A 72,089-nucleotide genomic window follows, 5' to 3' on the forward strand; every position below is an offset into this window, starting at 1 on the left:
TGATGGTCACCTGTGGTGATGCATGCAATGTGCTATGGGAGTGTTTACATAAAATGAAACAGCAGAACAGTATAATTCCATTTCCTTTCCTTCCATCTTCCTTCCTCTATAAAAAAAGAAAAAAGAAAAAAGACCACCAATGAATAAGAAAATTTCTTTTTAGATTAAAATTTAACAGTACCTGATGAAAAATGATATATCTCCTATGCTGATCTAAATTTCCCTAAACTTTCATGTCCAGCAATGTTTCTAGTATCTATCTATTGACAATCAGATATCTTACATGACACTCAGTTATGTTCAGTGTGCTTTCTGTTTTCTGTTGCCACTGAACACAATAAATCATTTTGTTTAGTCTCACACTGAAGGGAAACAGCAGTGTTCATTGTGCAATCAGTTTATGACTGGTATTTGAGGGTAGAGGCAGCAGCACAGAAGACTTGGATTAACAGGTTGCATAACTGTTGAAGTGTCATTAGATTGTTGTTTTCAGGCTCTAAATAGCCTCTATCCACAAAACAAAAGTAAGCCTTAAAGCACATAACAGAGGAAAGCACATGGGATGTGTTGTTTTATTTCCTATGATGAGAAACAGTTAATATTAGTTACCTTCCTCAGCAGTGTATTTTCTTTAGACAAAGGGAAGAATGCCATGACATTCAGTACTATTGTAGCCCAAATATATCAATCTTTTTTTAGGTGAAATGGTGTTACCACAAAATGTGAGTTTCTAAGGTGTTCTTAAGCAGACAATGTTCTCTCTAGATATTCACCTGTCACGGTTTAAATGAAAATCTACCTTACGTCCGTGACAGGGATGCCGCGGCCCCACAGGGGCCCTAGGCCAAAAGGAAAAGTTAATTAGGAAAAGAAAACAGCGGCAACGATCTAAGGAGGCACACTTATTTACTTATTACTATATCGAAATACAGGATAACACAATATAATATGATATAATTGAAATTAAGCTAACGAATCAAGCAAAATAGGAGAGAGAATGAGTCCCGAAACCGAGAGACCTACTGTAAACTCTAGGTGAAACAGTGAAGGCTCCCACACACTCCCCTGAACGCCAGAACTCGAAAGATGTCAGTTCAGCCTATGAGAGAGATAATATAGTGTCCAGGTCCCGTGACCCATCTCTGACTGTGATGTTCTCTGGGTTATGTAGTCTTCTTCTGTAAGTTGAGGATTCAGTAAAATTATTCATGCTTTACATGATGTTATGATGTGGAATACTGATAGCAAAACTACAAAATTATTAAACCATGACATCACCCTGCCCTCCACGCTTGTTTATCACCTAATAGAGAAAGGCCAAAGACATTTTGATTGATCCTGCATGAGTGTAGATGGCTGCAGCATTAACTCTCTGTTTCAGCAGCAGCCCCTATACCCCAGCCTTGCTTCCGATTTCACATGTCGAGGAAAGTCAGATGAATCAATGGCAGAATGTCGGGCTGCATTATTGTCACTGCCGCTTTTTGCTCCTGGTGATCCTTCTTCCTCATTTTCCAGGATCTGGCTTTGAAATAAGAAGTGCTAATAAAAGGAAGGATGACAGAGCTGTATCACATTTGGTTTGCTCATAACACTGCTTCTTTTTCATACTGATAAACTGTCAGTATATCTCAGAACGAACTTCAAGGGCTTCATAACTCTTTTAAAGCTCCTTATAGTAATTTTTCTTGACCAAATACTGGTCTTATACAAGGACTCAGATTTAGACAGCTTCATAGAATGAAATAATCATCATGTGTCCCAGACCACTGGCAGAGTTTTACTGAAGTTTGTTTCTCGCCCATAATATACAGACATAGAAGTTTATATATGTGTACATGTTTGCAAACCATATTACACATACTGATTACTTTAAGCTCTACTTGCAGCCAGTAGAGACACACAAGTTTGTGTAGGAAAAGTCCACAGTGGTTTGTTCACCCTCTGGTCTTTTCTTGACTGCTAGAAAATGATGAGCTGCCCTAAGGTCACTGACTCGTGGGGTAAGTCGCTCTTCCCTTCTGTCTCCTGATAAATCTGTAGACAGAGAGACACTTTTGAAGCTTTGATATGAACAACAAAAGCCCTGCTAGTCAGATATAAGATATGAAATTATGTAGGCACCCATATAAGGATAATATTAACAGCAACTAACTATTGGTGATGGGTGGATGGTTGAACTGAATGATCTTGAAAGTCTTTTCCAACTTTGGTAATTCTATAATTCAGTGATTTTGCACATTTTTGGCCTGTGCAATCACATTTTCTCATAGAAGCCATCAGCAGTGCTGTCTGCATGAAAAGATACTGTGAGGGCTTTAAAGAAATATCATGCAGCCATGGCCATCAAAAGGTTTTAATGTCTGTGTCATGGCCTGGAGAGTCCCAGTGGGAGCAGCATCTCCAGTGATTCTTCTGCCCAAGGGTCCAGAAGGCCAGGTCAAGTATCAGCCATACTGTAGGCAGTCCTGTGTTTTGCTGTCCTGGCTTGCCTAGTGGTTTCTTTCTCTGACTTCAGACTTGGTGCCTTGCCCTGTCTGTTGTCCACAGGCACTCAGAGGAGCCTGTCCCTCTCACCACCTGTCCCTGCCTGTGTGCTGCAGGACAGTGCCCTGACTGGTGAGAGTGCTGTCCTACCTGTGCTGCCTCCTTTTGGCTTGTGGAGCAGCCTTGATCTCTCTGTTCCCAAGCAATTGCTGGCAAACTTCTATCTAATCTCTACAGATTTGGATGGAAGTAGTAAGCTGAAGATGTGTTGAATCTGTATTGAGAAGAACATGAAGAAGTGACTGCTAAACACTTGCTTTTGATAACAAATTCGGAGACTACTTCCTCTTCAGCTGTTATGATTGGGTATTTGATATATCGACCACATGCAGGTGGTCAATAAGTGATAAGTTAAAAGAGGATTTAGCAGTTTTCTTTAGTGCCAGTGTAACAAGATCTTAAAAGAACTGAAAGGATCTTCTGTTCGATTTCTTCTTTTTCTACTCTTGCATATTCAAATGTCTTTAGTTTCACTTATAACTTTTAGTAACCAGCCCCAGAAACATAGAAGTTTCACTCTGGGTTCACCTAAAGTGCCCATTCTTATGCTTGAAGTGGTAGCTTTGATTCTGGTCCTTGTTTTGCAACAGATTCTCTCGTGACTTGGGGCAAAAATGCCCCTATCTGAGCATCAGTTCTTGCTGGTCTTATCATCCAGTGTAGCGCTGACAGATGTTAAGCAGAGATGTTATTTTTGCATTTTATTTTGAAGTGTGTAATCAAAATACATTTACTATGGTAGATGAAAAATAATGGATAACTTTTTTAATGACCCCTATGACAAGTAAATAAGGCCATTTTTGCAAGGTTCTTAAGATAGAGCACGTGAAGCCAACAAGTCCTGCAGCAGTAATAGATTGAAGCCTATCAATCATTAACAGCTAAATGTCATTCTCATTGCTGACAGACCTCTGAAGAAAGATACAAGTGCTGGAAAAAGTTACCTCAATAAGAAATGATGTTGTTAGAAAGTAACAGAATATCTAAAAGTGAGTAGAAATAAGACTTTGTTCTATTGACAACAGCTTCAGATAAAGCATAGTTCGTCTTTACCTGTACCACAGGAAAAGCTGACATATCATCCCCATGCAGGACTTTCATGTCCTGTCAGTATGTAGATAATTACATCAGTGTTTGGAGTTTTCACTATTCTGTCTGCAAGACTCACAACATGAGTGAGATGTTACGTTATTCCTATCTGGCATTTCTGAAGCACTTTATTCCATTCTGAATTGAATACTTCCCCCCCCCCGCCCCCCCCCTTTCATTGTTTTTTCTATTTAACCCATATTTTCCCATTCTGTTTGCAAGAATACTCTAGGTGAGATAGAAAGAGGGATAGGAGGGAAAGAAAGTTATAGGTTGCCTTCTATTTCACATCTGTGGGCAGAATTAATCTCTGATATCATGAAGACACCGTTAGAAATATAAAAAGACATTTCTTTCTGGAAGGGGGGAGGAGAATAAAATAATTCTTATCAAGTCATCTTACTTAAAAGCAAGAAATCTAACTTAACTGCATATTTTTTATCTACATAGGTTACAGCCTGATTAGTTTCTCTCTTCTCATTTGCTAGGAAGTAATCCATGAAGGAGCCTTTGAAGAAAAAGGTTATTTAAGTTAGTGCAAGGGGACCTGATTTTGAGTTGCAAGACGACCTAGTTAGTCATAGGACATGATTTAGAAAGGGAAATGTCACTATTGCAAGAATCTTTGACCTACAAAAGGGAAGTCACAATGGCAGACAGATTGTTTTGTTCAAAAGACTTGGCAGGAAAAAGCACTGTCTGGGCAAAACTGCAAAACCTACGAAATTTGTGTCTGTAGATTCAATTGGCCATTTTAGCCTTTACTGATAAATATGGGTGGTATTATAAATAAGCATCTCCACTATCTCCACTCCACTATTTCAGTGATATCTCTCTGGTTCCAAGCTTGCTTAGCATTCCAGAATGCTTGCTACCCTTTTATAAAGCCTTTGCATACTGAGCTAAGGGCTGGATTTTCTCACGTTTTCTTCTGGCTGTGTATTTAAAACCTTTTTATATATGTCACTTACTGTATATTACCAATTATGGCATTGTGTTAAATTGACTACTGATTAAGTACTAATCAGAGCTAGTAAGAATCCTACAATCTAATCTTGTGAATTATCATGTTAATAAACCACAAATTGCTATTAAACGTAGAGCCATGTAGAAATCAATTCACTATATAAAGCCATTCTGGCTAAAGGAAGTAAGCACAGTGATACTTAAATGTTGAGTGTGAAGCCATCTGGAACTGAACTTGATGTTAAAAACAAGAAGAAGGGATTCTATACATACATTGGCCAGAAGAGGAAGGCTAAGAAGAGCACACCTTCTTTGGGAAATGAGAAAGGAGAACTGACTATGATAGATACAGAGAAGGCTGAGGTACTAAATGAATTTTTTGCCTCATAGCTAGCATTACAATATCTTTGACCTCAGCATTGCTTGGGCTGTAGAATATCTTAGTTTTGTGCCTGGAAGTCAATAAATCTGGCCTAGATGCAGTACTCCAGGTGGGGCCTTATGTGGGCAGAATAAAGAGGGACAATCACCTCTCTGTCCCTGCTGGCCACCCCTCTTTTGGTGGATCCAGGCTACCATTGACCTTCCAAGCTGCAAGTGCACACTGTTGGCTCATGTTCAGTTTTATATCCACCAGGACTACCAGGTCCTTCTCCACAGGGCTGCTTTCAAGGAGTTCTTCTCCCAGTTTGTATACATATCTGAGATTCTTCCAACCCAAGTGCAAAACCTAACACTTTGCTATGCTGAACCTCATTAGGTTCGTGTGGGCCCACCTTTAGAGTTTGTTAAGGTCCTTCTGGATGGTATCCCTTCATCCTAACGTGTCAACCGCACCACTCAGCTTGGTGTCATCTGCAAACTTGCTGAAGATGCCCTTGAGCCCATCGTAAGTGTCACTGATGAAGATGTTGAAGAGCACTGGTTCCAAGTCAGACCCCTGGGAGACACCTCTCACGGTACCACTTTGCTCAAAGCCTCATCCAGCCTGGCCTTGACTGCCTCCAGGATGGACCATCCAGAGCTAAAGCAAAAAAAATTACAGGAACAGGTGGAGAGAACTTTTTCTTCTAATACAACAAGAAACTGAAGACTAATTGAATCCAGACAATACATAAATAATTCATAAATGTCAATATTATGAAATTTATAGATATTGATCAAGGAAGAAAACAGATGTTTGGAAAAAGGTATTCACAAAGAAGGTGTTTGGGCCCTGGCATTGGCTCCTCAGGGCAGTGGTCACAGCCCCAAAACTGCTGGAGCTCAGAAGAATTCAAACATCACACTCAGACATAGGGTCTGAATTTTGAGTTGTCCTGTGTGCAGACAGAAGCTGGACTTGATGATCCTTATGAGTCCCTTCTAACTCACAGAATCACAGAATCACAGAATTACCCGGGTTGGAAGGGACCTCAAGGATCATGTAGTTCCAACCCCCCCTGCCTAGCAGGGCCACCAAACATACACATTTACTAGATCAGGTGCCCAGGGCCCGTCCAACCTGGTCTTGAACACTCTCAAGGACGGGGCATCCACAACCTCACTGGGCAGCCTGTTCAGGACCTAACCACCCCTTCTAGTAAAGAACTTTCCCCTAACATCCAACCTAAATCTTCCCTCCTTCAACTTAAAACCGCATTTCGCCCTAGTCCTTGCTATTATCAGCCCTTTCGAAGAGTTTACTCCCCTGCCTGGGAGTCAAGTTCCTTACAGAGGTATTGAAAGGCTAGCAATGGGTCACCGCGCCACCTTCTCTTCTCAGGCTGAACAAACCCAACTCCCTCACCTGTCGCGTCATAGGGGGGTGCTCCAGCGCCTGATCCATCTTTTGTGGCCCCCTCTGGACCCTTTCCAAAAATCCATTCATTCTTTGTAACGAGGCTCCCACACCTGGACACCAGTACTCCAGATGGGCCTCACCAAGAGCAGGTATAGAGAGGCGTCACCGACTCACCTCCCTATCCCTGCTGACGCATCCCTTCTCCTGATTGGGGCGCCAGGATCGCCATTTGCTTTCGGGCTGCCAGAGCGCACTGCTGGCTCATGTTAGTTTCTCATCTATCAGGACACCCTAGGTGCTTTTTTCAAGCCGAGCGTGCTCTCAAGGACAACTCCTCCCAGCGCTGTACGGTGCCTGGGGTTTCTCCGCGCCCAAGTTGCAAAAACCTTGCACTTTGCCGTGTTGAACCTCATTAGGTTTCACCCGAGCCAGGGCTTTCCAGCCTGTCAAGGTCCCTCTGAATGGCATCTGTTCCCTCCACCGATCGACTTGCACACCAGTTGGTGTCGTCAGCAACTTGCTTGAGGTGCACTCCATTCCCTCATCGATGTCATTAATAAAGACGTTAAGGCACCGCTCCCAAAGACAGACCCTTGAGGACGCCGCTCTGTTACCGGCCTCCACCTGGACATTAGAGCATTCGACCACCACCTCTGTTCTGCGGCCTTTCAACAATTGCTTATCCACTCTAGTTGTCCACCCATCAATCCACCCCTGCCCTCCAATTTGCGAGATGAGGCTGTTGATGGGGGACCATGTCAAAGGCCTTGCTCAGGCTCCTAGGTAGAATGACATCGCGTCGCCTTTCCCTTCATCCACCAACCGGCCGTCACTCCATCATAGAAGCCACAAGCTATTAGTTTAAGCATGGACCCTTCCCCTGGTGAACGCATGCTGGCTGTCTCGGATCACATGCTCGTTCTTTATGTGATCAAGGGCATGTTGTTCCAGGAGGAACTCTGGTCATAATCTTCCCAGGCACAGAGGTGCAGACTCACCGGCCGTAGTTACCCGGGTCGTCCCTGCTCCCTTCTTTGTAAATGGAGTGACGTGACCTCTTCCTCCAATCATAGGGACCTCACCCTGACAGCCACGACTTCTCAAATATGATGGAGAGCGGCTCAGCAACCACCTCAGCCAGCTCCTTCAGGACCCTGGGATGCCACGCCATCTGGCCCCATAGACTTATACTCATTCAGTCTAAGGAGGCACTCTCGGACTTGCATCTACCTTACAGTGGGGAGGATTTACCTCCTTGGTCCCCACATGGAGGGATGGGGGTGCAAGACTTAGGACGTGAAAAAGACTAGAATTCCTGCCCCAGTGAAGACGAGGTGAAGAACTCTCATTCAGCACCTCAGCTTTCTCTTCATCTGTGAAGCCATTTCTCCTTTTAAATTTACCAGAGTAGGCACGCCCATTTTGCCTGTCTCTTCTGGCCAATGTACCTGTAGAAGGTTTTCTTGTTGTTTTTCACATCCCTCGCCAAGTTCAGTTCTGCCTGCGCCTTGGCTTCCTGATCCCACATCTGCAAGTTCGGACGGCATCCCTGTATTCTTCCGGGTGACACAGCCTTGTTTCCAGAGCTTGTACACCCCTTTCTTCACCCTCAGTCTCTTAGCAGGTCCTTAGCTGAAGCATGCTGGTATTCTACCTCTCCTGCCCACTTTCTTAATCAGGGGAATGGAGACCTCTTGTGCTGCCAGGAGGGCATCCTTGAACAGTAGCCAGCTCTCCTCAACGTCCTTATCTTTGAGGGCAGCGCGCCAGGGGATCTTGGCCAGCATTCCATTGAGAAGCTTTGAAGTCGGCTCTTCTAAAGTTGAGCATCCTGGTCCTGCCTCTTTGCCAGGCCCACATCGCGCTTGAGATCACAAACTGAACCAAGGCATGATCGCTGGAGCCCAGGCAGCCTCCAACCTTGACGCCTTTGATGATCTCCTCAGCGTTGGTGAGCAGCAGGTCCAGCAACGCTTGACCTCTGGTCAGTCTACCCAATACCTGAACCAGAAAGCTATCATCAATGGATTCCAAGAGCCTTCTGGAAGGGTAGTGGTTAATGGAGTTAAGTCCAGCTGGTGACCTGTTACAAGTGGTGACCCCCAGGGGTCGGTTCTAGGGCCCATCTTGTTTAACATCTTCATTGATGACCTGAATGAGGGAATTGAGTGCAAGCTGAATGAGGGAATTGAGTGCAAGCTAAGTAAGTTTGCAGATGACAACAAGCTGGGAGGTGTTGTTGATCTGCCTGAGAGTAGGGAGGCCCTTCAGAGGGATCTGGATAGGCTGAATCGCTGGGCTGAAGTTAATGGGATGAGGTTCAACAAGACCAAGTGCCGGGTCCTGCACTTTGGCCACAATAACCCCATACAGCACTACAGACTTGGGATGGAGTGGCTGGATGACTGTGAAGAGGAAAGGGACCTGGGGGTGTTGGTTGATGCTCAGCTGAACATGAGCCGACAGTGTGCCCAGGTGGCCAAGAAGGCCAACAGTATCCTGGCCTGTATAAGAAATAGCGTGGCCAGCAGGAGCAGAGAGGTGATCATCCATCTGTACTCATCCCTGGTGAGGCCGCATCTTGAGTACTGTGTTCAGTTTTGGGCTCCTCACTACAAGAAAGACATTGAGGCCCTGGAACATGTCCAGAGAAGGGCAACAAAACTTGTGAGGGGTCTGGAGCACAAGTCTTATGAGGAGCAGTTCAGGGAGCTGGGATTGTTTAGCCTGGAGAAGAAAAGTCTCAGGGGAGACCTCATTGCACTTTACAACTTCCTGAAGGGAGGTTTTGATGAGGAGGGGCTTGGCCTCTTCAGCCAGGCAACAAACAGGACCCAAGGAAATGGCCACAATTTGTATCAGATGAGGTTTAGACTGGATATAAGAAGGAACTGGTCAGGCACTGGAATAGTCTGCCCAGGGAGGTGGTGGAGTCACCATTCCTGGCAGTGTTCAAAGAGCATCTGGATAGGGAGCCAGGTGATATGGTTTATGGGTTTTCTGTAGGTATGGTATAGGGAGAACAGTTAGACTAGATCCTTTCCAACCTTGTGATTCTATGATTCTTTTGATTACTTGTATGTTTCATACTTCTAGGTTAATCAAGTTTATATTCTTCTTCTTCCTATACCTTTTTTTTTTATCTTGTAAATGGTAATCAGAATCAATACACCTAAAACTAATACTGGGGTATGTATTCTATATAAAGAACTCTGAGTATTTACTGTTTTCAGTCATCATGCTCTCTGATTTCTATTTCTTGGAAAGCCCCAGCTTCCTTCTCACTTCTGAATCTTCTCAACTCTGACACGTTCAGGTTGCTGTATTTCCTACTAGCATAACCAAAACCAAGCTAGATGTATGTGAAGTTTTTCATTAGTACTAATATCATGTAAGCTGCTTTTACTGTCCCAATTTATTTTGCTGCTAACTTCCATGGCTTAATATACAAACTGCTTTTCAAGGAGCTCACAGTAAATGATACGACTGCCAGGGACTGAAGGAATAGCTGAAGTAGTAATTTCATTCAATATCCCAGGTAGACCTTGAAGAGGCCATCCTATTTCCAGTCTCAGAAGTGTGTACCAGCTAGGAGAAATTCTTTCATGATCTATCATGTAGCACTATAGCTAATGAAAAAAAATGGCTCTGGTTTACTGGAAAACAAATACAATGTCTATCTTTAAGGAAGAAGTTCTAACATAGGAATTGATTGTATTCATTACATTTTTTAACCCTGTTCATTTGAGGAGAGGCAGTGAAAGAGCAGCATGTTGGTCTTAGATGTGATCAATGTGAAAACACCACACAGGGACTAAAGGATTCAGTCAGAGGATCTTTCAGCCACCGTTAGCATTACCTAATCAGAGATCAGAGAATCATCTAGGTTGGAAAAGACCTTCAAGATCATTAAGTCCAGTCATCAACCCAACCTACCAAGTCCCACCACTAAACGTCTTTTAGTGTCACATCAAATCCACACATCTCTTAAATACCTCTAGGGATGAAGAATCCATCACTTCCCTATGCAACCTGTTTCAATGCTTGACCACCTGCTCCATGAAGAATTTCTTCCTAATGACTCATCTAATCTTCTCCTGTCACAACATGAGACTATTTCATGACACGCTAGCACTTGATAGCAGAAAAGAGAGTCTGGTACCCTTCTTATTGCAACCTCTCAATGTGATGTGTATGTCAGATGTCTCCAAAACAGGATGCACGCATCTCAGGGGGTGTGAAAGACAATTTTTTGGGTTAGAGGAAGACAATTCTTTTGTACTACCAGTAACCTAAGAAATATAATTTAAAATAGTGTTTATTTCATCCTTTTCTCATCCTTTTTTATGTTCCTTTTTTTTTCTTTTTTTTTTTTTTTTGGTTTATGTTTGTTTTAGAATGTAAACATAATGTTAATACAGTAGTATAAATACACATATATTTAAATATATTTATAAATGTACATATATTGGGGATTTGCTCTTCCCTTCCCTTCCCTTCCCTTCCCTTCCCTTCCCTTCATGTTACATTGGAGTGATCTTGCCCTGAATGTCCATCTAGACAACTGCAGAGCATGAGTCCCAGCAGAACATTCTCATCTGGGACTCTCAAGTAAATAGCGCTATTGAAACAGATTGCCAGTATTTTCCACTACGTAAAATGAAACTCATGGGAGAATGGCAGAGACATGTCAGGTTGATTAGGAAACAAACACATTGCTTCCCTTATATTTGTGTTAATCTTCTACTTGGATTGCACTTCATATTTTAAGCAATTCTTAATAAATTTCCAATTTTTTAAATAGGAAGTGAATATATGTTAGGATGTCAGTATTGCAAAGCTATATGTGTGTTCTGGAAAAAAAAAAAAAAAATCTCCGATGACTGCAGTATTTGTGATGAAAGGTGAGTGAAGCAGCCATACAGTGCTCCATGAGTAATGAATGTATTTTCCGAAAAAGGATTTCAAACTGGGGGAAAAAATATGTATCCTTTTAGCAAATATTCTAAAATAGCTTTGTCAGTTATTAAAAGATAAGAAAAAGGGAAGTAGACTTTACAGGACAGCATAAGTATTTCTTGTGAACACGCAGCAGAATTGCGTTCAGCTGGGAGAGACTGAAGAAATTTAATGTGTGTTAAAAAGTCAGGTAAGAAAGTAATTTCTTTGTTAAGAATGTATAAGGAGAGCAGAAGCTGAGTTCACTTGAGTGACAGGAGCATATGATTTGTGGTTGCGTTTGTTTAATCTTTGTAGTCTGAAGAGATTGAGTTTGTCCAGGCTTGAAAAGAAAAGTGCAAGGACGGCTTATTCAGTGATAAGAAGGAAGGAAGGTGGTCATTCTCTGCGTCCAGCATGGATAAGACAAGAAGTCCTAGGCTCTAATTTCTAATATCAAGGTGGCACTTGAACACACTACCCAAGGAAATTACACTTCCCATCATAATACCTTTCTAAACATGTATTAGATAAACATTTTATGTCTGAAATTTAGCTGATTCTTCCATTGGGGAAGGTTATGAACAAGTGAGATCCCTTCAAATCCTATTTCCTTTGTGAAACTGTGATTTTTATTTCTCATATTGCATTTTACATTATATAAACCTAAATCCAACTTTTGGTCTAGTTTTGCTTTGTCTGTCAGTGAGACAAATTCTTCTCCGAATCCAGAATATTGAAACCCATATGATGCTTATTTGATTTATAGATTCCCCAGTGACCTATGGAATGAAAGATGTGTGCTTCTATTTTTTTCTGTACTAATTGTAATATTAGGTATGACTATGTTGAGCTAAGCACTGTATCAAGACATTTTATTGATAGTGTCTCTAAGGAATTTCCATCTGACTGTGCTCAAATAAAGGTTTGTAAAACTTTGCTGTTTAAGGAAATAGCACAGCTTTGAAAACAAACCTTAAGTATTTTTATTTGGCCAATTATATATTTAGCTCTTGCTTAGTTATTTATTTCCAGTCTTTGTATTTTATAATGCCAAATACTTTAATACATATATCCATAACAGGAAATGGGTAACATTTGCCAAATTGCTTAAGTCAATTAAAGTCCTAAGTCATGGTTGTTCTTCTGTAGTCATTTAGAAAGAAACAAACATTTTACTTAGCACCACCTTCCAAAGGCATGGTAGCGTATAATTCAGACAAGCTGCAACAGCAGAAATGAATAGATGGAGACAGGGTAATGAATAAAACCAAAAGGTGGATTGTTACTTAGTGTATTTTACTTCTGCTTCATGGTTTTGCTGTTGGAGGGGGACTGTTCTTCTTCATTTGTGTGCACATATGTTCAGTGAGCCACTGAAAGGGGAAGTGAAACCAGAGTGGTGAGGGCTGAGGGATGCTGGTGGGGCAGTGGGGCAGAGGAAGGTCACCTGTGCTGATGCTGATGCTCCATGGACAGCTTTGAAGCATGGGTAGAAAATGGACTCCATTGCAGAAGGTTTTGCCTGTCCTTAACAGACCTCTGTGGCTTTAGATACTATGAGGAGGCTACTATACATTTGTGCAAAGCTGGTGAAGGTGTTATTAAAAAAATACTCAGCCTTTTGGGATTTTCTGTATTTAAAGCATGTGGACGCTCAAGTTGGCAATACAGAGAACTCTTCGAATACTTCAGGTAAAGCCCATCCATTATAATCAGGCAAAGGATTCTTCTACTCTTTCTCCATAGAAAAAAAGGCTTTTTCTGAGAAATGCTTGAGCGTGTTTCTTTCATTTTGTTTTGTTTTGTTTTTCTGTAGAAGAGTTAGTATGAAACAGTCTGGTTTCTGTCTTCCCTTCACTGTTTTCCTCACAAGGCAATTACTTGACAGCTTAGAGTAAACCACAGGGAGCCACTGGAAAAGTACAGTGTTTTCTAATGCTTTCTTTCTATAGGACTGTTTCAAGAAGGATGGCACATTATGTAACAGAAATTCACAGCTTCTGTAGAAAGTCCCATTAGAGGATTAAAGCAGGGCTGAAATCTTATAGCTTTTCCTCTCTGCTTGTTGGGTGTGATGCCATAGCCACAGAGATCAACATCAATCTGATAGTTGTGCCTCTCTACTGAAAAGATAACACCTAGTGGAAAATGTCCAAAATACTGACTTTCTGTTCAGTTGTTCTCTTTTGATCATATGTTTGCATATTCACACACACATGCATAGTAGCTGTAATCTGATTTTTTATCTGTTTCATGCTTTAGCCTTTATTTAGGATATTACTGGAACCTATAAAACCAAGCATGCACAGAAATTAAATGAGCAGCTATGAAGTGAGCAGGGGAGCACTCATTTTGCTTTCATTCTCCCATAAGGATATGCCAAGGGCTCAGCACTGTTGGTTTTCCCCACGGGGAGGGAGCTGGGAGTTGAGGGTGCCCATGAGGCCTGCAGGGCCGTGCCATTCCCAGCCAAGGCCCATCCTTCAGCACACAGTGAGGGAGCAGGACTGAATGGATCCCATCTTTGGCTCTCAGGGCCCCAGAGCACATGGCCCTCAATATGAAAAGCTTTAAGGTCTGGCAGGAGTCAGAGTGTGGATGATCTGAGGAATCCATGCCAGGGAATGGAGGCTTCAGATGTTTGGCACAATGGGTCTGTGCAGCAGGCAATGGGTATGAATGGACAGTACAGTCCCTGAGGGTTTGCTGCAACAAATAAACATCAAACTGTTAGGAACATCAACCTCTAGGAGCAGGGACAGCATACAAGCCCTGCCTCATCTGAGGAAACATCCTGATTTCTTGGAATCTTTGGCTTGTATGAGATCAATATAAATAAATATATATGTGTGTGTGTCTGTGTGTGTAGTTTTGTTCTGACTCAGACCAAAACCAAAACACAAAAGTGCCTGAAGTTCCCAGAAATCTCAGAATTCTTTCTAATCTATCAGCTCTGGTAGAAGACTGTCACTATATGTTATTTCTTAGAAAAAAAAAAGAACTGACTTCAGACTTTTTAGGAAGCACATTGTTTACCTGTGACTGTGGCTGGTAAAGAAAAACTTCAATAGTAGAGAAGAGCGAGGACTCTGTGGGTGAAACAATGCAAAATAGGTCAAAATAGTGAATGTTTAGAATATCATGCTTGCTTCAGTTAACTCCGTAGCTCCACAAAGATAATTATTTTTGCAGCAGTTAAATTATTATTTTAATTTATCACTACTTGATCATTCACAGGCAACAGCTGGAGATAACAAAGTAAAAATTAAGAATGTGTTGGTTTTGGTGAGATGATGTTGGGAGAAAACATAGCTTTGCTGACAGCACAGGTGAAGTTTAATTTCTGGATAGAGGATGTAACTAGTTCTTGTCATAAAATGAAAGCTAGTAGGCTTGGCTTCTGTTCTTCTATATCTGTGTGCAGTGGAAACTTCCATCTACACAGCTCACTATGATAGGAAGTTCTGCCTTAAATAAATTGGTTGTGCATTGAACTTTTCAAACTGTTACATGTACTTACTTGAATGAGATTGGAACAGGTTCTGTGCCAGTGAAGCTCTTCAGAAATGGGATGGCTTGAAATTTTAATCTGGTGGATGTTACACTGATTTGGTAGTAAATTAAGGTCCCGGCTGTAATTTATAGGCAGGTCACGTCAACTAGAGGTCAAGAAACCCACTGTTGCAGCACAAAATGTTGAAAAGGAAAACACATCCCTGCAATGTATGCAATTTGTAACTCAGTGCTTCCTTTTTTTTCCTGCCTGCTTGTGCAGGTGATACAAAGCTTATTTTACAACATCTGTTTGTAAAGCAGCTGAGAAACCATTCATGGTCCTTACTAGTGAGGAAAACCTAGCAACAGAAAACAGAAACCCTACTTTTTGTCTTGCATTGTGTTTATCAAGTAAAAGTTCAGTGTAAAATCAGCATAAAGCCATGCTGTTGGAGTGAAAAGATTTATGACACTTTGAGTTACAGCGAAAAATGTCCCCTTCTTCTGAGGTGTTTCAGGTGTTTTATTGCTGCCACAAGAAGAGTAATATTGGAATGAGTTCCGGTTCCCTGAAAATGAGCAACTGAGGCTTTCAACAGGTGCCATTTCCTCAGCTTCAAGAAACCCAAATTGATTCAGCACCACCTCTCTTGCTGTGATCTCACTCAACCTGAGGCAGCTCCCCTTTTGTCCTCAGGCATCTCTGTCAAAGGATCTGTCTTGTCTATCATAAAGCCAAGTTGTCTGCACTGATCTCCAGGACTGTGAGAGCTCATTCTGAGAACTTTGAGAGAGTTTCAGATGTTTTGCTTCCAACATGCAAGGACTGTCACCTCTTACCCTCCAAAAAAAAAGCAGTCTACCTGTCTCTCAGGTTCTTTTTATCACAGGAAAATTCTTGATGATTCCCTGGACATTTCTTGCAGGATTTTCAAACTTCAGATCTTTAATAACTTTCTTAACTTGTCATTTTAGGATCTTACTTCAAAGTAGCTATGTTCATATTATCCCATTGCCTTGCATGAAGACCAATTCCTTGCAGTGCTTGTAAACTTGGAAGACTTTCACTCGACACTAATAAATTTTAATATTTATAATGTGGATCATTGATTTATTGGGCTTTAATATTTTACATTTAAGCTATGGAGGCTTAAATAGTAATACAAGGCTATCTGGGCAATGCTATCAAGAGTCAACAGTTATTTCCTAGCTCTCATTTACATCAAGAAATAACACCATACAGACCCCAAACCTCAAAAGTGGGATATACAAAGACACCTTTCTTGCTTTTTTCCCTATACTATGCTACATATCTCCTGCATCCAAATGTGACAGATTTTCTGTCTGCTTATCACTTCTCAGCCCTGTGGCCAACCTCTATCCAGAAGATGAGTCAGATACACTAGGTATCTTGGCAGGAATTAGTCAAATGGAAAAGGAACAAATGCTCAATACAGATGAGTAAACTGACCTCCTTAGAGTTCTTAGGCTGAAGATGGAAGGGGCTGAGGAATGAAAATAACTGTCTTTTCAAGAGAATATGGTTAGGTAGTCAAAGAGCAAACTTTCTCACAGATTTTATGCAGAGAGAGACATTTTAGTGCAAGCATCCACAAGTTTCATATTCAAACACACTTCTTAAATTGTCATTTAATGTTTAATCAAAGTTCACTTTCCCCTTGAATTTTCTTGCTGATCTGGAAACATTTAGCTAGTGGCCTACAACTTCATGCTGCAGCTGCAACAGCTTTCAGATAAGGACTCACCTACATTTGGATCAGAAGCAGAACTCCTCATACTCATGGAGCTGTCTGGGATTCTTGCACCTGGTCAAATTATGAATGGCTGATGATACTGGATTAATCTTTTCTCCAGATAGAGATTTGTGTGTGGATAAATAGAGCTGATTTAAGTTCACTCAAGATCCTTACTTAAATTTGACTAATTAGTTTCTTTTAATTACATTTTCAACTTTCTTCCCTTTTACTTCTTTTCTCTTAAAAAAAAAGTTTCTTCTCCCCATAACTCCAGAAAAATTATCTATATATAAATTGAAGATTTGAGTCCTCATGAAGGATAAGCAGAAAACACATACTTAAGCGATTTATCTTTCAAACAGTCTTTTAGTATTTGTCCCATTTAGGATTTCTAGGTGCTCATGAGTGGCAGTAGTAAGTTCAGCTAAAAGTTTAAAGAATAAAACTACAGTATTATTATTTCTGCTGCTATGTTATCCTACTGATATTGCATATGTCCACCACATTCACTTTGAAAGATCCATATGTGCAGCTAACAATATCCCACACTTTATTTGCTAGAGCAATCAGCTCTTACAGCTGGAAGTACTACTATCTTGCACTACCAAGTTTTCAGCTTATCTACTTCATACACCTATGGAAATGAAAGAGTTATTTCTCTTTATGAGAAATGGAAAAAGCTTTTTCCTCTTGGTGTTATCAGGTTTCATCTCAGCTTCACTCTGACATAACATCGTTTTAGACTGTGAGTACACCAAAGACAGCTTTGGGAAGTTGCACGCTCAGCAATTACAGTAATAGATTTAATGCATTAAAATACCAGTAAGTGAGACTTTGTCTTTCCGAAGTAAGTCACAGAGGATGGGATTCAGCTCACATACATCGAGCCATCTAAAATGCAGATGTCTGGACTAATCTTGTAAACCAGAGAGAAATTAACACTTCTAGAAAGAGATTCCATTGTACCCTATAACAGAGAGGTGGGATGGCTGTGACTCTCCTCAGCAACTCAAATCTAGCCAACAAGGTTCAGTGACTTCAACACAGATAATGAGATTCTCATCTACTGGCTCTTGGAACAAGTGCCATGTCAGCCTGGCCCTCCTGCTGCTTCTTCCCTTTGTGGGGCACCAACTGTCTGGTTTTAGCAGGAGAAGGAGAATGTTTTTGATACAAGCCTTAGCTTTTGGAAAGGAACATCACAGATCATCGCAAAACTGGGGGATCTGGGGACATCTGCAGGTAAGGAGAATCCCACTTGCACGTGGGAATAAGGTTTTGGGGTTTCAGGCTCGTGAAAGTGATGCCTTTATACATGAGAGGAAGGTGGTGTAAATCAGGGCTTCTAGGTGTGCGACTAAGAATATCAACCTACTACAGAATTAAATTCAAATGCATTCAATGAACCCAATGAGCTACAATTTCTGATGCACTACTGTTAATTTTTATCCTGTTTGCTTGAATTCTTTCTCATTTATATGTTTTGGTATTCCCTAATGGCTCCTCACTAGGGAATGCAAACTAACTGTGTCATAAAACTGCTGATTTAGAAAACACATTTCATTTTTCCCTATTGTTATAAAACACAATGCATGAAGCTGAAACCTACAGGAAGAATCTCTTATCATTTCCAGCCACAGACTCATTAAAGACTCAGCATCTCACATTTACAGCTATATTTCCACGATCAGAAATTACAAACAACCCACTGCACATGAGGCTGTTCCTCATCTATGTATGCGGGAGTCAAAAAAGGAAGGTGAATAACATTCCCCATGTCTGAGGTGAAGCAGGAACAATCTGCAGGATAGGAAGGTGTAAATCAGGTCAAGCTGTGGGAACCAGGGAAGCACAAAATATTTTGATATTCTTGAGGCTGGCACGTGCTCAAACACTTCAAAATCCACCTGCCATCTTGCTGCCACCATAAATTAAAACATTAAAGTCCTTAAATTTCCCACCAAGACCTTAAGATTAAATGTACTTCAAAATTAGCTCAGGGAGAAAAGACAGAGTAATGTCTGCTTCAAGTCCTAGTGGGGGTCTTTTCTTTCCACAAAGTCATAGGACTGGACTAAATAGGAAACAAAGAACTGCAAATCAATGCATGGGGTTAAGTTTCTTTTGATCTTTTGTTTGTTTGCTTGCTTTCTTAACTTGCCTTTTCTCATTTGGCTGCTATCTGATTGTTAAGAGTTCCCAGAGCGCTATACTGATACTTAAGGACCAAGGAAAATGCTGATGATGATGTTTTTGAACTGAATTTTTACTCCCTGTCAGATTGGCTTGGTGTATCCCTGCCACTGGATTCAGGTTCTTTAAAGGTGGGCCAAATCATGCAGGAGAAGCAGCAGCTCAGAAATCCAGCAGGCTGTCCCACTTGACTGGAAGGGCTATTTGTGTTCTCAGCATCTTTACCAGGTGCCTCACAAATATACTGAGATATCCTCCAGAAGGTCTTCAGGTTCATATGCTCACACCTGGCTGTATATTACCGTCCTGCTCCACTGACTTCAGTGGAGGGGGAAGAGACTCAATCTACATTGGTTGCTCTGAAAGTAATGCCTCCTAGTTATTTTCATGGAAAGTGCAACTGATACAAAGAACACAATAACACTGTTTGATAGAACAGATTACTATCTGTTGCATGACAACATAACGGAACATTGGTGGGAAGGTTCAACTTCTACTACCATACCACCAACTTCTGCCTCCAGTATTGCAGGCTGACATAATAAAACAGAAGGCATCACTTTCAGAGCAGCCCTTAGCATCTGGCTGCTCTCTTGGGGTCTGTAGTATTTGTATCTAACAGCACACAGACCGTGGGAGTTTCAGTGACCATCAACTGCTTGAGAACATCTGTGTTTTTCACTTCAGGTGCTTCACATTACTGCAGAAGTCAGCAGGACACACTGTTACCTCCACCCTCCCATAGCCCTCCTGTAGCACTCATCATGCTTCACACCTTGCTGGTTCGGCAATAGCAGGAGATGCAGCAGGTGTGAAAACAGACCTACTGAGGTGATGAGTGGGTAATCAGGCAGAGGATGGGGGAGAAAAAGGGGAAATCCCACATTACTCACAAGGAGGAAGCCCAAGGAGGAAGGGCAGGTCGTTCACTGCTTTTTCTTGGGGAAGGTTCATTTCCTCCCATCAGCTCCTCTCACCCTTTCATTCCGCTTGCTGTACTGAGCAGCAAGTAATCATCCACACCTTCAGGCTGGCCATATAAGGTGGCAAGGCAGAGCCACCCTCCAGAAACAAGAGCTGGGTATTAGGCTGGATGGCCTAAAAACAAAGATGTAATATAAATATGTAAAGCACCCCGTAAATAGAATCTTGTTAGCAAGAACTGGACTTAATGCAGGGGTGACAAGAGAAGATGTGTCTGTGTAAAAAAGAGGAATAATAACTGAGTGGGGGTAAAAACATACATGAATGGAAACATTTTTTCGTTGCAACAGCTATGCTGAAAAACTAAGACAGCACCTTTTGCTGTCACATCATGTAGAAATACCTATTTGCTATTACAACAGGCAGACATACTAAATACTACAGAAAATAACCCACACAGCACAGGCCTCCCTTTTCACATCTTTGTCTGAGTCCAGGAAACAGCTACTTTCTTGGCCTCGCTCTCTGTCACCCTGTGGCTGCTGTGTTCTATGGAAACTGGCAGTGGTCCATTTCAGGCTGCCGGCAGCAGCCTTGAACATTGTGCTCACCACTGTTCGTGGCAGTCCTATGAGATGAATAGCACAACTCTGCTGAGGCACATCTTCAAATGTTGGCTTCCACTTACAAGGGCATTTTTAGGTGAAAGAATGTCCAGCAGTACCTGCCCTTGATGTGTTGCCCTGTATATGTTTTCTTGAGAAATACTTCTTGCCTTAGAGACAGAGCTGTGAGGTGACAGAACTGTGGGCTGACTGTTGTAGGGTGACAACATTATGGGGTGACAATATTGTAGAGTGCCATTGCTGCAGCACTTCTTTGTGCTTCTTCCTCAGTGTCAATGGCATCACAATTACTCAAACACTTGTTACTAAAAACTTCTTACTACCCTCTCTCATTGGTGAAACCAAGCAGTGCAATGGAGCTTTCAAATCAGTTTTGTGTAATATTTTTATGAAGTACTGTATTCTCCAGACAGTGCTAACAGTAATCCAGCTGGCCTATAGTGCCAAACTGAAGTGTTTGTTTGAGGCTATATAAGCTTTTGCTGATATCAAATGGTCTCTGCTTTGGCTTTGATCCTGTTGTTATTATTGTATTGCAAAGAGTGTCAACAAAAGGCACAAATGAAGGCCTGCAGATACACTCCTGAGATATGCAATGCAAATGAAGATACACCAGGAACTTCCTGAGAGGAGAATTTCAGAACTGAAAATGCATTTAATCTGTAATAGACACACATTGCAGTGTTATTTGTGACATGAAAATACTGCTTTGTTAGAGTTCAGACTGCAAAAAACAAAACAAAACAAAAAAAAAACAACACAAAAAAGCACATGCTGCTGTCAGCCCTAACATGATTGCAACTTATTTGGGAGACACTTTTTGGAACTAAACACAGCTTGGTGTGAAAAGCAAAAAAGGAGCTGATCAGACAGGGAATCAGAATGTTGTTGCATAGGAACAGGCCCAAGCTAAAAAAGCAAGTTGTTGCACATTACTGCAGGGGCCCTGCACCCTGCTGGACCACATCTTTTGAACTTAAAGAAATTCTTCTAAAGCTTCTTTCCTGTTTGCACCGCTAAAGGAAATGGCAGAAGACAATACAATAAACATTCAGTCATATGGCAAAGGAATATCTGGACTGAGATCAGTGTTCAGTGTTGCTTGGGTCAAGGGTAAAGTGCTGATGAATCGACCGAGTCTGCAGTTAAATGAATGGCAAGAAAAATCATAGATTAGCTTTTATCTGTCTACGTAAGCTCAGTTTCCTCTTTGTGTTTAGTTTTTGTATTGCTGGTACACGTAGTGTTGAGACGTTACATGTACATTTTCTAATAGTGTTATGGCTTTTGTTGTCCATTTATGGGCACAGCCCATCACGTAACATGGCTCCTAATGTCTGAAACACACAGCACAGCTCAGCACAGCCAAAAAACAGCCTGGCAGGGTGTCCTGATGCTCCTCTCCCTCTAACACTGGCACTGCGACCCCACCAGCTGCCCTCATCTTGGTCCTCACCTCTCCCTGCTGCTGAGGCAAGCTGGATGTGATAGCGGCTGTGGACCTTGGGACCTGAGAGTTACCACAGTTGGAGCACGTGAGACAGCAGGCTTTCACTTAAGGGTGCTGCTCCTCTGGAGAGCTGCAGCTGAGAGGACACCTGGCCTGGCAAGCGGCCGGCATAGTTCTCCTCCCCCAGCTGCCTGTCACTAATGTAATGGCTTCCTGGCGGTCCTGCTTCCTTCCTCACTTCTTTCTCCTTCCCACGGAGCTTGCTGTAATCCAAAGCCTACTGCATAGGCATCCAGCAGTGGCTCTGGCCTGTGGAGAGGTGGCTCCACAGCTTGAATGGCACAGCCTGCCCTCTAGAACCAGGTGCTGCTCCACGATCTCTGTCCCCTCTTCTCCCCAGCCATGACCTGCTTGAAGAGAACCAATGAACAATCTGAGCTCTTCCTGAGAACCCCTCCAAGAACCTTCCCAGCACTGAGCAGGAGAGTTTTGCAAGCTGAACCCTGCAAGCAAAAGCAATGTGAACTTAATGAACAAAGTAGTAGCCACATGGAAAGGGCAGTCCGTATGGAGGAACCTTAGCAGCTGTGACAACATTACTCCTAGCTTGGCAAAACTAGGAAGAGCATTTGACCCTCACTTTATTATGCAGCGGTCTGCAGGAATGATTACAAGATTACAAGTATTTATTGATGCTTGTGTTGTAGAACTGGGATCCAGATTTCTGATCTGGCTGCAATATTGAGCCCTTTGGAAATGCACACTACCTAACCTTGCACGCTCTCTCACCGTAAACGTTTCTGTATCTTGCTAAAAGGATTTCTTAGCAAACGTGCGGCTGGAAAAAGCAAAAGCTTTTCTGGCTGCAATTGCCATATAATTAAAATTTAATAAGGCATAAGATCATTTGTTCTATTTTTTCACCTTTTCTTTCTTTCTTAAAAAGAAAAAAAAATAACTGTCTTCTGTTGAGACAGTGATAACACCTTTAAGCAACGGTGCATGATAAATTAAGAAACTGGGTGGAGTGCTTCCTTCCTGTTATCCGTTTGCAATCAGTGAGAAGTGAGAAACAAGTAGGACATCTTACTTAACGTCTGAAAAACAAACTTTCTGCACGAAAAAACAGAGGTTCTCTTACCTCCTAGGTTTAGCTCTGGGCCAGATCCTGAGTCCTCTTACATGCCTGTGTGACTGTCTCTCCTGCTTCAGCACGTGGGATTTTCCCTCCTGCTCAGAAGGCAGGCTTCTTTCTTGTACACGGATCACACCCAGTGTTGAGACTGTAAGTCAACTTGTCTTTGGAAGTGTGTTGATGGCAGTAAAGGCTTGAAAGCATCTGCTCATGTAGACACAGCAGAATCTGTTTTCCCAGCAACTATGTGGTGCAAAAAGCAGACAGAAAGAAACAAAAACACAATAGGTCTCCTACTACTCTATATAAGCCAGCCACAGCCTCTTGTTAGAACACTGTGTGCTGGAGATGCCGGGTGCTTCAAATTATCTACTCACCATATTCCAATTTGTCACATCCTACATCTGGGCAACAAGGACCAAGAAAAAAGACCCACAAACATGTAGAAAACACAACTGAAACACGTCAGTTGTTAAAAACAAAACTAACTAATTCAAAGCATTAAAACCCCATTAGTTTTAGCCACAATAAAATATGTTGCTTTTGTAAGATGCATGTGGGAACCTTCTCAGGAGATGGCCACATCCTATCTGTTTTGTCCAGGAGTTTATGGCTACAATGAATTAAGAAGATGGGCAGCCTGAGGAAAGTCCTTCCCACTTGTTCTTCATTCATATATCTGGCACCTTAATCAACAAGCAGGCTGCCAGGAATCATTGATTTCCTTCCAGTCTGTCAGTCTGTCAGTCAGCTGCCTGGGTTGGTTAAGGTGAGGTAAGAAACAAGACTTGTTTGTGGTTAGGGCAGCCAAGCTCCCTTGATGACCAACAGCAGAAGCTTTTCTAACAACGCAGATTTTTACTACAGCCTCACATCTACTGAACTCATATGGTTTGCCTATAGGGATCTCCAGCAGTGCTCCCAGAAACTGAGACCCAAGAATATACCCAACTGTGAAAACTTCAGCTGAAGAGATCTTAGTGGCTTTGCCTGGAAACTGTGGAGTAGAAGACCAAGACCTGGGGCAGCACTCAATGGTCTCAGCTGTAAGACTGTAGAAGGACCACCAGACCACTGCCTCCTACAGTACCACAAGAACCTGTCTCTCAAGCTGACATACTCTTTGAGAGGGATTCAGAGAAATGGATAGGTGACTGCTTAATCAGAGAGCATCCTGTCTATCTAAACTTGGGGGTCTGGTTCAAACAGGTGCCTGGAAAATGGCAACAAGTGAGTACATTATCTTCCAACACAAAGCAGCTGAGCTACTAATGATTCTGCTTGCCCTTGTCTGGGAAAGAGCAGCTTCTACAGAATAAAGCAGCCCAATGGACTGAGGTCTGCATCCCACCTCTTCCCAGCTTTCTTCCTATAGAAATAACCCGTGAGATCCAGTCCTTAGGCTAGAATTTAAATATATCTTTAATAAAGCAAAATGACAAAAGATTGCATGATTTTATATGACTGATGGAAAAATACTTCCAATCATTAGAAAAAAAGAATGGAATTCTTATTTCTGCTTTTCTTGTTCCCTTCCCACCTCATTTAGCGTGCTCAGTGGATCCTTTACTCTGCCAGGGAAAAGGAGAGATATATGGGAACCATACCCTGAAACAGCAAATATAGGAAGAGGAAGTTGCTTTTAGTGTTACTCTCAGGATTATCAAACTGAAATCTGCCTAGCGGGGAGTTAGTCAGGCCAGCAATTAGTCAGCAGTTTTCTAAATGATTTCAAAAGCACTTATTAGTTTTCCTGAAGATGAGCAAATTAAAGCTAAGGCTGTAATTTGTGCTGTGCAGGTGGTTTTCTTCACAGTCAGGTCACGTACTGTTATACTTCGTAGCTGTCTGCAATGGAGGAGGCATTCCTGCGCAACTCTGCTGGTCATCTGTTGCAAGGAAAACCTTTCACCAGGATGAATTTCTCTATTATTTCATCTTCTATTCTCACAGTGGGGACTGTGCTGTCTCCAACATTACAGTCTGATTTGGTTGTACCAGGTGCTCTTCTAAACAAGTCATAGAGTTGTTCATGGCAAGGAAACAGAGCAGAAAAACACGGGCCAAAAACGTGATCTCTGTGAAATCAGAGGGATCCTTGTGCAAGATTTTGTGTGCTCTCTGTGCTGTAGCTGCTTGTGCTATTGTGAGATTTCTGTGAATCAGGGCCATCATGCATTAGATGCATGCTGTGAGGCCATCAGCAGAGCAGGGAGAAGCTTAAATCTGAAGAATGCCAAACACATCCATTTGTGGAAAGGGCTGTCAGAGGGCTTAAAATCCTTCTGTATGCTAAATAGCCAGAGATAAATATTTCAAGAATCAAAATGAGCCAATGAAAACTTGATTTTCACCTTAAATGCATCCTTTTGTTCCCAATTATTTTTTGAAAGCATCTGGTGCTAGACACATACGGGTGCTGTGAGATAGCAGCCACAAAACTGGCAACAGATGTCTTGATGGATCAATGTCAGATGCCAGGAACTGGAGTACCTGTTGCTATTCAGTCCAAGCATTGTTTGCCTTCCAGGAGCAGTCACCAGGCTGCGGATTCATTAAAGTTTTGCACATATAGAGCAGGAAAGACAAATTATACAGCTGAACTCATGCTTTCATGCACTCCACAGTGCTTCTGGTGAACCCTGATCCTCAGCTCTGGCTTTCTGTCATTCCTGATTTACAAGCTGTGCCTCCTGTCTATTCTCAGTGTAAGAAGCAAGAAATATCACTGGATGTGGTGGAACAGATATTGTTGGAGAGATCCTGGACCTAACCTACATTGCAATGCAGTGGCTAAAAAAAAAACATGAAGAAATGCATCTCTTTTCAAGCAAAGACTTTTGCAGTATACTATTACTCTTGCTACTAAATTGGGCAGTACTCATTTCCTATGACAGAAATTTCTTTTGCTGAAAAAAATAATAAAAAAAAAAAGTCAGTTTGAAAGCACTGAAATGAGTCATTTTATCTTTTAGGGTTTTTCACCCTTTATTTTCTCTTGGGCAGAATTGCATGAACCTTCAGCTTGGAGAATGAATAACAAGAAGTTGAAACGTTTTGACCCTGTGAAAGCCTTATGGTTGGACATGAAAGCAGTTCATATGGCCTCTCCCAAGACAAAGTCTTAGCCAGGTTCTGTCTCCTGTCATTCCATGCCATAATGTACCTAGTACATCTGGATCCTGAATCCTACTTTAGAAAGAATTGGTCAAGACTGTCCACTTATCTCCTGGAGAGGTAAAGTGAGTTTCTTCTTCCTGAAGAGCTCCATTTACAGTGGCACAATAGCAGTAAAATGGTGGCCAGTCACAGCTGAGATCTGGAGTTTGATTGGATGTATAAGGGCACCATAGCACAGCCAGCTCAATAGCATGAGCGAAAAAAAAGTCACTGGGAAGATGAGGGCTGAAATAATGTGTTCTGCCTTTCTCATTGCAGGTCATCATATCTAGATTATGAGCTCTAGAAGTGGGTGGGTGCTAGGGAGCGTGGAGACACGAGGATGGAGGAGATGCCTCCTTTCTCTTGACTGGGGTCACCTGCCACCCCTCCATCTCCTTGAAGAACCTCATAACAGAACACTTCATGCTATGGCAGTCTTGCCTAACTAGTACAGAAGAAGTGTCCCAGTTCTGGCAGCTTGCCGGACCTCCTTAGTGGACAACTAAGAAGTAGAAGTTTACCAAAAACACTGTTCTCCTTCCTTTCCTTCCCCTCTGCTGTGATACAGAAAGGACATCGCAGATCCTCTTTCATCCTTTCTGTTCTGTTTGTTGTTCTCACACAGTTCTGGGACTTTTGTCAGCCTCGCTCATTCTTGCCACCTTCTGTCAGTTCTCCATCCCTCCCAGCTCCTTCTTTTTGTACGGACTTACCTTCCCACTGTCTCACTCCCAGTGCACAGGAGTTTTTCCTCCAAGTAGCTCATCCTCCACTGCCCTGTTCACACTCCCGTATTGCTGTGCTTACGCACCTGCCCCCACACAAGCACATCCCACCTGAACCCTCTCTTTGCCTCCTAATACATGCAGAATCATAGAATCATAAAATTCTAGAACTGTTTGAGTTGGAAGGGACCCTAAAAGGTCACCTGATCCAACTCCCTTGCAATGAATAGGGACATCCACAGCTAGATCAGGTTGCTCAGAGCCTTGTTCAGCCTGACCTCAAATGTCTTCAGGAATGGGCCATCCACAACCTCTCTGAACAACCTGTTCCACTGACTCACCTTTACTGTAAAAAACTTCTTTCTTATATCCAGACTAAGTCTCCCCTTTTTCAATTTGGAACCATTTCCCCTTGTCCTGTCATAACAGACCCTGCCAAAGAGTCCGTCCCCTTCTTTCTCATAGCCCCCTTTAGATTACTGAAAGGCCACTCTCGGTTCTCCCTGGAGCCTTCTTTTCTCCAGGCTGAACAGCCCCTCATAAGGGACAGTTGCTATGCTGTGTAGGGATGGGATCAGGAAAGCCAAGGCACAAATGGAACTGGACCAGGTCCCCTCTGGATGGCATCCTGTCCCTCAGGTGTGTTGACCACACCGTGCAGCTTGGAGTCATTTGCAAACTTGCTGAGGGTGCACTCAGTCCCACTAATAATGTCATTGCTGAAGACATTAAACAGCTTTTGTTCCACTACAGACCCTTTCTCCTTGTCCATTGTTATCCGATTACCTTGAGGAAAGGTATGCCCTCCTGCATTTTCCTTTTCTGGTTTATATACTTGTAGAAGCCCTTCTTGTTATTCTGTGCACCCTTTACCAAGTCCACTTTCAGGCGAGGAGCATCACCATACTCCTCTCAGGCTACTTGTCCCTGTTTCCACTGCCTGTGCATTTTCTTCTTGTTCTCCAGTTTGACCAGCGGGTTGCATTGCAGCCATTCTGACCTCTTGCCTTCCTTTCCTGACTTCCTACGCCTGCGAATGTAGAGCTCTTGTTCCCTAAGGAAAGTTCACTTAAACATCTTCCAGCTCTGTTCCCTCCCTTGTCCTTGGGGGCATTTTCTGAGGGGACTTTGTTGTCTAGCTCCCTGAACAGCTTGTAGCTATGGGAATCATCCCAGTAGGTTTTAGTGGTGGCAACTATGCCACAGATTTCTAAAGCTTCTGAAGGCTTCTAGGCCTTCAGGAAGAGTGCAGTGTCAGTTTGCCTTTCTCATATTTACTGATATCACAGCTAGCACTCTGCTACATGTTCCAGTTGTCAGGTCTCCCTCTCTTCATGTTCACTGCCAGGCTCAGTCTATCAGGAGGATGCAAGATACCACACAACTGTTGCTCTGGGAATAAATAAACACTTTTAGCCTTAGTGCAGCTCCCCAAGATTTTTTTTTCCCCAATTTTTGTTTAAGATTTTGTTATGCCTTGAGTCTGGGCAGCCCTCAGTGCCTTGAGTAAATCAAATCTGCTTTCACCTCTGGGTACTAGATTCAGAGGCACATTCAGGTCACCATCCAGGCTCGTGTCAGTATATTTAGAAGCTTTCTAACATCGTTAATGATAATAATAATCATTAACGGAGTAATCTTAAATATCTTCCAGGAACCTAAAAATTACACCCATGTCTCCCAGGAGAATATAGTCAAAGTGTAGATTCATACCAACAGTGAAAGGAACGCAAATATTCATAAACCGAGATGGCTCTAGGACAGACTTGCAAGATGAACTCTTGACCTTACTTAGCTCAGTAAGGTGACTATGGGCTTGCAGAGGGCTGCAAATTCACCCAAGGAAAACTGATCTATAAAAATCTACAGCATCACTCATAGTCATTTTGAAAGACGTGATCAATTTTCAGAGTAACCATTTCAGATCTACTAATTGCTTGCTCAGGAAATCTGAACATGGACAAATGGGTTCTCTCAAATAAATAGCCTATCTTGAAACAATAATAATAGCAATTATGGTAATAATAATAGTAACACTCATTATAACATATAATCCTATAGGACCACTGTATTTAATTTTCTTCTTTTTTTTTAACCAAAAGTATATGCTTTTTATGCTTTTTTTTTTTTTTTTGAAAGTACCTTTCAGCATTTATAGAGATTCCCCTCTATATATCAATCAATATCTATATAGATATTGTAAAAGCTGCAGTGAATAAGAGCTGTAAAATTTGGACTATTTTGCACCCTTAGGGATCAAGAAGTAGAAATGGAGCTCTACTGCTAACCCTCCATGTTTAAAATGAAAGAAGACTTTTTAAAAAATAACTGAGGAAACAAACCAGGTTTAATTAATTTTTAGGATGTCTGATTCAATATTTTTGCATACTTTGAGGTTATGAGACTGAAACTCCTTCCTGTTTACCAGCAGGCCCATGGTGAGAAGTGAGTCTGGCAGCTGACATGGACAAACAGTTAATTCAGTTTTTGTATGTGAAAGTGGAGGAGTCAAGGCAAGATGAACTTGAGTCTGTTCTGCAACCATACTTAATATAAAAACCTCAGATGCTTCTGCATATGAAGCAATATAATAAATAGCCCTAGACTGAGGAATCACCTGCTTACAATTAAAACCATGACTATCCCATCATCTTTGGGGTAAAGTCTGGAAGAACTGATACTGAGGGCAGATCACACTCTTTGGTGCCTCATGGGAGCATGCATCATGAGTTGTTACTACTGGAGATATTGCCTATATACAAGATGCTTCAGATGGCAAGCTCTGATGTAGATACCCAGAGTGTGAGTGCCCATGGCCTGGTCTGTGTTGTGTGTTACCATCCATACTGTTGGGAGTTTCTTCTTCCTTGGGCTGCAGCTTTCAGGTGAGTCGAATACATTTTAGGGTCCTGATTGCCACCCAGACCTGCAAGCAGAGATCCCAAGTGCCACCTTGTCCTCAGCATGGGAGTGCCCTAGTAATGGTGAGTGTTCCTGGAGGGACTGGCCCTTTCTAGCTTCCAGGCCAACGGTTTTATGTAATGCTTACTCAGAAATGCCTTTCACCTGAACAGGTGCATCCAGCCAAGGAGCAGAAGGTTTTTATGTACAGAAGATCAAACTTCTGGTGCTCCAGTATGACCAGCTTTCATCTGGAGACCCTGTGTGCGTAAAAGTATCTCAAACCATATATGCACCAAATTCATGTCCAGACTGCAATGGGCAGCGCTCTCTAAATAACAGCATTTTCTGGTTTTTGTCTTTTGTTTTTTTGTCTCGCTCTGCTGGGTGGCACAGCACAAGTCATGCTGAGAGTATTGCTCTAAGCTTCTTCTAAAACAGAGAGTTCGCTGCTTAAACCATTACTTAGTCATTTCTACACCTCATCACATAAGCTGCACGCAACAGTAAAACGTACTTTGTTGTAGCTAAGCAGAAGATGCTGTAAATTCTCTCTTCCATGGAAGTGACCAGAGACATCTTCTCTAACCACCTGCATATTCTCAGTGTGACACAGAAATCAGGTGTAGAGCATAGCATTAGTTATCAAATTGCATGGGAGGGTAGGTTGGATTTTTTTGCTTTACTTGAAAAAGTGAAGACAGTGAGGAAGGAGTTAATCGTTACAAAATACGGAGGTCATTTCCTGAGCCCTGTGGTTGGATGAATGCAAACTTTCAACTATTTCTAATTCTTCTCTGACATTTAAGAGGCTTCCAATGTGCACTGTACATCTCAGATCAGGTAAGGAATACAGGTTTTCATTTCTTGATCCTGTCTGTGTTTGTTTGTTTTTTCAGAATTGATTTTTAGTGAAGTTAAACTCAGCCAAGGCTGATTTTCGCACCCTCCTATTATTTACATCCAAAGGGAGAACAAAGTTCCTTGCATCTAAGAAGTGCATGTGTGTCTTTACCCCAGATGACTTTGAGCATTTGTAATAATGTAAATACTGTGTAGGTTAATATGAGAGCAACAACAGTGAAGAAATTAGGCTGCTATTTGTCAGAAGTCAGAATGATTACAGCGAATACTGCAGTAAAATAGAAAGAAGACTCTTACTGCCAGTTTTCAGGAGTTCTTTCTGCAAATGTGACCAAAATAAGGGGTTATCAGGTGTATAGTTTGCTTTAGTACAGAAGACAGTAAAAATCTTAATGTTTCTTCGATGCTTTTTTAAAAGGAGGAAGAGTGAGCTGCTACATGCTGTTAGAAAAAAACAAAGATCAGTTTGGACTAGTTTGATTTGTACAACTTTATCTGATAACTAGCTACTGCAGAATCACATATTACAGTCATCCCGAGACTGTTCCTGAGGTTTGCAACAACTGAACACACACACAGAAGTGACAGTGGAAGGATATCATAAGAAGATGTAGCTTTATCAGAGTCTTCTGATGCACAAAAACTGTGCTCAGACAGAGTGGCACCAGAAGGAAGTCTGGTAACAGAGTGCACTCTTGCATACTGCATTTGTTGTCTCTTAATAGATGGGAAGAGATTATTTGTGTGAAGGTGTTTGGCTTTTTTTAAATAGTTTGGACACAAACATTAAATAGCCCATGTAAGGCAATTATTGTAAATGAGTGCTGTCAGTGGGTCACTGCAGAAGGTGACATGCTGAGAGGATCAGAGTTAAGTAATACACTGGAGATTCGGTTCTTTGGCATTTACTTTTTTAAAACAATTCTTTTTGCTTGTAATCAGTTTTAATGCTCGGACATCAGCTCCTTGACTGTACTCAGTGTCTGGTATAAGCAGTTTTTGGACTTAATGCATAATGGCTGGGAGAATCCAACCACTATAGCTTCTGAAAGTATTTGTTTGCTTGAGAAACATAAGTTCCATCAAATTTTGGACTTTGTTCCTAAATCATCAGCACCCTTCAACCTCTGTAATGAAATTTACCATTAACATATTCTGTGAAACATTTTGTCGCTGAACTTGATTGAACCCAACCCCAGGTGACACCCAGATTTGTGTCCTGGTTTTCCCAGCACATACGATCCAATCAGGAATCCCAGCTCTTCCACTGCAAACAGCTGTAGGTTATTTTTGACACTGATAGGAGGATGTCATCATGCTGCTAGGGAAGAGGCTACAGCATGGGGAGAAGCATTTTCATCAGCTTAGTTGTATCTGAGTATCACTGCTAAGCAGTTTGAGGTTCCTTACAGTTGTGCACGACCTTAGCTGGTAAATACTTGTAATCTGTGATCTATACTGAAACAGATCACTACCAATACTGCACACTGCTAGATGAAAGCTGCCTAAGGTATGCCTACCACATTTCACAGTTACCGTGTAGGCACAGCTTGAATGTAAATACACAGCAGCTTTGTGGGAGGATAACAAACTGAACACAGGAGTTGCCTGTCACCAGACAGCAGCTCACCTGCTGCTTCTGCCTCCAGAGTTTAGCATCTCTTCAGGTACATTTACTAAAAATGTTTGATTCCCCTTTTGCACTGTGGGTTTGAGTTCCACTCTGATGCATCTGCCTGCGTAGATAATTTTGCTCTCACTAATGGCTGTGTAAGCGCAGAAAATAGGGGGATGGCTTAGTTGTTTTTAAACGTTTGCTCTCAGCATTCTCTCTGAGCTTCAGCATCTTTTGCAAGGGAATGGAATGTACTCCTCAGCTGTCTATCAGAAGCAGGCATACATTGCATGTAGTGCCACAACAGGATGGAAGATAAACAGCATAAGTTTACCTATGTATGGTAAATGTGGTCAGCTTCATTATCTGCAGGCTTCTCATTGGGTGACTGGAGGAGAGAAACCGAGCATGCCACAACCTAGCCTCAAGAGGTTACTGTGTGGTGGACTTTCTGTCCTGCTTGAAAGTGAAGAGAGACCAGGATCATTTCTCAAGGTGTTTAAGTGATGCAGTGGTATTTTGCACATCATCTGTAGCTTTACAATTCCGCTTCATATTTACATAGTTTTCACATTAAAACTGGCTTTAAAGAAGTTTAAGGTGCTTTACTATTGAAAACTAACATTTGCAAAGCCTCCAAATGGAAAACCAGCGTTTCTGATATCAGACTCATTTTCTGACACTATTTCTACTTTTTCAGAGTACTTAATAATCCTCAAAATTGATCATTTCTCTGGAAAAATAAAAATATTTTATATAAATAGGACACTTTGATTTGTACCTCAAAAATTTCCAGATAAAATTAGTTCATTTTATAAGCAAATACTGTTGGGAATATGCTTTGGGCTCATTTTCTCTTACAGACAGATCTTTATATTATGATTGAAATTGGAAAGAAAAGTTGGTGTTCTGCTTGGGATTACTATTTACATACAAAAAACCTGAGAGGGACTTTTAAATGAACCATTGGGGTCACGATTGTTAGATAAATTTAGAACAAGTAGTCATAGAACCATAGAATTATAGCATCATAGAATGGCTTGGGTTGGAAGGGACCTCGAGGATCATGAAGCTCCAGCCCCCCTGCTGCAGGCAGGGCCACCAACCTCCACATTTAATACTAGACCAGGCTGCCCAGGGTAGTATAATCCATTTTTTGGTCTACTTTTAGTTGCTAATCATTGAGAAATATCTTAACATCGTGGAATTTGGTAATGTCAATTTGATCTGGTCGCTCTTCATACATTTTTCATAAGAGGCTTTCAAGTTCTGACTGAAATTTTCCATTGCTATTCTTATTTCTCAGTGTTGCACTAGAATATACGTACGTTGAGTGTCTAACTAAGGCCAAGAACACAGTGAGTGAGAGAGAGAGCTTGTATATGCTTCATGTAGTAGCTCATACTAGCTACGAATACTAGCCATCACTGAGAACATAAAGGAGAGATTTTCTCAGAATGAGACTGATTAGGAACCAAGAGTTCTCCAGGCCGGTGCAAACATCTCTAAGCTTTTTTTCATAAGGAATGGTATGTTTCTGTCATATTTTTATACCACTGCATGAAAAATTCATGCTCAACAGGTAGTGAATTGAAGTAATTTTACCATCAGATCCTTGATCTTGTAGTTCCTTGTTAGGTCTTGAAATAACAAGAGATGGTATGCACCAATACGGTCATGATGAAGCAGCTAGGTGCATTTGATTCACACCACACCTCACTCAATAGTAAAAGAAAACATGATGTTACCAGAAAGTGTCTGCCCTTTTATCTTCCCTTCTTCAGACATGCATATTGTGTATCTTTATCAATCAAGCACTTGTACCTAGATAGCTAATGAATTGTGTTTTACGGGAGATAGCGCCATTACTGCATGCCACTAATTGGCATCTTTAAACATTTTAGTAGCAGTTGATTTTTAATATGTTTTCCTTTGGTCCTTTCTACAGCTCTTACTCAGAGAGGAAATCTGATCTACGATAGCACGGAAACATCAGCAGTGACCATGGCAAGGGAAATTCCTTAGGGAGCTGCCTGTAAGTCTGATCAACACTTAAGATGAAACGTGTTGCATATTCTTTGACAGGATGTTACATGCAGAGTTTAGCTATATAAGGCAATTTCTGAGGCAATAAGGGAATATTCAGGAACACAACTTTCTGCTGTGAACAGGTGAGTAAGCACAAAGAAAGGAATTACCTTGTAAAGTTTGTTTTGCTGTTGATTTTTTTCACAGTATGTTCTCAAAGATATGACTAGTTGCTGAGATTCTCTAAGCTGTGCACAAATGAAATCCTGTTATTCCAGAATCTTGGGTACATGAAGAGGTCCCCATTTCTGTGCTACAGTGATTCAGCAGCTGAAGGTTGGGAAAAAAGGAGCCTTTTGTGCTTTTATTACTTCTCCTTGTGACTGTTGGCTGTGTGGAGAGCAAAGGGAAGTATTGGAGCAAGAGGTAGGATAGATCGTGGCAAACAGGAATGGAAATGCTGAGGGAAAGGCAAAAAAATACGGGAGGAATTGAGGGAGATGATGACGGATATGTCAGGACAGCAGCTAATGGGGAGAAGGAAATACTCACTTTGGGTTACATGTTACATGCAAGTAGGCTGTAGAGGACAGTAAGATATGATCCTCTCATATATATTCTGGAGGGGGAAAAGAAAAGAAATGAAATAAAATAAAATAAATAACGAAATATCCATGCCTCAGAAATCTAAATCTCCAAGGCAAAGCAGGTTTGCCCGCACCCTCTAGTGGTCTAGACAGAAATGACATTTTCACTCGACATCTTCGGTAATTAATAGTACCATTTGCTGGAACCAGGAAAATTTTGTTCCTCAGCCAGTCTGACACAGCTGTAACAACTGTTCCCAGCCTCTGAAACAGGATGGCTGCATCTAAAATCCTTTTTTTTTGGTATGATTTTTTGTCTATGATAACTCCTGAAGTTGAGAGAGTGATGGCTCAGCCCTGTAAGCAGTTTGTAACCACACAAGGAAGTGAATTTCATGGCCTGAGCCCAAGTTTTGACAGTTTAATTTACTAACATTGACTTAGATTCAGTGTAGTAACAACTTCTTTGTGTATACAGAAGATGGTACAGCCCTCAATCATGTAAGTATAGATAGAACAGAACACTTCATCACACAAGAAAAATTAATCAGTCACTTATTTAGAGGGAAACTACAGCATGTAAAAGCCCTTATGTGCTTGCTGCTGAAGAACACGTGCTCACAGGAGGTAGGACTGCAGGAAAAAATGGGAGTAACCTTGTGATTTTGATGCTTGAGTGATGTCCTGGGAAATCAGATTCTGCCACTGATTCTGCTTGAAATTCTTGGGTGATGCTGAGAGTAAAAGGATGCGTAAAAATACCTGAAATTAAGCTGAGATGGAACTTTATTCCTTTAGCCCAAGTGGAGACAGTTCTGACACAGTCACTAACTACAGTCCCTTACAGTCCCTAGTAGTCACTTCTCATAAAATAGCAGTACTTGGGATACTTAAGGGCAAGTACAGAGCAGATATCCATTTGCAGTTATAGGACAATTGGGTTTTGACAGGACCAAGAGCTGGTCTACTGCCAGGAAGGAGCATGCTTCAAGTATATAATGAAGATTGTGTTTTCTTACAAATATAAGTGCTTTCTTTTCAAGTACATGTAATTCCTCTTCTAGAGCACTTTTCTAGGATAAAGACTGTACACAGTCAGAGCTCTCTTTGTAAAGTATTGAAAACCTTGACCGTTTCCTTCCTTGAAAGTATACTAACTGCCACACTTAGGGATGATTTGCACTTGACCAGTCAAAATTGCAACCTTGATGAAAGAGGAAGCAGTAGTTGTTGGTTAAAAGAGGAGCAGATATCTGAAATATAGTTCAGGTAGAAAACAAAATAGCTGATCTCTAATTTTGTTTTCAAAGATACTATTTCACATTCAGAGGTCATTGGATAATCCCAGTCTAAAGAGTAGAGATCAGACTATAGCCAGTCCCTTATGGATAACTTACCCTGTGTTTAGACTAGAGAATCCTGTACTCTTCTTCATGGTGCTTTCATCTTTCCCTATGCAGTCATGTCAATATATTTTTCTTTGACATGAAATACAGGCAGTATGCAGCCATTTTATGGTTAAAGCAATCTCTTGCTCAGATAACAATTTCCATGGTGAAACGTGGTAGGCAACCTGGGGCTCTATTTCCTGACCATAACCGCTAGTGTGTCATTTAGAAAGTGAAGGAAGTGTTTCTTTTCTGTCAGTCATCTTAAAAGACCATAACAAATAATATTAATTTCCCAGAAATAAAAGGAAACAGATAATCCTTTTTAAAAAGTATTCAGCACCAGGTTGAAGGCTTAGGTGTTCAAGTAACTTTCCTAAGGAAGAGAGTATTCTGGGAAACTCACTAAGATATTTTTTTTCCAAGTTTTCATGTATGTTCTATGTGAACTACATCAGTCTGAGTGCTGAGTTCATACTGTTCTTTATCATCTTACTCTTCCAGATCCCATTCTGAGACAAGTCACAGAATCAAAGAATCACATAATGTCAGGGATTAGAAGGGATCTCGAAAGATCATCTAGTCCAATCCCCCTGCCTTTGCAGGAACGCCTAGATAAGGTCACACAGGAATGTGTGTAGGTGGGTCTTGAATGTCTCTAGAGAAGAAGACCCCACAACTTCTCTGGGCAGCCTGTTCCAGTGTTCTGTTACTCTTACTACAAAGATGTTTTTTCTCATGCCAAATTTTCATTGGTACCTTAATCTTTGTGATTCTCATCTCATAGAGCATGAAATCTTTCTTTTTATATCTGCCTTCAAGGAGTTAAGCTTTCAGAAGAAGCCACCAATTCAGAGTTCCTCATTTTCTAATGTGTATTCAAAGACACCTGGGTCTGACTTGAAGAAGTACTGAACACTCACAGATCCATATATAGTCTACAGAAACGTCAGTTGCTCAGAGAATCGAGGACTTAGGCAACTCGTGTTCTCAATTGCTTACTTTTCTGTTTGCAATACAGGGTCAAATCATATTTGTGATAGAGAAAGGCTAAAGCACTTTGCATCAACATTGCAGTCTATGGAAATACCCACAAATTATTTACTTGGCATTCAGAACAAGAGGTTGAACTTATCATGGGACCTGGTTGTCAATCACTGAATAGGGAGAACAGACTGAAGCTTTCTGGTAGTTTACTTTGCTTTTGGAATATTGCTGGGTGGGTACTCATTCCAATACAAATCTAGTAGAAACAGGCAGGCTTAAACTTGTCCATTTTGCAGCCATCTGAATTGTTAAGTTTCTTGGCACCTGAGCTGATTGCCTCTTTTTTCAGCCTGTTGTTTTCCAGCTTGTCCCTACTTGGATCATTATACTTCAAAGCAAATAGGGGACCGTGCTGACAAGATTCAGGCTCCCAGATTCTTCAGTAGTTTATCCATCCATCTGTAGTAACCTGCCTGAGCTATATGAGCATTTCTTGACAACAAAGGAAAAGACATGTTCATAATAGATAATTTCCCCTCCCCTCAATTTCAGGTCTCTGCAGAGCTGGTGATTTCAATTATTCAGTATTTAAATAATCAGTGCAGTGATCAGTGCTGTTGTGGTCATTTGAAATACATCGTCAGTAAAAAAGTTTGCAGGCTTTTCACAACTGCAGCTAAGTTGGCTGTTAATATAAGAGTATGACATTGTATTAAACTGGACCAAGATTAAGCCCTTCAATTAAGCTAAGCTCTTCTTTATACCTGCATGCAATGTGTCTTTACGAGTCTAAATTGTAGATGACATCAGTTGCCTTTTCTTGGTCCACTGATGGCATCACTGAAGGCCACCTAGTTGGTCAGGCACAATCTGCCCTTGGTAAAACATGCTGGCTGTCTCAGATCACCTTCTTGGCTCAGATTTGCCTTATAATAGCTTCCAGATGAATTACCAAAATGTAGTCTTAATATTAACACTGAAAAAGAAAGGCTGTAGAAACCTAAATCCTCTGTTATTTTCATTTCAAGTGCTAAAACTCAAGACTGAGATCTTGCTTAGCTTAGAAGGAAGGTCTGAAGTTATCCACAGTTGTGGAGGGGGAAGATTACTTCTCAAGCTGTATCATTCTGAGAACCCAATATGCTATAAATAGTCAAAGCACTTGCTGAGGACTTACCAGAGTAAATCCTAGTGAATCCTACAGCTAGAAGAAAGTACCTTCTAATGTACCTTTTAATCCTGTTTATGCTGAGAGCACTCTCTACAAACTAAAGATGTTTACCTAATCTAATTGGAACCAAACATTTTTGCAAAGATTAGCCACCATGCTATAGTTATTTTTCTACAACGTGTCTTTACTCCTGAAGCTGAATTTGTTCCAGTTTGCATGGTGCAACTGAGTTATAGTGTAAATAGTTAAGAATGAAAAAGTGTAGTATTTTACTTAGTGCTTAAATAGATATGTTCCAATTTTTATATGAAGTGACGAAGAAAATCTTACTGTTTCAGGGGTGATATAGATCCAAATTTTAATTTTCTGAAGATGAAAATATATTCATATTTCACACATCCCAATTGAGAGAGTATGAGGAATTCCCTGTTTGTGGGCAGTACTCTATTTTCTGTTTTTGATGGGATGAAAGTACAGCATAGGAAGTTCTGCATGAATGTGCGGAAGAACTTCTTTACATGAGGGTGACGGAGCACTGGAACAGGCTGCCCAGGGAGGTGGTGGAGTCTCCTTCTCTGGAGATATTCAAGACCCGCCTGGACGCCTACCTGTGTGACGTGGTGTAGGGAGCCTGCTTTGGCAGGGGGGTTGGACTCGATGATCTCTAGAGGTCCCTTCCAACCCCTACAGTTCTGTGATTCTGTGATTCTGTGATCTTTAAAAGATTTTTTTTCTGAAATAAGACTTGCAAATATCTTGCTCCAGGGGAAAGTTTGATTGCAATATGTTGTTGTGGCTGGATCTGCTTGAAATCTCCAGCAAAGGGTTGAAAGTTGAAGCTTTCTCAAGGACCGAGATGTTTCCTCTCATCTAACTTGCTTGCCGTTTGGAGTCTCATTTTAAAGTGCTTGATTGTGAGCAAGACGTCCCAAGGTATGGGACGTCTCAGCTGGGGCCATGTAGATTTGAATACGTAATATGATAGAGCAGAGTGAAAAACAACTCTTTTAATTTAATGAAAGAAGGAAAGAAGGAAAGAAAATAAAGGAGAGAAAAAAAGGAAGGAAGAAAGAAAGAAAGGGAGAACGGAAGAAAGAAAAAGAAAGGAAGAAAGAAAGAAAGGAAAAAAGGAAGATCTGTAAAAGTTGTCATTTCATTTACAGCTAGAATACAAACAGCAGTGGCGTGGAGTTGGCACATGATATGACCTAAAAATAGGAGCCGAGTATGAACACATGTTCAGCCTAAAAAGTAGTCAGTCTTGTGATTAGTGTGACCATTTCAAAATGTTTCCTGTTGCGATTGAATAATCTTTAAAAAGAAAGGATGGCTTTTATCTGAAGAATTTCTAGGTGTCTTCTCTTTCTCTTAATCTTGGCAAAAAAATAGTAAATAAATAAATAAAAGTTTTCTTCTATGTTAAATCATCAGACAAAACTAGATTACAAACCATGCTTTTTGCATAGTACGGTTTATAGCACTATATAACAGAATGCTCTAAAGCCTATCAGTCTGTATGCAAATGACTTTAGTGTGTACCTTATAGAATGCCTTAGAGGTAGGTAACATCTAAAGAGATGTTGTGGGAGTGGTGAGTAGTTTTGAATTGAGGAAACTGCTTTTTAAATTCAGTTTTTGTGTTTGCTTCTTTTTGATATTTTTTTAAAAAGAGATTCAGAGAATTGAAAGAGGAACCTGCACTGAGCAACACGTCTTAACTTGTAACAAATTTTCCCCACATCATGTGATGAAAAATATCACTGCTCTCTTATCGTCGCTATCTGCAATGTTTAAGCGCTATGGCTTTTCTCACCTCCACGTCTGATTCTAGAAGGGGCTGCATGAATTTACTTTCCACTTTGTAGGCTCTTTTAGGAGTACATCATTCACAAACTGTATTAAAGAAGGAAATCAATTTGTTTGAAAGCTTAGAACTCTGCTTTGCATTTCTTCCTCTCTGTGTATTTATGACTGTGAGGCATAGCAAGAGACTGAAACATACACAGGAAAACAATAAGGAGACTAAAACATCTCTCCTGAAATCTATATTGCCTTTATATTTTTGAGATGAGAACTTTACTCAGATACTTAAAAGGGATCTGGATCTGTTTCCTTTAGTCCATGAATGACTTTCAGAACAGTGGCTTTTTCCATCATTTGGCTGGCAAACGGCAGTAAAAGCCCTGCGGGTGGTGATGCTTAATGACTACCACAGGCATCAATGACTCCACCTCACGCACCCCACCAGGTCTCTCCACCATGTGCCTGGTGCCATGTGAATAAACCCTGTCCTGTTCCTGAGTAATTTCAGTGGGGCTTGGCTGCTTTGTGGGAAAACATAGTGATGGTCCTGCTTCTCTGAACATGGGTCCCAAAACAGAGATGGGAACAAAGTTGAAAGAAAAATTAAACAACCTCCACTTTTTTTCAGGAGAAACAGAAAAGTTGTTGGTGCTGGTATTCTCGAGGGCAGGCTATATTGTAAGAGCATAGCCCTGCCTTTGCTTCCACAAAGCAGAATGAATCCTCAGTGTTTCTGAAGACAAGACTGCTGAGAGGGTTGGGAGAAGGTATCAGCCTCTATCGAAGCCCCAACAAGGGATGTCCCAGGAGCAGTTCTCCTTCGAGACCTATGGCTCTACAGCAGAGGCACAACAGAAAAAGGGAACTAAAACCTTTTGATAGGGAAGCCCTCACGAGAGCTTAGGTTTCAAGCTTAAAGTTTTCTTCTAACAAGTCTCATTTCTCATCAGTTATTTTCATGTATTTGGCCCAAGGACAGCAAGCTGTACTTTTGTGCTGTAGCAATGCTGATAAATCAGTCAGCCTCTTCTCCCAGCAAAGAGTGACAGGAAAAGAAGGAATGGCCTCAAGTTGAGCCAAGGGAGATTCAGGTTGAATATTAGGAAAAATTTCTTCTCTGAAAGAGTGGGGAGGCTCAGGAAAGTGCCGCTCATGGAGATAGTTGATTCACCATCCCTGGAGACCTTCAAGAAGCATTGAAATGTTGTACTAAGGGACATGGTTTAGTGGAGAAATATTGGTGGTAGGTGGATGGTTGGACTGGATGATCTTGGGTGATCTTTTCCAACGTTGGTCATCTTATGATTCTATGGTGAATATCTTAGGTTTATTCTTACTGTTATATGTGATCTACTTGAAACATTACAGAAGCTGTTTGTCCAGTTCCTTCCTGGATGTTATTAATATCTTTTCCTGTCCTTTAAGAATATAGAGGATTTAATAACATTCCCACCTCCAATGTGTGTGTCATCCTGAACCATATATTTTCTGTGCCAAATGTCTTTCTTTAGCCTTCAGTTTAAAAACTGTAACCTTAACTTTTAACAATGGAAACCTTAATTGTTTTGGGTTAGCTTGAAATGTTTTTCCTGTATAGGGTCCAACTGTGCCAAACTTTTACTTTATTCTTAGTATATTTTAATCATTTTCCTATGCACTGATTTCCAGTCATACATTGGCTCTCCACAGATTCAGTAATATTCTAAAGAATATCACATGGATGTCTGTAGGGGTACTTATAACTCACATTTTGCTTCCCAAGAGCTATTTCCTACTGCTCTATTGCTATTATTCACTAACTGGATCATAATCATGCTAGCTTTCAAAACACTTCAGAGTTTGTTTTTAGATATCCCATGAATTTCAGTATCTTAATCTTCCACACGCAGTTTTCATACAAACTAAATATCTATAAAGTACATGATCATCAGCCCATGATATGATCTGCAGGAGATTTTTCTCCAGTTTGTATCAGTAGGTTTCAGCATGGCAGGAGTTTAATTTCCCCTTCATTTTCATCTCTTCAGATGAAGAGCGTTAGTTATGCCATTTTCAAATTGCTCTTTGTTCTCTATATTTGTCCTTGTCACTGCATTTCTCAAGGTATACTTTTTTCACCCTCATAGGCTTAAGTCTCATCTTACACAGAAATACACTTTAAGACTGGCTGATCCCTGGACCCCAGTTTTTTATCTAGTGTGTTTTAGTCCTAGTGAAACTCAAGCTTTGAATTTTATCTGACAAAGTTTTTCTTTGGGACTTGGAGTTCCTATGCTGCAGGATTGCTTTCCTTTCATGTAATATCTGAAATTAGCCCTATCAAGTCAGCTAAATATCACGATCATAAAAATGACTGTCAAGACTCTATTTTTTAGTACACACATCAGTAAATAACAGTCTCTAAAACAAGAAATAATCTTTTTTTTTTCTTTTTCCCTTAATTTTACTAAACTCTCTTAATGCCTCATACTGAAATGATCCAGGTATCTCAGGGCATTTCACTAGTGGTAATGGGGAGCTCAAGTTCAAGTAAAGCCAGCAAGTTGTTGCTATGTGTTGCCTATAGATGAGAACACACACTAGACACCCCTTCCCCACCCCCAAATTTTCATTAAATTATATACCAGCTCACTTCTTGACTAAAATTAGGCTACTTTATACTTTTAATGAAGGAAGCATATGTTAGACAGGCGTGTGATCAACTTTTTACCTTATTTAAGTGACCTAAGTGCAGTGAAGATTTGCAAGAGAGATAGAAATCTAACTAGCACCCTTGCAGCTTAGTTCAACCGATAAGATTTCAGCTTTGACCCACTGCGTCTCCTGCATTCGATGGCTTTCAGAAGAATGAAATGGTAGCAGATGTGGTTTCAGAGTGCTATTCTTGTTGCAACTCTGTGTATTAGTGTGGCAGCACAAGTAGTTACTGTGAAACCGAATAAGCACGGGAGCTTTTGTTAGCAATCACAGAATGTAGAATTGTAGAATTGCAGAATCATAGAATGGCTTGGGTTGGAAGAGACCTTAAGGATCATCTAGTTCCAGCCTGTTGAACTGGAGATTATGAGATAGGAAAAAAAACCAACACAAAACCAAAAGCATTTCTTGTGTATCACCAGTCATACTTCTGACTGGTATCAAATTGAGAAGTCAGGAAAAAAATGGTAAACGAGGAGGGGGAAAAAAAGGGCAAAAAAAGATCTCTTATTTTGCATCTCTTCTATTCTGTGTATGCATGCTGCTTTTAAAACCAGGTCATGCATGCTAAATGCTCATGTAGTTATTCCTGAGATTTCACTAACAAGTTTGTTTCCAGTTTCTGCACAAAATGTCTTACATGTGTGCTAGGGTTACTCTATATTCTGTTCTAAACAGTATGCCCCAAAAATCATGTCAAATTATCCTTTCAGCTACACCTGTATAATATAGGTGGACTGAGCTGTTTATGGACTGTAGTGTATATTAAATCAATCAACAACTAAAGATTCTCATATCCTTAATGCAACTGGAAGAGAAAGCTGTTTTTTTTCTTTTTCTTTTTTCTTTTTTTTTTTCTTTCTTTCTTTTTTTTTTTTTTTTTTTACCATGTGCTTTCTTTTTAATCTCTAAAGATAATCTTCAAAAACACATACAGCTCTACCTCAGTTCCTTTGGACTGAGCAGGAGAGGAAACATTCAAAAAGAATTTCACAGAAGAAAGAAATGAACAGATAGAAAAGATACAGTTGAAGCAGAATATATATACTTTGGCTGCTCTGAAAGTAATGCCTCCGATTTCATGACATTGACCCATAATGTTAGAGGCAGATATCAGTGGTATGGCAGTAGAGGTTGAGGCTTCCCACCAATATTCTATTACATTTTGTTGCTGTGTGACAGATGGGAGATATCAAAGTGACTAACTATATATAGGATCATATCATAGAATGACCTGCATTGAAAGGGGCCACAATGATCATCTGCTTTTAACCCCCTGCTATGTGCAGGGTCACCAACCACCAGACCAGGCTGCCCAGAGCCACATCCAGCCTGTCCTTGAAGGCCTCCAGGGGTGGGACATCCACAACCTCCTTGGGCAACCTGTGTGAAACCAGCCTCTGTGTGAAAAATAAATAGGAATCGTTGCTTTTACAGCAACCTACACATATTTGGTGTAAAATGTCATCATGCCCACACATTCACTATAAGCCTCTGAACTTTCCTGAAGATGAATGGATTCTCTATTGGAAATCTGGCGTATTGTCTATCACAAATGGCTTCTGCCATCAAAGTATTGATAGTTTTCCTGACAGTTGAACTGAGAAGGGAAATGGTCTCAACTATTCCTTTGACTTTCACAATGGCTGTGTGAGGTATTTACTCATAGTAGGAGGTAACTGCAGACCAAAAGCTGTTCATCAGTCCTGGACACAGACAATATGCAAAGATGCAAAGTAATACAGAAAACCAATTCATATATTATTAAATTTAGATTTCTTCAGGTTGACGTTTAGAAAAATATCAGTGTTTTGCTGTGAGTCAATACTGTTTAATAATTGTTTAGGGCAAGCTACCTGCAGTATGGCCCTCTGGCACAGGATCATTCCATGTGGCTCAGGACATCTGTTGAGGCAGATTATTTAGCAAACTGGTTGTCCATTGCCATACACTCTGTGTAGCCACCTAACAAAAACTGTGGCTGCATGAAGTCAATGTTCCCTGCCAGGAATCAGCAGCTTGTCAGTAACTGCTTGCGTGCATGCTCTTGCTCCATGCTTAAGTGCAAGACAGCATTATTTCAACAAGAAACGAGTTACCTTGTGCTGTTGAGAAATAAGAGCATGCACTTGGACAGTGACCTTTGCTAATAATTCTTAAAATATCAGGCTTAAAAAAAAAAAAGGCTTACAAAGTCTGTGCGTGTAGGAAAGATTTATATATATATGATATATTCTGGCAATTATTGCAATAACCAGAATAATTTAAATCTTCTTCAGGATCCTTACTTACTCTGATTGAAATTTAGAGCAGCCTAGAAAACTGACCAAGGCAGTTATACAGATTGACCTAAGACTGCTCATAGCATTGTTGAAAGCTGCTTAGAAACTGCAATCCACTTTGTTTTATGAAGTAACCAGATCCTTGGCAGCACATATAGTCATAGACTCAGGCTTCATATGCTGAGTGTCACAGAACAGGTCTGTCCTACAACCTAATGTTTATGGAAATACCAATATTTCCATAAACCTGACTACTCCAGAAATGTACTCTTAAAAGATGGCATTGACTAGGTTCACTCTGGACAGGGTTATTAACATGGAAAATGCAGGCTGTATATTTGCAAACTGTTATCAAACATAGAATGAACGTTGTTAACTGCAGTGTTTGCAATCAGCACAGAATCGCTTTACACTCAGCACAACTTTTTTCTTTAACCATGGGAGCTGCCTGTTTGCATCCCCTCAGGCTGGAGTACTCCCCAATAGGAAGAAGTGTTAAGATTACTTTTCTCCAGTCTTGAATAAAGCTGCTTTCATCTAGACTGATACAAGCTCAACAGGCATGTATTCCTCCACTACACTAAGGCTGGTAATGTCTCCATATATTTTTTTTTCACTTTAAAAATAGAGGTTTTCTCACCTTTTGGTGTGAAACACTTGTGGAGAGAAGACACTTGTGTTTTGCCTTGGCCTAACTATTTGAGGTCAGACCCATAACCACCACAAGATTTACTTTGACTAGGTGTACCTAAAAAAAGACGGAAACATGTCTCTGCAAGAGCTTCTGGTCAGTATGGCATTTCTAAAGTCACTCTTTTGGTATAAAAATATTTCACATTCCTCTGCACTCAGGCAAGGCTGTGACTCAAGTTCTGCGTTGAGTTTTAGGCCCCTCACTACAAGAAAGATATTGAGGCCCTGGAGCGTGTCCAGAGAAGGGTAACAAAGCTGTGAGGGGTCTGGAGCACAAGTCTTATGGGGAGTGGCTGAGGGAGCTGGGATTATTCAGTCCAGAGAAGAGGAGGCCCAGGGGAGACCTCATTGCTCTCTACAACTGCCTGAAGGGAGGTTGTGGCAACGTGGGGCTCGGCCTCTTCTCCCATGTAACTAGTAACAGGACTAGAGGGAATGGCCTCAAGCTGTGCCAGGGGAGATTCAGGTTGGATGTTCTAAGAGAGTGCTCAGACTTTGGAACAGGCTGTCCAGGGAGGTGGTTCAAGAAACGTTTAGATGTTGTACTGAGGGACATGGTTTAGCGGGATATACTGGTAGTAGGTAGATGGTTGTGCTGGACAATCTTGGAAGTCTTTTCCAACTTTGGTGATTCTATGATAAGTGCACAAGCAAGCACATTTCCTGAAAATATATGTGTGGGTTTTTTTAAGAAAATAAGTTAAAGACTTTAATACTGTGTGAAATAATGCCTTTGTGATAATGTGGCTACATCCTCGGCAGCATTTGGTGATCTTTGCAAGTATGATACTCAGAACAAAACAGAAACAAGAAACCTCAGCAAGAAGAACAACAAAGAAGTTTCTTAGAAGACTTAGGTTCAGATCTTGACTGAGCGAACAAAAGCTTTGACTTGTAGAGATGTAACATTATATGTTAAAATTTCCACAAAAGTTTATTGCAAGTGTTAGAACACCCAGGGAAAACCTATAGTCTCTTTCTGCAAAGCTGGATGCTCAGGGAACAAGAGCTGAGTTGTGTTATAAAAGGATGCTTCTTATTTTTCCACGTATTAAAACCCTTTTGTCTGTCTAAACATCAAAGTGTTTGTCACTTTTCTCACAACTCAAGATGTTACCCTTTGGCCTTCCTTGTTCTTTCTTCTTTTCATACCCAATCTACAAAGGAAATTAACAATCTGTTTGCTACACTGGTGTAATATTCTGTTAACTCGACAGCAATTCAGACAGTCCAGCAGAGGAACAAACTATGTGATTTAATTTCTTTCTGAATATGTTTGCAACTATGTTCAGCATTCCTTGTTGGTTGATTGGTTGGTTTATTTTCCCATGCTGTCCTACGTTCCTCAGCTAGAGTAGTGTCTTTCTAAAATGGCAAAGGTCTCAAAGGATTCTGGAAACAAGGCATTTCTCAGGAGTGCTTTAACAGGTAGTGAACCAAATTAATGCATCAGAATAAGCAATAGAAGGCTTTCTGCTTAATGGCACGCGTCGTGATTTATTTTTCCAACTCAAATCACAAAGCTTTTTACGAAATGGTACATCTGTCTTCAGTCAGCTCACAGGCTTTTCAGTCTTACTTGCAGGTGCACTTGACACAACAGGAAAAGAATAGATGTGAGAAAGGAAATGCATCAGTTTTATTTAGTAGTCTCCTAAAAAGAAAGTAGACATCTCTGTTGTTACTCTTCCATGACTAAGAAATAAGAGTGTTCTCTTCTCTTCTGCTTTTTTAGTCTTTGTTTCTCTGCATACCTTTTACCGTTTCATTTGCCATCTCTCATCCTCTGAGGGGAAAGCAATCACCATCCCTGCCAAAAGAAGCACTAAGTATGTTTCACCCTCAGTGATGATTACAGCTCACAGGAAAATCTGGTGCTACTGAAATTACAAGTGAGCCTTTTGTGTAGTGTGTCCCAAGTGAGGAAGCGTGAAAAGGAGCAAAAAAATCCTCCCCAAATTTAGCGAGGGATTAGCACCTAGTATTGAACTGAGATACATCTGTCTACTAAATGTTCCACAAATTAGGTATTTCGTAACATTTCTCTCTCTATGCCCAAATCTCAAGGACTACTGTAAATGGCAATATGACTGTACTTTCTCATTTGAAGAATCAAAATTGAATATTTGTCTCCCTGCATGTTTACTTGTCATAGTTCAGACACAGCTGTTGCCAAAATAAAACTTCTTTCTTACAGGATATTTATGTAACAGAACGTATGTTTACAGTTTTGAAACCAGAGGTGAGGCTTTATGTTCTATGCTTTGTGTCTCCTGGAAAAAGTCCAGCAGAGGGTCACAAAGATGATAAAGGGCCTGGAGCATTTCCCCTGTGAGGAAAGGCTGGGTGACCTGGGTCTGTTCAGCCTTGAGAAAACAAGATTGAGAGCCAATCTTGTTAATGTTTATAAATATCTTAACTGTGGCAGTCAAAAGGACATGGCCAACGTCTTTTCAGCAGTCTGTGGGGATGGGACAAGGGGAAACAGCCATAAACTGGAGCACAGAATGTTCTGCACTAATATGCAAAAGAATGTCATGGTGACATGACAGGAAGGAACACTGGAACGGGCTGGCCAAGGAGGTTGTGGAGTGATCTCCTTTCTCTGAGTTATCTCCTTCTCTGGAGATATTGATGAGCCTATGCCTACCTGTGCAGCCTGCTGTAGGGGGCCAGCTGGAGGGTTAGACTCAATGATATCTAGAGGTCCCATCCAACCTCTGTGATTCTGTGATTCATCAGCTGCTTTCAGAAAAATATATTTATGATTATTCCTTACATAAAACTCGGTGTAATAGATATTCAACAGCTTTGTGCCTCGTGTGAAAGTTTTAATGGAAATTTTCACCAGAACTTCAACCACATGAATACATACACTTTGTATACGAATAGCATCTGGAGGTGAGATCTCAGTCTCTGAGCGCAAAGGTCTTTCACGGGCTTAATATTAAAATTCCGTGGGTACTTAGATATAGATGAAACCTTTCTGTTTGCTTTGAGAAATGTGGGGTTGCTAGGCATGAATGGCTGTCACTTGACAAAGATTTTTAAGGCAGTAACCAGCTCATATTTAGTGAGGTAAGTTGTGATAGAAGAGCTGAAATGGATGGTATTACATTCTTTTTCTTTTCTTTAAGATCTGTTTGTCAGTTAAATACCTTTTCTAGTTCCCCTGAAAATTGAAAAGTTGGTTTAATTTTTGATATAACTCCACTGACAAGAACAGAATTTCATCTGCAATAAATTTAGTTCAGAGTATCTTTGCAGTTGTGATTATGCGTTCCATTTCATGTACATGATATATTTGGAACACATCTCTGACTTCTTAGTGATTCCTATTTTCATGTTATTACCTGTTTGATACTGACTCTCGCTATTTCCAAATATATTTAGCTGACTTTTGAAGCACTGTGTCTTATTGATCAGATCAAGAAACTTACAGAAATAGGCCCACACTGGACTTCTTACTGCTGTGTCTGCGCTTTTAAAAATCTTTCTGGATTGCACCCTGTTTATTTTTAGAATTGAATATTTCTTTGGTAGCCTGTCATAGAAACTTCATTCTTTTTTTTGCCAGGTCTCAAGTACAATAGCTCTTGAGGAACTTATGGCATAGTGTTCTAACACAGACATCGATTTAACTTCAGTTTGTGATTTTCTTTGTGTCACAATCACATGACAATGAGGTGTGCAAATGGTAATGTACAGATTGTAAAGCTATCAGAAAGCCATTTATAGGGAAAAAGTAGCTGTTCAAAGCTAGGAATGAATGAGACAGATAAAACAATGCAATAAGTAGAAGGGATGAGGCAGTTTTCAGAAGGTAATTTTAATTGATTGAGTTCGTTCAATAGTAATATCAAATGACATTGGGCTTTTTAAAATTAGTATTTAATTAGCATATGAAGCATGTTTGCAATTTCTGCTTTGACACATTGCTTCTCTTTCTTGACATTTTCTCTCTAGATTTTGAAGCCAAGAAGTGTTCATGATATGATCAAGCTGGCTTGCAGAGAACAAGAACTCTCTTTTGAATAATGGTTAAAAACGGATCACACCTGGACGCTGAGACGCTTGCAATGCTTCAAAACAAAGCTATCTCCATCACTCTCCCAGTGGTGTATACAGTGGTGGCTATTATCAGTATCCCTGGCAACTTTTTCTCCCTTTGGGTGCTCTGCTGGCACATCAAACCCAAAACACCTTCTGTTATCTTCATGATCAACCTGAGCATCACGGATCTCATGCTGGCCTGCTGCTTTCCCTTCCAGATTTCTTATCACATTCAGGGCAATCACTGGACCTTCGGCGAGACTCTTTGCAGCCTTGTGACTGTGATGTTCTACTCCAACATGTATTCTTCCATACTGACTATGACCTGTATCAGCATAGAGAGGTACATGGGCGTGGTACATCCCATGAAGTTGATTAAGTGGAGGAGAAAAAGATATGCCCTGGGTGCCTGCGTGATAATGTGGATTTTCTTGCTACTAGCTTTCTACCCACTGGAAAACACAGATCTGACCTATGAAGTGAAAGAACTGGGGATTATAACCTGTTTTGATGTCCTCAAATGGGAAATGCTGCCGAACTTTGCAGCCTGGGTAGCCTTTCTTCTCACCCTATTTGTCGTGCTCTTCCTGATTCCTTTCATTGTAACAGTTGGATGCTACATGGGCACCATTCGGAAGCTTATTCAGACATCAAGCAGATATGGTAACAGGCAGAAGACTAGGTCCATATACCTGGCAGTGATAGTTCTTTTGGTATTCATCACTTGCTTTGCTCCCAATAATTTTATCCTACTTGCCCATATGATTGTCCGTCTGTTTTACGAAAGGAGTTTGTACCCTGCCTACAAGCTCACCTTATGCTTAAGTTGCCTCAACAACTGCATAGATCCCTTTATTTATTATTTTGCATCTAAAGAATTTTACCAGAAATTCATGCAAGTTTTTCGCCCTAAGGTACCACTCACTGACAGCCTGGAAACCAGAAGGGAAAGCTTATTTTCTGGCAGGACCATGTCAGTCAGGTCGATGTCTAGTGGACCTATGGATGGCCTAGAGGGAGTGAAGATCTGTTTGCAAAGGCAAGAAAGTGTGTTCTAGCCCCAGGCAGGAAAGCACCCCTGAGTTCCAAATGCAGAGGCAGAAAACATTTCTTTCTGAAAATAACTCTCTCCAGTGACAGACATCAAACCATACGCATACCATGCATGCTACTTTAGCAAACAACTGTTTGCTGATAAGAAGTGGAAGCACGAAAGAAAATGAGTTTATTTTTAAAACCTCTGAAGAAAACCCAACATAGTTTTTTAAAGGTTGGCCTGGAGTTAGTACAAAGGAGAAGTTTAGAACAAGAACTAAATTTAAGATATATGATTTCAAGCATTACCCAAAGCTTGATGTCCTAGATGAATGTGAAATATTGCTGTGTATGAGTTAAAGCTTATGCTGAAAAGGGATTTTGGGTAGGGGAGTTATTTTTCTAAGCAATGTGCTTTGGGTTTTTGTTAATGTATTGCTTTCTGTCTTGTATTTCTATAAAAGAGTGAGAAAACATAGCTTGTCATTTTACCATTAATGCTTAATACATAGCCACTGTGAATTCACCACAACACTCACCCAACCGTTTATCAGAATCAAACCACACTAACCTTTGAAAAGGTTAGACTGACTCATATTGTTTACTTCAATTTTATCAAGCAAAATATCTCCAGCAATAAAAGAAAAGCTAAAAAGAAGAGTATTTGAGTTAACTTCAACTGCTGCATGGATTAGATTTTTATTTCCTCAAATTAATTTCTTAGGATGGAGAAGGAGGTGAAAGAAGAGAAGACAACTTACTGCATTTAAAGTAAAAACAAAACAAGAAATAAAAAAATATACACCCCAAAAAACTCCCTGCTTACTTGCTTGGGACTGTTGTGTCCACGTCGAGCTCAATCAACGTCATTTTGTTTCGAGCATGCCCTACACGGTTGCCTGCTCTACCCCTCTAATGAAAGAAACAATGCTAATAATAATAAAAAGGTATACAAGGCATAGCACAGTACTTTCAGTAGTTTGGATGTGTGCCTCTATTTACCTACACTGTCTGAAAAGACACACAGACTGGGTTTTTCCTAAGAAGTCCCATAGTCAAAAGGCAGCAATTCAGTTATTCATGTTTTGCTGGCCCACGTGATAATTTAGCATGGTTTTGCCTTGGCCTTCAAGTCCCTCTTCCATCCACTTAAAGCATTACAGCTTTCTCTCTACCAAAACTGTTTTCAACACTTCAGCAGAAACTGTTCTGTCAGCCATCCTGAAGTCCCCTCCGAAATGTGGAGAAACGTCTCTAACATAACTGACATCAAGCAGCGCAGAAAAGGCAGAAGCTTTGCACACTGGGTATCAACTGTTGTATTCTGAAAAATACTGAATTGCTCCTTTTGCAACACTGAAAAGCTGCTCACAACTGACTGAAAATGTTCTTCTCTCCAGCTTCACTCAACTCACTGTAACACTTCATCCTTTTCTCAGTCACGCACCCCAAGCAATAGGAACAATTTCCCATGAAGGTACTTCATCATATCAGCTCTCCTCAAGATAGCTCAGGTTAGGCAAAATCTGAGTTTTTGATAGTGGGATTGTTTCTCAGAAAAGGCATGTGGAAGTGAACAATGTTTTGAATCTGACGGTGCATACTATGAAGCTTTGGGGGGCGAGGGGTGTGTTTTAAGAGAATAAAATAAGAAGTTACTTCAAAAATAGTGCAAAAACTGCTCTTCTACACTGGAAACATGTCCTCATGGGACACCAGATGGTGTAAGACTGCTAACGTCCTTGTTCAGTGTATGCGAGTTTAAATGTATTTATCTGTGTATATGTACATACATATAAACGCATGTTGCCATTTGAAATGTTATTGAGAAGTTCATATCTATACTGCCTTCAGTTTAGGGAATCACTTTCCCACAGCATTCTCCTAAAGAACCTGGCAGCCCGTGGTTTGGACATGTACACTCTTTGCTGGATAAAGAACTAGCTGCATGAACAGGCCCAGAGAGTGGTGGAGTGGTGGTGAATGGACTTTAATCTACCTGGTGGCTAGTCATGAGTGGTGATCCCCAGGGGCTGTCACTGTGGCCTGTTCTGTACAATATAATATGACCTGGATGAGAGCATTGAGAGCATCCTCAGTAAGTCTGCAGATGACACCACACTGGAAGGCAATGTCAGTCTGCCTGGGGGGTAGGAAGGCCCTGCAGAGGGATCTGGACAGGCTGGATCACTGCACTGAGGACAATGCAGTAAGGTACAACAAGACCAAGTATAGGATCCCGCACTTTGGCCCCAACAGTGCCAGGCAATGCTACAGGCTCAGGGCAGAGTGGCTGGAAGACTGTGTGGATGAAAAGGACCTGGGGGTACTGGTCAACACTGGGCTGAAAATGAGCCACCAGTGTGCCAAAGTGACCAAGAAGGCCAATGGCATCATGACTTATAACAGAAATAGTGTTACCAGCAGGAGTGGGGAAGTAATCATCCTTCTGTACTCAGCCATGGTGAGGCCACACCTCAAGTGCTGTCTTCAGCTTGGGGCCCCTCACTACAAGAAAGACATTGAAGACCTGGAGTGTGTCCATGGAAGGGCAACAAAGCTGTTGAGGGGTCTGGAGCACAAGTTTAATGAGGAACAGCTGAGGCAACTGGGATTATTCAGTCTGAAGAAGAGAAGGCTCAGGGGAGATCTTATTGCTGTCTACAGCATGAAAGGAGCTTGTGGAGTGGTTGGGGTAGGGCTCTTATCCTGCATAACTAATGATAGGAGAAGAGGGAATGGCTTCAAGTTGCACCAGGGGAGATTAAGGTTGAATACTGGGAAACATCTCTGAAAGGGTGGTCAGACGCTCCAACAGGCTGCCCAGGGAGGTGGTTGAGTCGCTGTCCCTGGTGGTGTTCAAGAAACATGCAGATGTTGTACTAAGGGACATGGCTTAGTGGGGAAATACTGGTGGTAGATGGAGGGTTGGACTGGATGATCTTGGAGGTCTTTTCCAACCTTGGTGATTCTATGATTCTACAATTTTATGATTCTAGTATAGAGTCGTATATATATATAGATGACATGCTTACTAGATTGCCTTTGTGGTAGTAATTTTACTGAGAAGCTATGGATGTATATAAGCTCATGTTCTGTTTATTATTGTTGGGTTTGGTATTTTTTTTATTGCTTAACAATTTAATGTCTGAATGTGCTTGGACTTTTTTATATAAGAATAAACGAATAAATAAACAAACCGTGAAAAGTACATGATTTAAGATTTAAGATGAGTTTGCACCTATCGTGTGCAAGTTACTTCTCTGCTTAGAACAAGGCATGGAGATCAAGTTAATACATAAAATGAATTGGCTTTCCATTGCTGTTGATCCTTTTTTCTACATCTCTGCAACTTTTTAAGCTTCTTACTTTTCCTACCTTTCTAAAGACTGACCTTTTTTTTCTTTTCTCTGTATACCTGTTCATTAATTCTTCTATAATAAATATAGCTTATGTATAAATAATAGAGGTTGACAATGGGATGCCCACTTCCCACAGCTAAATCTGAAAAGCAACAATACTAAAATACTGGAAAAGTGGCCAACTTGGAATTATTTTTCTTACCCAATAATTGTACCAAAAACATATATCCTAATTTCAAGGCATTTATAAAAGGGGCCAGCAGGGCAGGTCTTGTCATACCACCCCAACTATGGATTAGGCAGCTGAGAGGATCTGTTGCAGCCCCAGCTCTTTTGCTGGGGATGGGAACAGGATGAAGCTGGGACAGAATGTTGACTGCAGCTGGGTCTGGCTGAGTTGTGGCCATGGCTGGACAGAAGTGTGGAGTTGTGTTAACAGCTGAGGAGACTCTGAGGACTATTGAAGAGTTTGAAGATATCAACCAGGATACCTTTCTAGACTTTAGCACAAATAAAATGCCACCTGCTTGATTATCTTGGCTCATTACAGTGTCCAGCAGACAGTCTTTTCTTTTTCAAGCAGCTTTTTCTTCTTTAGAATTTTCAGCTATGAGACTGTGGTGGTTCTCTTTCCCCAGATCCTGCATCAGCATCTACATGACCTGGCTCTGTCATAGCAGAATTGTCAGGAAAATGTGTACATTATTATTCTTCAAGGGAGCTGCTAAGGCTGATTCTCCCTTGAAGCTTTTCCCAACATCTTGCGCATTCTCAACTGTTGTTGCTGGAATACAGGTGAGGTACTAGGAAAATGGGAAAGTGTTTCACTGAGTGCTTCAAATTCAAAGGAACTCAAAGGTTTGACTCTGCTGTATATCTTAAAGGCCTTGTCAAAGGAGGAAAGGCTTTGGGGAAGTATAAACAGATTCAAGTAAGAGATGGGCGAGGGGCTGAAGAAGTAACCTCTTTAGAAGCTGAGGGAAGTAATACCATAAGTGAGAGTTTAGAAAAAGAAGCAGGAAGTTTGTCTCCAACAGAAACCATCCACTGTTGGAGAATGTGAATAATTTTCTTCATAAACAACCAATTTCATTTTAGAAACATGGAGCCCTTTCAGTATGAAAGCTGGAAGCAGCAGCAACTCTCCAGATTCTTGCTGCAAGGAAAGGAATGTGATTAACAGATAAATAAACCACTACCTAGATACAGAGCAAACACCTCGCAGAGGAACTCAGATATCAAGAAATGTGGCCTTGCCAATCACAAAAGGCACAGTTCATCTGATCGGAAACTAGATATTAAGTGTTGCTCTAAGTGTCTTAGTGCATGGCAATATTCATCTTGATTGCCTGCTCTGTTTCTGGAATCTACATGATAGCTGTGTTTGCTGCTGGTTGTGTTCAGACATCCAGATGTTAATAAACTTTCATATCACCATGAAGCCATGCCACAAAAGCGAGGTTAGAAGGCTGGTCCTGTTACTTCCTGCTTCTTGACAGCTTTCTTCTAATTCTGCCATCTTCACAATTCTAACAGGCGCTTTCTCATCTGATGGAAATCCATGTAGGCTTATGAGCTAGGAAAAAAGTATTCTTGGGGACCACAGCAAATGCACAAATAGACTGCAAGTCTCTCTCACTTCCTCAAACCTTTATGGTTCCACAAAATTCAAGACAAATACATCATGTTAAATGACTGTAGCTCTCATCTTGTTGTTTGCTTCTATATAGACTCTGTGAAAACTTCTCACTTTGAAACTCTCCAGGGATATGCAATGAATTTTTCTTCTTCAGAAGGATTTAGCATGCAATACTGATGGCATTACTTTCCCAGCTCTTGCTTACTGACCACAGGCTGACATTTTTCCTTTCCATATATCACCTTGCTTTCCATAGTCTGTGTAGAATGCATCAGTGTCTCACCACACTGTGATGAATAATGCAAATCACTCTGTATGATTCTACCTAAAATGTCAACATATTTGTAGCAAGACAACTACTTCCACATATTGCTGCTAAAACTAAGCCTTTAATGTGGTAAAAATTAAGATACAGTAGAGCAGATAACTTTTCTTTAGTTGATTAGATCACAATCACAAATGTAGAAGACAAAAATTCACTCAGTAAGCTAACAGTATTTACATTTTACACTTGAATTTTCATATTCAATTAAGGTATTTGAGTCCCAGTTACTGCTTTTCATACAGCCATGCAAATTAAATGCTGTTACAAACAGGGTATCTTTATGATGCCCCCTTATAGTTCCCGTCTCATTCATACATTAACTTTCAAGACTATCTGACATTAACTTTAGTTCTGAGTATCCCTGTATGCACACACACACACACACACACAGAGCTGTATTAGCTAATCCTTAGCTAAGTCTACCAAATGGCACTTCGAATGTTTGTGGTATTGGGTCTATGTCCTTACCAGTGACAGCTGTGCACAACTACGTGAATACAGCAAAGCCATAGAGAAATGATGGAATCTACTGCCCTCATGTGGATACTGGCATAGTAAACATACTAAGAACACAAAACGCTCTTAAACTCAATTGGGAAATTACTCCCTGGAAAAGCTGGAATTCCAGCTGAAACAAACAAAAATATTCCCTGCATTTTAGGAAGCATTGAACGTAAGCATTAAAAGGAATGAGACAGAGGGCAGCACTGAGATTACTTGCCCTACAAACACATGAAGTAGGAGCGCTGTCAGCAAGCTTGTACCCCTCTCAGTGTCTGTAGGGTTATTCAGCCTTTGGTTTGGCTAAATTTGTGTTTAATTTGGTTAATTCTCCTTGTCCCATGAGATGGGAATAAATCTACCAGACAAATGAGCTGATATGTCTTTGGTACGAGATATGTTGCATTCCCTCAGATGTGAAGTTTCCTCATTGGAAAGATATATGTAAAGCCATGTATAGGGACATTATACAGTACACAGACTTTGTTTTAACTGAAAATAGACCTAAATGACTTCTTGTGTTTTCCCCAAAATCTCCCTATGTGCTTGTAAGACTGCTGAAGAAAAGAAGGGATTTATGTGAAATGACCATGTAGGCACATTGAGCTATTGCAGGCCTTCAAAGTTTTATAGAAGAGAACTACGTCTTCAGACTTGAGCAAAGAAAACTTAATTGATAATGGTTCTTAAAACTGAGCTATGAGAACACAGAGATAGCAGTTTCATGAAAGAGATCTAGGGGAGCCACTCTGAGAGCACTCCCTCAGTCTGGAAAAACAGCTCTTGAAAGTCTTAGGATTTTCCACAAGAACTTCAGCTCTACTTCACAAGAAGCAATGACAAAATAATTTGAGAACCAGCATGTACTTTTATGTACCCTGCAAAAGTCTGAATTGGTTAAAAATCAAGAGTACCCCTTCAAAATCTACAAGCCTAGCTGAACATGTAGAACAACCATAACAGACTGAGAATATACAGTATTAGATGAGGTGGGAACATATGTTATCCCTACAGTAACAATGAACAGATACCTCTTCATGAGTTGTGTAGACACATTGGATTACAAAAAGAATTTCAATGCCAGAAAGAGGCTTATGAAAAACGTACATCTGCGCTCTCTGAATGAATGAAGTCACCTAAGAAAAGTCAAGCTGTCTTGTGAAAGATGAAATGTTTCATCCCTTTCATAGTAACACTTGTGAGATTCTCTACCTTCTTTGCAATGGAAATGTATTGTTCCCCAGCAAAGTCCATCTTGTGCTTGTATAGATGACTCAGCTATATTATACGTCCAGGTTGAAATACAAACTCTTACTGGGATTTATATAAATGTTGGCAGAAGAGTTTGATTAGCATAACGTTCTTTAGTTCTATATGTGCAGCAAGTTATTACTGTGATGGCCATAGTATAAATGCATAGGCAAAGAAGCAGAGAAGTTGATAAGAATAAATATCTAGGAAAGGTCTTTACAGTTCAGAGCTCTGTTGCTTTGCTTTTGTTCAAAATGCACCAGGCATTTGAAAAAGTCAACAGTTTCATAACCAACCTTGGACAAGCTAATGTTTGACTAGCACAGGCTGATAACCATTGGTGTCACCGGCTTTCACCTCGGTCACCTCACTGCAGCCTCACACTGGCTTTGTCCAGCTCTTGCAAGGCTACAATAGAAGCTACCCCCTACAACCGGCCAGCCGGGCCCCGCCGCGGCCTACTAACCCAACCCGCCTCCATCCCCGCCCCGTTGCCATTATAAGGCCGCCCCGCTGCCCGCCCCCAGGCTGTGTCGAGCGGGAGGCCGGGGTGTTATTGTCGCGGCCATGGCGTTGAGCCCGGTGCTGGGGAAGCTGGTCAGCAAGCGGGTGGTGCTGGCCAGTGCCTCGCCGCGGCGCCAGGAGATCCTCACCAACGTGGTGAGTGCTGCCGAGCCGCTCTCCTTCTCTCCCCTCGGCGGGGCCGGCGCGGCCCGGGACTCGGTAACGCGGGGCGGGTGGAGGCCGGAGCTCCTGCGGCTGCTACCCGCGGTCTGTCCCCGGTGTGAACGCGGAGGGCGGCCGCATGATTAACTGAGCGGCCCGGAGAGCGCGCAGCAGCTGGGTCTGGTGATGAGTAGATTAAATTACTGTGCTAAAAGGCAGCACCATTGCTTCTGGTTGTTGGCGCTGACTGGAGTAATTAAAAGGGTCAGCCTGTTGCCCTAACTTCATGAGATGAGTTATTACTTTTGTGGGGGGTAAGGTAGTTACCCTTCTCTTGCAAAGCACTCCTGAAGCATAAAGAAAGCTTTAATCCTTCCAGAATATTTGGTGGCTGTGGAGGCAAGTGCAGGCTGGGACAGCAGACTGGCAGTAGGAAGTGTTTGAATGAATATTATACCTTGCTAATGAGGCTGCACCTCAAGTATTGTGTTTGGTTTTGGGCCCCTTGCAATAAGGAAGACATTGAGATCATGGAACATGTTCAGAGAAGGGCAGCTTGTCTGGTCTGGAGCACAGGTCTTATGGGAAACAGCTGAAGGAGCTGGGATTGTTCAGCTGTGAGAAAAGGAGGCTCAGGGAAGAACTGATTGCTCCCTACAATGACCTGAAAGGAGATTGTGGCGAAGTGGGGGTCAACTTCTTCTCCTACATAACTACTGATAAGACAAGAGGGAATGCCCTCAAGCTGCACCAGGGGAGATTCAGTTTGGCTATTAGGAAAATTCCTTCTCCAAAAGAATGGTGAGATGCTGAAATGGGCTGCTCAGGGAGGTGGTTGAGTCACCATTTGTGGAGGTGTCCAAGAAATGTATGGATGTGGCACTGAGGCCCACGGTTAGTGGGCAGGATGGTGTGGTGGGTTGATTATTGGACTAGGTGATCTTAGATCTTTTCCAACCTTTATGATTCTGTGATTACAAAATGAATAATATAAGTACACGGGGTTCTTCACAGGAAAAGTCAGAAGTTAAATATAAAGAAGGTATGTGGAGATGAAGAGAAGTATAGAGGTTTGCACATGCTGAGTTAGAGATGTAATGTCTGTTGGGTATAGTCAATTTATGTGTATCATCTGGAGGTGGGAAGTAAGTACAACATGTTTTATAAAACCATCTACTTCTTTTCTACTTACTAAATTTTTACTAGCAGATAAATACAGATGGTAAATCTCATTGAAGAATGTGCATCAATGCTGTGCAAGTGCTGTGGAGGGATTCAGCTCTACTTACAGGAATAGGCTAGTCCCAGGGCACATAGATTTGATGCTGTGATAATAGAAGCATTTTTTCCCCGCTTATTATTATAAGGGTAGGAATGTCTTAAAGTGAGTAGAGCAGAAACTGAATTTGTCACTTACATGATGTGTCTTAGAGCAACTTGTAATGTGATTACACTTTCTGCATTGCTTTCTTTGTTACAGGGTCTACGGTTTGAGGTAGTTCCATCCTGGTTTAAAGAGACACTTGAAAAGTCATCTTTTGCAGCCCCTTATGAATATGCTGTTGAAACAGCAAAACAGAAAGCTCTTGAAGTAGCAAATAGAATGCATGTGGTAAGTGTGGAATGCGCGTGGTAAAGGGGAGCTGTGAGAAAGAAGAGGACAGACTCTTTAGTAGGGTCTGTTGGGATAGGACAGGGGGAAATGGTTTCAAATTAAAAGAGGGGAGATTTGGATTGGATCTAAGTAAGAACTCGTTTATGATAAAGGTGGTGAAACACTGGAACAAATTGACCAGAGAGGTGGTGGACACCTCATCTCTGGGGAGGTTCAAGGTCAGGCTGGACCAGGCTCTGAGCAATCTGATGTAATGTAGGTGTCCCTGTTCATTGCAGAAGAGGTGGACTGGATGATCTTTGAGGGTCCCTTCCTACTTAAATGATTCTATGATTTGTTGACTGATTCAAGAATTTGTTGACTGTGAATCCAGAGCTTTGCTGTAGCTTTCACTGAAAAGTTAATCCAGTTGAACAGTTATAACAAGAGAATTCAGAATTCATAAGAATGGAGATGCTTGGAAAGCAGAAAAAAAGGAGACAATCTGCTGTAAAACAGTGAAGGAGGCTGACACTCTAAAAAGAGTGAGAATCTAACAGTTTCATGTCTATGATTCTTAAATATTATAAAATCTGTTATCAAATATACAGTGTCAGTTGGATTTCTGCCCTTGTCTGCAACTGCTGTTTATGAGCACACGAGGCTGTTCTTTACCAGAACCTTTTCAGGAGTCCGGCTGATGAGATCCTATGAAGTATATTGTAATAATGTCTTAGTACAACTCTGGAAGAGGAGTATATTTGTACAGCCAGTGTTAATGTCAGAAAGGGAATCTTAAGCACTCTAAACCAACAGTGTTACCAGATGTTACCACATGATCTTCAGCGTAAATTGTTAATCCAGGTTTCTGTCACCTTTTTTCAGAGGTTGGTGTGACATTAAGAGAGTGTATTTCAAACCCAGATTTACAAACTGCCTTACGGTGGCCTTTCATTGCAAATCAGTATAATGGCGATAATGTTCGTTCAGTGGATTTCTAAATGCATCTTGAACAAGGAGGGTTTTTTTTAATGTTGAAAGAACTTACTTCAGCTATTTAAATTACTTCAAGAGTATCTTCTGGAGAAGAATCTCCTCCTTACAGACATTTTTGCTTAAGGGTTGCAAATGGAGACAGATTTCCTCTCTTGTTTTAAATAGTAGCTGTGTACCTCATTAACATGCAATTAAATAAAATTTTATCTGTAAGGACAGGCTACATACAGCTTAAAGCCAAGAAAGCACTATAAAGATTCTTTATATACCTCTACTTCTCAGTTTCCCAAACTGTACTGTATATGCTCCCTTGAGAGAATTGTAGCTAAAGAGAAATCATTCAGCGTACTTGACTATGAAAGGTGGCTCCAGAGGGCTTCAGATCTGTACTCCTGTCCCCACTGCATAGGGTGCTTTCTCTAAAGGAAATGTAACTGCCCTTTCAAGATCAAATTGGCCTCTGGGTCTGCAGGCAGTTCTCTCCTAGATGTATCTATTCATCAGTAAGATAGTCGGGTGAAGCTGCAACCTGAGAAGAGTCTGCTTAAGTCTCCTGTTTTACTCACTTTTGTGGTGTTATAAATTATTACTCTTGTCTGAACAGTGCAAAAGGAGGAGAAAGTGTCATGTTTTTCAGTTCTCTGTAGAGCCCTATCTGTAAACCTACCTGGTGAATTCAGGTTTTCTTGCCTCATTTATCTATTTATTTATTTTAAAGCATTTTATTCTTTCTGTTATTTTTGTTTTTGAAACATACATTCTTTCTTTATGCCTTTTCAGAAACACCTGAGAACACCTGACATTGTTATAGGAGCAGACACCATTGTGGTAAGAGGTCTTCTGAGCTTCGGTATCGTTTTAAACCATGACAAGCATAGAAAATACAAGCATAGAAAATACAAGCATATTTAGGCTTAAAGTTGGGGGTGGAAAATGATTTTTTTCCACTGACAAGTTGCACCTGAGATGAGATGTTTTTTGAACTTTTGTACATGTGTTTCTAAGTCTTTTCTTCCTAACAAGGCTAATTTTGCTGTCTTGAGTGCTCAAAGCCTCAGTACTATTCTTCCAGAGACAATAGTATCTCTATCTGTGTTCTTTGCACTGCTCAGTAGTCTCATTTTGAAGATGTGGCTGAAAACTTATTTTAAATCCTTATTTTAAATCCTCAGTTTCAGGAAAACTAAGAAGACAGCACAATATCTCTGTCTTTCTGTTTTAGTCTGTGGATGAGCAGATCTTGGAGAAACCAGTTGATAAGCAAGATGCATATAGGATGTTATCAAGGTTCGTAATGCTACATGAGATTCAAAATGTGTACATTTGTTTTAATGGGAGCTGTATAGATGTATATTGAGAAATCTGTGGCCATGTTTTGTTCTGATGTTTTTAAATATCATAAGCTGGTCTTGTATCTGAAAATTAGGTGTGCTTTTCTCTTAGCCAAAGCTGCTTGTTTCTTGCCCTTTCACTACAGGAAGATGGAGGACTTAACAAACCATTTTGTTTTCATTTTAATTTCTGGAGTGAATTATTGCAGGACTTGTATGCTTCATTTAATACTGGAGGGGAAGACAGGGAGAGAATTATGATGGGGAGAAGAACAGAAGTAGTTTGAGGCTTAAATTTTAATGAAGATAATTGCATGTATGAAAGAGTGATGCTTGCTCACTGACACCTGCTTTGAACTCCTCCTACCTTGTTTCCCTTCAAGAGAAATGTCCAGTGTCTTCAGATTAAATTTACTATTGGATAAACATTGTTCTAATTTACTTTGCAGTAAGAAAGATGTAATACAGTCAGTAGTGAAATTAACTGGTTGAATGATTGAAGCTGAAAGGAGACCCTTCATCTTCTCCAGCCCATCTGCTCAAGTAGGGTTGCATTGTGAAGTCATAAGAAAATGTGTTAGTGTCTCAAACGGAGGCTACACTTGCAGTTTTGCTCCAACCCAGATTCTGCTTTATGGATTTATAGTTTAATTGAGGAATTGTTTTTTACTTCCATTGTTGCTCTCAGTGGATGGACTGTCAGGCTTTTAGGCTTCTGCTTTTTTTTTTTTTCCCTTCTGAAGGGTACCTTTCAAATTTAATGGTTTTTTTTTGGGGTTGGGGGGGAAATGTTGATTATTTTCAAGGAAACGCTAACTGAATAAAATAAAACAAATCGCCTCATTTTTATAGGATGAGATGCGATGAGTCTGCTTGCATTGCATGGGAGGGTCACATCACATGGTAGCCTTGCTAATCTCTAATCTCTTCAAAAATTTAACTCTCATGATACTTACGAGAGTTCAATTGCTTCTATATTACACAAACTTAATGCCTTTACAATTATTCAGCCACAGTGTGGCACTCTGGAGCCTTTAGAAGAATGGCTACCACTTCCGGCTTTCTGGGCCAGAATCACGCAGAATCACAGAATGACCCGGGTTGGAAGGGACCTCAAGGATCATGTAGTTCCAACCCCCCTGCCTGGCAGGGCCACCAAACATACACATTTACTAGATCAGGTTGCCCAGGGCCCCGTCCAACCTGGTCTTGAACACCTCCAAGGATGGGGCATCCACAACCTCCCTGGGCAGCCTGTTCCAGGGCCTCACCACTCTCCTAGTGAAGAACTTCCCCCTAACATCCAACCTAAATCTTCCCTCTTTTAACTTAAAACCATTTCCCCATGTCCTGCTATTGTCAGTCAGCCCTTTTGAAGAGTTTACTCCCCTCCTGGGAGTAAGAATCCTGCTCACTTGGGAAGTCTGTGCATGTGTTTGAGGAAGAGTGAATGTAAACTGTCTTCCTGTACACACTGCTTCTGTTACTGCAGTTTGCTGTGGAATCCCTGGAGCTCAGTTGTTTTGATGAAATATATACATAATCTGCAGTTACCTGGCACCTGTTTGTGATAAGTTGTGACCTAACTGCATATAGGCAGTTTTCAGTGAAGATACCTGCAATCACGGTGTAAATGTTGACTGGCTTTTTCTTATGCATTTGAAGTAGTTGCTTCTTCTGTATGGTGAATAGTCTGACACCACTAATTGCTTTCTCGAATTGTGGACATTGGTGTTAGTGAGATTTTAGAGACTTAACGTAAGTCTTCTTAACCTTTTTTTGCTGGGTTTGGTTAATATCTTTTCACTTATATTGAACTAAGAATATATTTGTTTGACATATTTATATCATGTTGATGTTTTTGTATGATCTGTTTGGAGGTGTGGCAATATGATTATGAAAAATACTTCTGCTTGTGACAGATTTCATAAAACCATTGCTTAATATGTGATTTTCCCTGACAGGTTGAGTGGGAAGGAGCACAGTGTTTTCACAGGAGTGGTTATTATACACTGCAGCAGTAAAGGTACATTGGTTCTTTTTGCTCCATGTTTTCATGAGAAATCATTTGTATATGGACTTTGCCTTCTACAGATGAATCCATAGGGTTGAATTTTCTCTTATATAGTATGAATTGGCTTTGAACTCAACTTGGGAATTACCTAACCTTTAAACTAAAAACACATCACAAAAGCTACCCTTCTTACTGCATTCAGTTGCAATCATCCTTCCTCTATGACAAAATACAAGCCTATAAAAATGATCCTTCTGAGAGCTATGAGGCCAACTACAAGATCAGTAGAAACTGGAAGAAATTCTCTAAGTGAAATTCAGACAATTTGTAGCAGCTGTAGGGAGCAATACATCTATATAACTTTTTCAGCAAACAATTGTTTTTTGAGCACTCTAATGTCAAAATTTGAGTGTTCAGAGGATTTCCTCTAGTAGTTATGTCTATATTTTGTTAGAGGAACTTATTTCAAAGGCCCTCTGAAATTTCAGTGAGTATGGTTTTATGTAGACAAATTCTTTACAGCTTTACTTTTTTATTGGAATGGTTGTTTTTAAGTCTTGTAACAGAAATAGGGCCAGTGATCCAGTACTGTTACTGATGTTTGTACAGTAGAAAGAGTAATGGCTGGAAAAGAAAGATCTACCTTTTACCTCCTGCAGGATTTCAGTTGCTACCAGAGTACAGACTAATAATTTGCACAGCAGTAGCAAGAGATGTGGACTTGGATCTTGTAGGAAATAGTCAACTAATAACATGTAATGTGCTAGTGCATGCTCATTCTTTTAGAAGGCTGCTTTCTTTTGAGTATATTTTGGTACAGCCTTGCTCTATAATCTTACTGGGTTCATTGTGTACTCACTCATTACGCTGTTGGAGCCCACAACCAGATATGCAGTGCTTCATAGCACACTTTAAAGAACCTTTGGCATTCTTACAGCCACTTCTATGTAAAAAAGGCTGAAAATAATAGTCATATTTATTGAGAGATATGAAAGATCACACTGCAGATGGCACTGCTGGATATCTGCAGTACAGATGCAGCTGCACGCTCAGCTCATGCATATATAACAGCTATAATTTTAACTATGTTGTGTTATGGGTTGTTTGTGAACACTCCAAAGTTAGAAGGATGTTTGCAGCCTTCTTTGTTACTGGGTGTATATGCTGGCAATTAATTAATTACGCTAACTAGAGCATACTGTACACAGGGAGAGCAAGCTGCTAGCTTGAAGAGGGGAACACAGTGGTAGAAAATGTAAAAGCTGAAAGCTGTGGAAGCTTACTGAAAATTATAAGTATGTGCAGGGGGAAATAAACAGAAGAGTTCACTGTCCATTGAGACTTTTGTTAGCTACATCGTGATTTATATCACTTTTTCTAAGTAAAACTTGTATTTATATGAGGTATAATTAAACTGATGTTACTCTCTAAACTAATTTGGTGTTACAATTTCTGTTTCTAATGAGAATTTCTCTCTGTAGATAATCAGCTAGAGACAGAAATCACTGATTTTTATGAAGAGACTAAAGTAAAATTTTCGGACCTTTCAGAAGAGCTCTTGTGGGAGTACATTCATAGTGGAGAGCCCATGTAAGTAAGACCCTAAAGCTACCTAATACTGTGTCAGAGTAGATCTTGGGTTATGTTACTAGACTGCAGCATAAAATATTCTGCCCTAATCTAAGCTTAATCTATCTCGTAGCAGTGTACTTTCAGAAGCAGTTTGTGATTCTGTACAGTCTGGAGTTAATAGACTGAGACTGACTGACCTTTGGTTTCAAAGGTTGCTTACTTAAGCTTTCAGGTTTGGATGTTAGTCAGTGTACTTCTAACTACCTTGTTCCGTAGGCGTGAGCAGTGAAAATGTTGGTTTATTGCACTTTATCTGGCTGTATACATAACATTATGCAGTGAAATTTACATAATTGACTTAAAGATGGATTAAATTCCCAAGATTACTTTCTGTTTCTATTTATATTTTTTTGGAAATTTCTATTTCCAAAAAATTACATAGAAATTAGATAAGACTGAGTGAGATAGCACTGGATTTTGTATTTGAATAGGACTTTGAAAAAGAGCCCAACTTTTCTTCCTGATCTCATTTTAGATTTTCCTCTGACTGAGAGCTTCAAGGCACATACTACAATTGTTTGAGTTCTAAGACATCCTCTTAAGTTTGAGCTCCTTTGCAAGCTAATGTATGCCTAAGGACCCTTCAGCCTTTAGTGGAATAGGGCTAGGGTCAAAATGTAACTGGGTGACTAAGTGGCAGCATTGGTCTCAGAAGCACTTGCTGTTACTGTCCTTGCTGGACAGGATGTGGAGGAAGCTGGGTGACCCATGACAATGCGATTTGATTGCAGTCAGGTGGTATATCTCCATCTAGGGGGACTATGTCACTTGAACTGGCAGAAACTTAAGGACCTTAGGCTACTCACCCTTAGTAGAAATATTAATCCTTATATTTAGTTATGATTTATAAATTGCAGTTTTGAGCTTAACTAGAATCCAGCTTCAACTTGAGTAGACTAGTCTTTATTCCAGTCTCTGTAGTACTAGTGATTACATGTTCTGTGCAACCTTTACTGTCAAGAACACTCTCAACCTTAATTAGATAGGTCTCAGCTTTCATTTTCTCTCCCCCAGGGACAAGGCTGGTGGATATGGAATCCAAGCCCTTGGTGGAATGTTAGTTGAATATGTCCATGGAGACTTCTTGAATGTGGTGGGATTTCCTTTGAATCACTTCTGCAAAAAGCTAGCAGAGTTGTACTATCCACCCCTTAAACATACCATACAGCATATAAAGCATGACTCTATCCCTTCTGTGGACACTTTTGAGAGCCTAAGTGATGGAGAAAGTGAATCCTCAAGTTTCAAGGAACATAAAGGTGCTAGTAAGTTGGACAGTCCCTCAGGAGTTATTTACAACTCTGAAAACAGCTCTGGTGTCAGAACTGATTCTGTGATACCTTTGGAAAATCAGAATGGAGTGTCAGACAATGCAACAAAAGTTCCATCTAAAATTCTAGACCTGATGGATGGTTTTAGAGCTTCAAAGGTAAGGATAGGGGGGAGGATGGGGAATAAAACTAATTACTCTGATTGATACAATTGCTTTGTTGGAGGTAATTTGAAATGCTTGAGATGGGATAAGAATAATAGTACAGAAGAAACAGTGTGCATTACCAGAGAATCAAAAGTAGCTGAAACTTCTGACACAACACAGATATATGTATATATTTTTGTATGAATTCTATATACTGTTTAACTGCAGAGATGGTTAAAAATCTTCTTTTTAATTTGAAATTGAAGATGCCTGCAGGACTATTTTTTTTTCTTTTTCCTTTTGCCACTTGCATGTTGGGTATTGAGTATAAACGGTTAAACTGTGCTTTTAGGATGTCTGGAAACAGCACCTATCTGCTTTCTTTCCATATGTTCCTTTTGTCGTGTAGTCTAATTAAATGCAACTTATGGAAGATTGACTTATCTTTCATTAGCTACATCAGCGATTCTGACTCTGGTGCATGTTGTAATTAGGAGACTCCAAAATAACAGACATTTCAGAAATGTATCATGCAAATCATGCAAAAAATGCATTCCACAGTGAAAGTGGAATGTTGTTGGGAAACTTCAGAATGCTTTTAAATATAAATGTACTGCTGAGGTTTTTAGCACTAAGTGCAATCAAACAGAAAACAGCCTTTTATCTACACTGCTCAGAAGGCTTTTTATGTGCTTTAATTACCAAACTTATTTTAAATGTATGCAATGCTTGTCATAGTGGGGTTTTTTTGGTTTTTTTTTCCCTTTTGAACTTGTAATACTTAGTTTTAGAATTCTGGGAGAGATCTTAACTTTTTTTTTATTTCCTGTTAAGGAAGTAGCTCTTTTTATACCCTGTTTCATGTTCTAGTTGTTTATCAGATATTGCCTGGAGATTATCAGCTGGAGAGATGTACACCTAACACAGGCTACAAACTGAAGGTCACAAGCAGCTAAGTGTAATGGGGAATGAGTAACTGGGTGTTTTAAGTGCTACCAGGTTATGTGCTCAGAGCTCCACTGTAGTGAAAGAAGATGAAGGAGAAATTGAGCGCTAGTCATTCTGAATAGATTAGTGATATCAAGTCGGTGATGTTTCAGAAAGAGATGGAAAGAACTGCTCAAGTGGCAGTGAAATGACAAACCTAAAGATAATTTAAAATAGCAGAAGAAAATACACAAAACAGTGAACAGTGGTTCTGTTGAAATAGTAGAAAGTCACTGTTAAGCCTGTAAATTGGTGGCTACCCTTACGGTAGTCCTGGGCACAATACAGTTAAGTTATGGAATGATAATTAATAAAATCAGATGTTCTTATATAGCTGGGCAGTAGCAGTAGTTGTTTCAGTAGCATAGCAATGGCTAATGGTAGGCTTGTTGAGTGAGGCATATCCACTTAGAGCAAGTTTGATGTACAAGAATGGATGAGATAATGCTTAGCACATCTTCAAGTGCAAGATGTGGAGAATTAACAGCGTACTGTAATTGCACATTAGGTGCGCTTGTTGCTGTGATCTGATGGCAAAATCAGTTCTCTGTGATGAAAGTTGACGGAAAACTACTAAATAGAAGCAGGAGCTTTTCCTAATAATCTGTGTGAAATCAGCATGGAATACTGGGTTTCATGCTGGGCTACTGGGGTTTTATCTTCCTGAGGCCTGAAGATATTTGTACAATTCATTATTGTTATTATTTTCTTTGTTCCATGTGTAAGTATCTTAGCAAAGTGTGCATGTAGTCATGTAGTAGAGTTGTGCTTTGAAGTCTTATTCCTTTTTCTAGACATAGTTTTTACTGCACGAAGACCAATCTTTCTATAACTGAAGCTGCTACATTGCCTTAATGGAACTTTGCAGTTCCTAATATTTTAGGTAAATCAAATTTAAATTGATCTTTTACACATTCTCTTAGGCATTAGTTCAGTTGTTTAAATATATTTGGCTTAATGGAACATGCATATAGCTAGGTATATGCTAAATATCTGTATAATGAGGTGCTCTTAATACAAACTCTGTAGGCTGCATGCCAGTGTATTTTGAGTTTCCTTCTCTCATATACCTCTGTTCCAATTAATGTTACTTAGCAAAGTTATTAAAACACCTAGAGGAAAATAAACCTGTCATAACAGTTCTTAGGAGTTGTTACTGTGTAGCACTTAAGTAACATAATTATGTAGGCTAATACTTCTGGAATGTCTGTGGCAAAAGGTGTAGGTACTTTGTTTCTTGATTGCGGTCTTTCTAATGCAACTGGTTTTGCTCTTCTTTTTCTACATGTAGGCTCTGTTTGTAGCCTCTAAGCTGAAGATATTTGATCATTTGAAAAAGAAAAGTCCTCAAAAGGCTGCAGATATTGCAAATGAGGTTGGAACTTCTGTGTGTGGGACTGAAAGGCTCCTTGATGCCTGTGCTGCTCTTGGTTTGCTGGAGAAAACACCACAAGGTGACTTTTCCCATCCCTTCCATGTTGTCAGTAACTTGGATTTGAGGTGGAAACATCATTGCTTTGTCATTAATAGCTGGAATTGTTCTGTTTGGGAGCAGGCATTATTTATTGAACACACCAGGTATCCTTTGAGGAAACCCTAGATTGATGTAGTGTTCAGAGAGCAAAAGCAATCATCTCCAAATTCTAATAACTTTCATGGGCAAGTCCCAGGGAGCAGCATAAAAGCTCAGATGTGCCACCTAAATAAGGAAATGAAAGAGAAAGTCCTAAAGGCAGAACATATTGGGGAATGTGTGAATTTAAGGGGAAGAAAAGGCATAATCTTAAAACAGAAAAATGCGGTCAAGAGCGAGGAACTTGTGATGATCTTCTGTGAATATCAGATGCATAGTTAAGATTATCTGGATTATAAATAAACAATGAAAAGGTTCTCTACATCCTTCAGCACCTACATTCATTTTAAAAAGGAAGCCCCAAAGTGATTTTCATTCTTGACAAATGAGGAAACCTTTAGAAGTATTTCATAGAAATCTTTGTTCAGTAAAACACCTTGTGATGCCAAGATCAGGATTTGGTGGCTCTTTAATGGCATTACAAGGTAATATGCCTTGAAATATTAGCTGACATCTGTAAAGTGCTGGAACAAAACTGGTTATAACTGTGCTCTTTCCTTAAGGTTATAGGAATACGGATTCAACAAATACTTATCTGGCATCTGATGGTGAATTCTCGCTTCATGGCTACATTATCCACTCTAATGACCATCTTTGGCCTCTCTTTACACATTTGGAGTCTGCTGTTAAAGAGGGAAGCAGGCAGAACCATCGAGCCTTTGGAAAGAAAACGGAGGATTTATTTAATGTAACGTAAATTCTTATTTGTTTCAAAACTCACAAGGCTGGAGCTTCTCTAGGGGGAAATAGAAAATGAGCTGTTAAAGAGAGTACATGAATCTCAAATGCTAGAAATACAGCATAACTTGCTTGTCATAGATTTCTGTTCCCTTCAACTTTTACAGTGCAGTCTTAAGGCTCCAGAAGTTCTGGAGCAATCACAGAATATACTAGAAAACTTAAGTGCTGATAAAATTCAGATGGAAGTTCTGCCCATCCAGTTAACATACCCTACAACAACCTCTCAGTGTGTTTAATTGACTACTGTGTGGCCTTTTTGTTATACCAGGTTACATTTTTATATGTATTCCTTCAATTCTGGGTGCTGATTGCTTGTTACTGATGTGCATCCAGTGCAGTCTGTTGTGGCTGTACATTCAAAGTTGCTTTTTAAGTGCTTTAAAGGGAAGTAATGATCCAGTCTACATAGGTCACTCAGCCTTTGTTTTATCTGACTTTGTAGTTTTGTATATACTTCAAGCTGGCGTATGTTGCCATTAAGAACTGTAATCCTTTCCTTAATGTTTCCACCTCAATAGTGTTCCTTTCCTAATGCTAGCCCAGGTTGGTCTCTGGGGTATCACATAAGGTGATTCCTAACTCAGCAGTTCTACACCTAGTGAAGCAGACTTGTGCTTGTTTATGGATGAGATTATATAAGGATTTCATCTTTGACTGCAACACTTCAGGCTGCATCTTGAGGTTCTTGATTTGCACCGAACTTCTAAATGTTGAGTAATCTAGTTTTCTAAAGAGAATGTTTCTACACTTCCATTGTAGTTAATAAATGAAGTAACAGCCTTTGGAGATTTTAGGAAGTCCTTTTAGCCTAACATTGTCTAAATTACTGGTGGACAGAAGCTCCCTTATGAATCCTTCAGAGACTGATTTAAAGGGAACTTAGATTCTTTAAGATAACTGCAGAAGTGGATACTTAAATTTGTGTGAATTACTAACTTTAGTGTAGGTGAGCTATTTTGTGTTAATCTGGATTATCAACTAGAGTTTTACTGGGTGATGCTAGGCAGGAGACACTATTTGAGATATGCAGTTTCATATCTCTGCAGTGCAGTATGTGTCCAAGTAGGATAGATGCACTGCCTGTGGTACTATATATACCATAG

The 72,089-nt window shown here is 40.6% G+C and overlaps 2 protein-coding genes across 8 annotated transcripts in view; both read left to right on the forward strand.

Annotated features, from left to right (window-relative positions):
• The first annotated feature begins 11,460 nt into the window (after positions 1 to 11,460).
• P2RY8 (P2Y receptor family member 8) lies at positions 11,461 to 54,206 on the forward strand. 4 transcript variants are annotated; one of them, XM_032441461.1, is made up of 3 exons: positions 11,461 to 11,534; positions 34,122 to 34,344; positions 49,776 to 54,206. In XM_032441461.1, the coding sequence occupies exon 3, from the start codon at positions 49,847 to 49,849 to the stop codon at positions 50,918 to 50,920; it is 1,074 nt and encodes a 357-aa protein (XP_032297352.1). In that variant the 5' UTR covers positions 11,461 to 11,534; positions 34,122 to 34,344; positions 49,776 to 49,846; the 3' UTR covers positions 50,921 to 54,206. The 4 variants fall into 4 exon arrangements, with proteins under 4 accessions (XP_032297352.1, XP_015704017.1, XP_015704012.1 ...); XM_015848531.2 differs by lacking the exon at positions 11,461 to 11,534 and adding an exon at positions 30,154 to 30,537; XM_015848526.2 differs by lacking the exon at positions 11,461 to 11,534 and adding an exon at positions 30,155 to 30,537 and having other exon boundaries at positions 34,122 to 34,208.
• Positions 54,207 to 58,479: 4,273 nt separating this feature from the next.
• ASMTL (acetylserotonin O-methyltransferase like) overlaps positions 58,480 to 72,089 on the forward strand; it is a 20,912-nt gene continuing 7,302 nt past the window's right edge. The window contains exons 1-9 of one of the 4 annotated variants that reach the window (XM_015848497.2): positions 58,480 to 58,635; positions 60,122 to 60,253; positions 62,012 to 62,059; positions 62,454 to 62,518; positions 64,527 to 64,588; positions 66,058 to 66,166; positions 67,223 to 67,637; positions 69,904 to 70,066; positions 70,749 to 70,933. In XM_015848497.2, coding sequence (XP_015703983.1) covers positions 58,543 to 58,635; positions 60,122 to 60,253; positions 62,012 to 62,059; positions 62,454 to 62,518; positions 64,527 to 64,588; positions 66,058 to 66,166; positions 67,223 to 67,637; positions 69,904 to 70,066; positions 70,749 to 70,933 — 1,272 coding nt within the window. In that variant the 5' untranslated portion in view covers positions 58,480 to 58,542. Of the gene's footprint in view, positions 58,636 to 59,424; positions 59,443 to 60,121; positions 60,254 to 62,011; positions 62,060 to 62,403; positions 62,519 to 64,526; positions 64,589 to 66,057; positions 66,167 to 67,222; positions 67,638 to 69,903; positions 70,067 to 70,748; positions 70,934 to 72,089 lie in introns of those variants that run through there. The other 3 variants (XM_015848507.2, XM_032441441.1, XM_015848515.2) reach the window with 3 other exon arrangements.

This window comes from Coturnix japonica, chromosome 1 (assembly GCF_001577835.2).
Source record: "Coturnix japonica isolate 7356 chromosome 1, Coturnix japonica 2.1, whole genome shotgun sequence".
Lineage (NCBI taxonomy): Eukaryota > Metazoa > Chordata > Aves > Galliformes > Phasianidae > Coturnix > Coturnix japonica.

Bases quoted from the DNA above. Each gene is read 5' to 3' on its own strand.
- P2RY8 (XM_032441461.1), top strand. From the start codon at position 49,847: ATGGTTAAAAACGGATCACACCTGGACGCTGAGACGCTTGCAATGCTT.